General features: G+C 39.4%; 3 protein-coding genes across 4 annotated transcripts; all 3 read right to left on the bottom strand.

Annotated features, from left to right (window-relative positions):
* Positions 1-1,636: 1,636 nt before the first annotated feature.
* On the bottom strand, positions 1,637-31,595 carry asmt (acetylserotonin O-methyltransferase). Its single transcript, XM_041807678.1, has 8 exons — positions 31,494-31,595; positions 28,968-29,142; positions 28,622-28,751; positions 25,217-25,285; positions 20,899-21,017; positions 9,462-9,602; positions 5,057-5,179; positions 1,637-1,911 (listed from the first exon to the last, which is right to left on the bottom strand). Exons 1-8 carry the CDS (start codon positions 31,593-31,595, stop codon positions 1,688-1,690), a joined length of 1,083 nt encoding a protein of 360 aa, XP_041663612.1. The 3' UTR covers positions 1,637-1,687.
* Positions 31,596-51,221: 19,626 nt separating this feature from the next.
* Positions 51,222-61,922, bottom strand: akap17a (A kinase (PRKA) anchor protein 17A). Of its 2 annotated transcripts, XM_041807747.1 has the most exons (7): positions 61,819-61,918; positions 60,830-61,177; positions 60,107-60,325; positions 55,374-55,586; positions 54,198-54,346; positions 53,563-53,803; positions 51,222-53,402 (listed from the first exon to the last, which is right to left on the bottom strand). In XM_041807747.1, exons 2-7 carry the CDS (start codon positions 61,154-61,156, stop codon positions 52,506-52,508), a joined length of 2,046 nt encoding a protein of 681 aa, XP_041663681.1. In that variant the 5' UTR covers positions 61,157-61,177; positions 61,819-61,918; the 3' UTR covers positions 51,222-52,505. The 2 variants fall into 2 exon arrangements, with proteins under 2 accessions (XP_041663681.1, XP_041663680.1); XM_041807746.1 differs by having other exon boundaries at positions 60,830-61,922.
* A 1,875-nt stretch (positions 61,923-63,797) lies between these two features.
* sowahca (sosondowah ankyrin repeat domain family Ca) lies at positions 63,798-71,622 on the bottom strand. The gene is made up of 4 exons (XM_041806399.1): positions 71,142-71,622; positions 70,253-70,638; positions 69,049-69,438; positions 63,798-66,619 (listed from the first exon to the last, which is right to left on the bottom strand). Exons 1-4 carry the CDS (start codon positions 71,479-71,481, stop codon positions 66,155-66,157), a joined length of 1,581 nt encoding a protein of 526 aa, XP_041662333.1. The 5' UTR covers positions 71,482-71,622; the 3' UTR covers positions 63,798-66,154.
* Positions 71,623-72,089: the final 467 nt, after the last annotated feature.

A 72,089-nucleotide genomic window follows, 5' to 3' on the forward strand; every position in this document is an offset into this window, starting at 1 on the left:
ATGGAGTCTCATATAGCGGTCTGTAAGAGGGGAGTGTCTTAGAGCTGTGATCTACAGTCAGACCCCACTCTACTTTTTCACCTGAGGCACACCTAAGATCAAGCCAGAATCTCAAGGCACACCATAATCTTATCCATGCAAAGTAACCTATTTGACGCGTTATGGTATCTTTACTCATTGTATTGTTGTTATAACTTATGGTTGTACAAACTTACACAGCACACCTAGACCTGCCTTAAGGCACATCAGTGTGGCTTGCCCCACCATTGAGAGCCACTGTCCCAGGGTATACAGCAATGAACATTGACAACGTAAAACTGCATCTTTATCCTATACTGACTAATCTTGGAATATGACTATAGCACATGTAGCAGTGCACCCTTATCAACACAAAACTTTAGTTGTAGTCAAGTAGTCAAGTCTTTTCAGCCTAGCGTAAAAAAAACTGTTCAACGTCCAATAAAATTGGTGCAGCAATTTAGATTTAAAAGGCTCACTGTTATAATCTCTCGACATTGTCTGAAAGTTGACGTCACTTTATAGACACTCCTATTTATCATAAAATATCCCCAAACCTCATCCCCAGCAAAGCCTAAAGGCTGTGACATCTCTATCTCTTCCGTATGGTATCATGCTGCTAATGCCCTTTATCTAGTGTCTGTAAAGCTTTACTGAATTTTTCAGCTTACCTTGGATTGTGAAACTTTTACCATAAAAACTTTTGCAACATATGAGGTAATTAAAGATATCTCCATAGTTGGGACTGGGGTAAATTGGAGTGTTTTTTGAGGTCATCAAATGATTTAAGAGTACTGTCACAATATAGATTCTCTTTGATAAGAAAGTTTAATCTTAACAGCTAGGATTCATATACAATTTTACTTTATACACCATGCTACCTGCTACTGGTAAAGCTGCAGAGATAGTCTTAAGGCAGAACTATTATTCATTAAATTGATCCTTAGTTGCTGAATAAAGGATGTGGCAAAATATTGATATAGTTTCACTCTGACGTGTGACAAATTTGATCCACTGGTGCCAAGATTGAACATTTTTCACAGATTTCCCTGGCAATTTGACTCATCATAACTTCATGTTTCCTCACAGTGACACTATGGATGAGGCTAATGTAAATGGAAGTCAGTCCGCCTGATAAGAAGTTAACAGTGGGATGAAAGAAGAAAACAGTGGGACATTGTCAAACAATAGCACAGAAGTAAAGAGATGAAGCATGAAGAGATTAAATTGACATCTAAGTAGTGTATAAATAAGTTCATTTATCCTGCACTTTACTTTCTTAGGGTTATTTTATATTCTTCAGTTAATCTGGCACTTTTGGGTGCTTATGAGAGATTGCTTATGACTAACGACACTCTAACCTGGCAGTTTTAGCAGTCCTTTACGTACTTGTAAGCTAAAAACCATTATACAAAATAAAAATGCTTGCTTGAATGGAATGCACTTTGTTTATTGCCATGGAAAGATAGTGTATCCAAACCATATATTTGAATATTTAATGGGTAATACAGAATCAGAGAAAAACAGATACAGAGTGTGGAGTAAGAAACTTCCTGTTTCACTGAAGAGCCTTAATGTGAAATTAAAATAAAAATACAAACCTTGTGTCGTAGCACGTTTCAAGATTTTACAGCTTTTGTCACAAGGTTTTGTTAGGCACCCTCATGTATCAGTCTCGAGTCTCTTTGTGACCAAGCACAGCATCATAGATCTTCCCTGTGAGGCGGTGCTGGATGTTTGTGAAGCCTGCAGCAGCCAGCAGGGAAGTGTACTGAGCAGCCGTCCTCTCTCTGCCTTCAGTCTGTACCAGCATGTTCAGAGAGTAGAGCTGCGCTGTTAGCGGGCCAGAACCGTCCTCATTTAGTAACGCTTCCACCAGCAGCACAGCTCCTCCTGCAGGATGGGCCAAAAGGTTCAGATTGTTTACTTTTTATGTCAATCAATCCACACTTAGACATGCGAAGAGCCAACAACCCAGTCCGCAACTTCATTCGTTAACACAGCAATGGAAAATTATCTGGATGTGAATACAAAAAAGATCAATACTAAGGGAGATAAAAAACAAAGGGACATGCTGTTAAGATTATTGACCCCAATTTAAGTATAGGATCAGCTTAACCCTCACTGCTGCAGAGGAATTGGCAACAGAGCAGCCTATAGTCATGTTCACGTATCACTTGATCATAAACTGTCATCAAAGCCTACTTTATCATTCCTGAAAAATATATATTTTTAGCTCAGCAGTACCATGAACAAGAGAGACTTAACAGACTTGCAAAGATCTCTATAGAGCAGGAATTAGCTCAGAAAATCAAAATGCATGGTGCCATGAAGGCAATGATTTCTTAAAGGCAGGATTTATTCCATCTCTCATTGTACTTGAGAGTGTGACCTTGTGCCTGTGTTTGTGTTATATAGTGGAGCAATTTGCTGTCTGTCTGTTGTTTTGTTTGTGCTGTCTGTTTGGGAGCTGAATGGTGTTCATTTAGAATATAGCTGCTGTACAAGTTGTCCTGGCCCTGCTGTGTATAAGCTTGAATCAGGTTAGTAAAGATGTTATGCAAAGCACTAGTTGTTACTCTTTATACATGGCTGCAAAAAGGCTGCATGTTGACTCTTGTGGACTGTAATATTCTGGAAGATTTAGGCACACTTGCCCTGCTAAAGCTGATTTATCACTATTGGCATGTTGTTCTTTTGAATGCTAGGTGGCAGCACAGGGGCAACTTAATTACCTCTATAATACCTCTACCTACAATTGCTTGCCCCAGGCCTGCTGACAATCCCTTCACTTGTACCCCAGTCTTTGTTTAAAAACTGTGCAAGTGGCAGAGTTAGTACAGTTAGAAAAAATTAAGTATCAAGATAAACAAGCATTATAAACCAGAGTTTGTGTTAGCTGGGTGTTTACGGGCAGATGTCCAGCAGATAAGAATATTAACGTCCAAAATGTCCAGCTGAAAAATATGCCAATTACTAAATAAGAAACAGTGAATAATTATACATTTTATAATGTGTTATCTAGAAGATATGTTGCAAGAATCCTTCAGTATAAACTCAGAGTAATTTAATTACAACCTACTTCCAGTGCAATGCTGGTGTTGTTTGTGTACGTAGCATACCACATTAGGTAGTGAATATTCATGTGATCAATGTGGATGAAGTCAAGCAAAGCCTATCTCCAAGGGACGTTGGAGATACTGAAATCTATGAAGAGAAATTTTGGCCAGGACACTCCTGAATTAGAAATTTTTAATCTCAGTGAGTTTTTTTTTATATAAAGTCAGTGGTTTGGAAGGAGCCAAAACAAAGAGAACTGTAGATAGCTGAGCGGTACAAGCACCAATGCAGTAGCCGGGACAAGGATGGGCCTGGACAGGGCAGGGAGTTGTAGTGGACATCAAAGAGTGGGTAAATCTACCGATGACTGATAAAATGGAACTGTATTCAACACAAAATCCAGTCACGCAGAACAGCGTGGATTGTTGGGGCTGATGGCGAGAGCACTATCTCACTTCCTCATAGCCGGTTGTTCATGCGCAGGGTGTCCTGCCTAATCAGCAGCAGTGTGGGAAGAGCCATGGATAACAGGAGGACTTTAATGGACTATACACAGTAGACGCTGGTCGCTGGTTGGTCTTTCTTTGGGACTACTCCAAATAAACCACAGAGGTTAGATTTTATTGTCTTTTAGCGGCGGTTACAATTGATCGTTTATGAGGACTATTATTGGACAATTGACCGAATTTCAATTTGAAGCACAGATTTTCAGTGTGGTGTCATTTTAATGGATCACTAGTTAAATATTTGTTGGGATGATTTGTTGTTGTTTTGAGTGGAGGATGGTATTTGGTTGTTGTAAGCTGCTAAGTTATGGTAGAAGCTAATATGCATTTGCACATAATACACATAATATTTGGTTATTTGGAGAATCAACTGACCCACAAAATGTAAAAAAAGCCAACTAAGTTTTTGTTTAAGGCCCCTTATGACTGAAAACATGAAATATTGTTACATAACAATAAGTTATTATTATAATACCTGCTCCTAACCTGGTATCTACCATAGATCTCCACCCACAGCTTTGAAATCAAGCAGATGTATCAGAGTGGCTTATCCCATGTAAGAGAGGGACAGGTGAGAAGGAACTCATTTGCATTTAAATGAACCTACACCAAAACCAAGCATCTGTGGTTGTTTAGGGCTGGTTTGTACAGGGCTGAAAAAAAGCTCTGGTGCTTGATCCATATTATATTTTGACAAAGTAGCTGCAAAAAAGTTTTATGTAGGCCACAGTGACCTATGGTGAGAGGGAGTTATGATACAGAATACCACCTTTAACCAGCTACATCAGCAATAAAATGAAATAATTGAAACCATTTCTTTGCATTGGTTAAGTTGACTTGGGAGGAATGCTGTTAAAAATATGATTACTATCAGCATGACGAAGTTACACAAGAAAGATATATCGTGTGACCAGTTTTAATAACTACTTTTGCTTTTTGAAGAAATGTTGAAATTAGGTCTCAGTTGTTTATACCTGATTTCAACCTGTCATTAAGCAAATTTCAGCACTGAAATCCCATCTAGTACTCACTGGGAGCTAAACAGGTGTATCTATTGCTGTTGCTGCATTGCACTGCAGTAGACATCATTACTGTATCAACACCTGCACTTCCCCTGTTCTAACAAGTCATAATGCCCACCATTAAAGAGATCTACAGTGTGGCTCCACTGAGAATCTTTATACAGAAGCTGTCCAGCAATACTGGGCTTCCCTACTTACTTTTCCTCTTTTTCTTCAACCCTCTAACATACAGACACACAGACACAAGAGGGTTTTCTTCCTCCTGATAGCGTCTGCTGCTTTTGTGTGCGTGCGTCTGTGTCTTTGATCAAAGTCAGAGAGACAGATTTTTCTGGGATCAGCTGCGTTGTTGGATACAATCTGCCATCTCATTTCAAGCAGGGAAAGAAAAAAAAGAAGTACTCATCCCTTTTACACTCAAAGATACTCCAACAGAACACACACACATACCCGGTCTGCAGGCTTTGTAGACTTGGCTGAGCAGCTCAATGCAGCGTTCGTCTGGCCAGTCATGAAGGATTCTGGCGAGGATATAGAGGTCAGCCTCTGGCAGGGGGTCTTTGAAGAAGTCCCCTAAAAACAAACACAAACATACCCTGTCATGAAAAGATATGTCTCCATTTATGATCCAAATGTACTGAATTAGACATGATATTTGATTAAATCATTTCACGTTATGACTAATTCTGCTGACAAGCCTTTCAGTTATATGACTGTAATTCTATTACTGGATCAAATACTCAAATATAATTATTACAAAGTATATCTACTCTATTCTGTGCATGTCAAAAGCAATGATCAAGTTAAACTTTACAAGTAAAACATTAAAAGTTCAGCTCTTTATTTACATCTTCGCACTACTTAAACCTGTTTAACTGTGCTTGTCCTTCTCTCATTTCCCTGTCCTTGCTGGCCATTAAGTAATAAAGCACATAGACCTCTGCGCTAATTTAATTACACAAGGTCAGAATCCATGTATCAGTGTTTTCAGGGTTAAGTTGCTGCTGCGTTGAACAACATCCTGGATGAGAACAGCAGGACTGGCAGGGATTGATTTTGGATCTGGGTTTTCAACATCACAAGCTGCTTAGAACTTATTCCCACATTTGATGCTGGGCTTGAGAATTGACAGTACAAAGCACAAGGTTTAAATTGACAGTTTAGTTCATGATATTGTTAGTCCAAGAGCAGCAGCTGTGCAGGCATAGCAACACAGCTGGTTCTATCAACAGTGCCTTCTAATGCTTTCATTTTCACAAAGGAGTTACAGCTGATTGGACAGTTACTGACATGTAAAAGCCCATGAATACACAGTGGCAATAAAAATGTATTTACCCTCTTGGATGTTTTATCTTCTTATTGATTTTATAAATCATTAATATACAGTAGGTGCATGCACTACTGTAAATACTGACTTAAGAGGGGGAATATTTTTGTAGTCACTTATTAAACATGACATATTTTTACTTAATTGGCATTACGTTGTAGAAATCTGCTTTCACTCTGACATTAAAGAGGTTTTATTGTTTTGTTTTGGGTTTTTTTTTTTTTGTCAAAAAAGCCAAATTATATTCACTATGGGGAATACTTTATAGGCACTGCTTAAACACGTACATTTTTTCTTCATACAATTTGAAATGCTATGAAGTGTGTCACTGAACTTTAAAAACACCAACTCACCGTGTTTGGTGTTGCATTGAAATGAAAGAGAAATAACCTCTAAAGGATGTCTTATGTCACATCATTAGATGTTCTAAAGGAAATCAAGATTGATTGTGGCAGACAGGATGTAACCCTGCCAGAAACATGTCAGAATATTCACTGGTAAAATTTAATTGGGATTCAAATGTCACAGGTGCCAAGAAGTGCCCTTGCTCTTTAAAAGCAAACAAAACTGGATCATGGTGTGGGAGACGACGTTAAGATATAAATCTGATAGAGCCCACATCTGTGACTAAACTTACAGTGTGCAAAGTGTGTTGAATGAAATGTGACAAAGCACTGATTTTGTAATCATATAGGATAATAATGCAATTTCTGTCACCTAAAATGTAAAGTTATATTATGTGACATTCCATACATCACTAAAGCAAAGATAAATCACACTCTTTGTAAATACACTCCTGATCAAAATTTTAGGAACAGTTGAAAAATTGAAAGAATTTACATTTTGCACTGTTGGATCTTAAGGAGGTTCTAAGTAGAGCTTCAAAATGCAAAAGGAAGAAATGGGAGTGAGACAAAAAAAAAACTGAGTGAGCAATTTATTGAAAACAACATTTAAACTGAAATAGGCTGTTCATCAGCTGATCAAAAGTGTAAGACTCTAGCTCAAAAAAAAAAAAGAAAACAACAAAAAAAGAAAACCCCTCAAAACAGAAATAAAAGTTTCAAAAGGGTCTCAGTAATGAGTAGCTCCACCGTTGTTGTTGATCACTTCAAAAATTTGTTTGGGCATGTTTGATGCGAGTGTTTCCAGGAGGCTAGTGGGAACGTTGCTACAAGTGGTGAAGATGGCTTCACAAAGGGCATCCACTGTCTGATACTGATGTCCATTTTTGTAAACTTCCCTTGCCATCCATCCCCAAATGTTCTCAGTTGGATTTAGATCAGGGGACATGCAGGATGGTCCAAAAGAGTGACGTTATTCTCCTGGAAGAAGTCCTTGTCAGGCGGGCATTGTGAACTGCAGCACTGTCCCGTTGAAAAACCCAGGTATTACCACACAGACAAGGGTCTTCAGTCATGAGGGATCCCCGCTGCAACATCTCCACATAGCCAGCCACCATTTGATGCCCCTGCACAACCTGAAGCTCCAGTGTTCCACTGAAGGAAAAAGCACCCCAGATCATAATGGCACCCCCCACTGTGCAAAGAGCATGACCTAGGTTGTGTCAAACCTCCTTCCTGGCCTTTTTGCCATTGCATACCTTAATATATAGCAGAGTTTAGTATGTGGGTTTGCAGATGAAAAATTTGTCATCTCTTTCGTGCCATTGCCACAACACTGCTTGTTTTGATGTTTCTACTGACCGTTGTTTTGAGCTTCTGGTGCCCCCGGGTACTGACAGTGCGTGGGTCCTGCCACAGTGGTCAGTAGGGATCTCCTCAGAGACTTGGCATGCCCCGTTTGACTGATATGGCCAGGGCCAATATGGCTGGCGAGTCTCTGCCAATCAGGAACAGACTGCACGCAGCCAACATCCAGTCCCATAGGGATGCTAGGAGGCTTGTGCTGGTGTCGGCAACACATGCACTGGAACCTGGGTATGTAGAGGAGCATTATGTTAAGCGATGAGTCCAGATTCTGCCTATGGCAGTTGGTAGGGCCAGTGTGGAGAAGACACAGAGAGCACTATGCTGATAGCTGCACTGATAGAGTAACATCTTTTGGTGGAGACAGTGTGATGGTGTGAGGCAGCATCTCCCTCACTGGAATAACAAGGCTTGTAGCACCGCATTATGTAATAACGCCATGTTATGTAATAATGTAATACATTTTCAATTCATCAACGCTGCATTTTGTAAGCCACTAAGCGGTTAGGGTTAGGGCAAGGTGGTAGGGTATACCCTGGAGCCCACCTTAAGTCCTAGGGTTAAGGTTAGGTGTTTAGTCTAGAGCCTTGAAGGGGGGTTAGTTTTAGGCATAAGTCACTAAGCGGTCAGAGTTAGGGCAAGGTAGTTGGTTAGGGCATACCTTGGAGTCCACACTAAGTCCTATGGTTAGGGTTATTACATAATGCGGCATTATTACATAATGTGGCGCTACAAGGCTTGTCATCATTGGGGGAATCTCAATGCAGAGAGATATTGAGATGAGATTCTGCAACCAGTGGTAATCCCATATCTTGACTCTGTCCTCCAAGATGGCAATGCTCTAATATGCTGTTAGGAAATAAATGTGTCATAACCAGCCGTATGATGGACAGTACAAGTTACCAACAAATACTGCTACATCACCTATGCAACTTCTTATTCATTGTTGTATACAGAGTGGTGCTACAGAGCAGGCTAACAGTTTTCTCCCAAGCTAAGGTGAATAAATAAACCTTTACATTCTCCTATAATTCCTTTGCCAAGTGCCATGTCAGTTTTTTTGCATCTGTTATCTTTTAGGCAAAAGCCATAAAAAGAAGGGGTCCCATAATGTACAATAAAGTAAAAAATCAAATCACTGTCTCACCACTGCATTGGCCTAGTTTTCATTTATAGCAAAGACATAGCCGGCAGGCAAATTTCACCCTCTATTGCATAAGGTTTTCAATTTTTCAGCTCTTCCCTTTCTTCACATTACTGGACTGACCCATGTTAAATGAAAACCCACAATGCCTTATGAAGTGTTTTGCTGGTGAGCAAAGAAAGTGAATGATGGTAAACAACCCTTGCATTATCATACCTTCAAGCAGAATTACAATTTCAAAGGTCACTCAGGTCTTCCTCTTTATGCTCTGAGAGGCAAGGCCAACAAAGAAATACTAATGACTTTTTCACCCCCAAGCACAAATGGCTCACAAGGTGTGCTGACATGATTTTGGGATCACAATGTATAATACCAGGTGTCAGTACAAAGACGGTAATATAACCTGATCCAAATTTCATGTGGATACCAACGTCTGCTTGGCTAGTTGAATAGTAATCAGTGCTTAGATGATTCAAGCGAATCCCACTGAGTGTTTTGAGAAAGTTCCTTTTTTCTTACCATATCAAAAACTTTATCCTGTAGCACTTCTGAGACCATTTCTGTATTTGTACGATTGTGTGTGTGTGTGTGTGTGTGTGTGTGTGTGTGTGAGTGAGTGAGAGAGAGAGGCTGTAAGTGATGTCAAGTGAATTCACCCAGTCATGATGACGTTACCTTGGTGGAAGCTAATCCTTTGGTCAGCCTCGGTGACAAAGTGTTCCCTTGATGTACGCACCACCTTGGGGAGGTCAAAGATCATCACAGAGCATTCTGGGTAGGCTGACGTGCACTGTTTAGCTAATGCTCCGCTGCAGCCTAAAGAGAGAGAGAGGGGGGAGAGCAATAGAGAGAAAATTACATTTAGTTTCAGCAGAATGAATACACTCAACCTTCATTAAGGTGGTGCATCAGACAAACAAATACTGCTCACAGATACACAGAGCACACTGAGTCACACGAGTGGAACGGTTGCTCTCAGGTATGTACCCATTATTTATCTGCATGATTTGTATGTGGTGGCTGTGGGAATATGGTTCATCTAACATTCATGCAAATAAAGCAGACTGAATTGAGCTGAATTTAAATTGACTGAGACAGCCGCCTTACGCAAAAACATCCCAACTGAAAGCAAACACAATCACGCACATACTTTTGATTGTTATCTGAATAGAATTAATATAAAGTGTTTTTGAGTATGAGCATTTAAATGGATTTGTTCAAAGTTGCCAAGAATAATGGAATAATCTGTATATTGGTGGGCTCTCAGACAATGAATCCTATCATCCTCAGAGACACCCAAGCCTTCCTCTAGGGCCACTATGAAGAGGGCACTTTTTTGGTTTTCGTTGAAATATCTCAACAAATATGTATACATATTTTCTACTCATTTTTTTGTAGATTTGTCACACTTAAATTTTTTCAGATCATCAAGCAAATCTTAAAAGAAGACACAGATCACCAGAGTACATACAAATTGCTGTTTTAAATGGTAATTTTTATTTATTAAGAGGAAAAGGACATCCAAACCTTCCTGGCTCTATGTGAAAAAGTAATCGCCCCCTGAACCTATAACTGGTTGTGCCACACTTCTTTGCAAATTGCTGTAATTCATCCATATTGGAGGGTTTTCCAGCATGAATGGCCTTTGACTCAGCTACTTCAAAACTCTCTTGTTTTGAGCCATTCAGAGGTTGACCTGCTGCCCAAGTGTGCTTAAGCATGAGGTCACGAACTGACAGCCAGACATTCCCCTTCAGGACTTTCTGGTACAGAGCAGAATTCATAGCTCTATCAATTACAGGTCCAGGTCCTGAGGCAGCAAAACAGACCCAGACCATCACACTACTACCACAATGTTTGACTGTTGGTATGATGTTCCTACTATGAAATTCTGTGTTTTAGGGCAGATAAAATGGTATGCACACCTTTCAGAAAGTTTACCTTTTGTCTCATTAATCCATAGAAAATATCCCCAAAAGCCTTGGAAATTATCAACATTTTTTTTGTTGTTGTTTTTGTTTTTGCCTTTTAGGTGAATGTGAGACCAACTTTAGTGTTCTTTCTGGTCAGCAGTGATTTTGGCCTTGGAACTCTCCCTTAATGTCATCTTTGCCCAGTCTCTTTCTTATTGTAAAATCATGAACACTGACCTTAACTGAGTCAAGTTGAGGCCTGCAGGTCTTTAGATGTTGTTCTGGGTTCTTTCGTGAACTGGGTGAGTTGTTAGTTGATGGGTATACATTCCAGGTGTGTTGATGCTTTAGCATAAATTAAATTTATCACCTGGTTGTGAGTTTTAGTTTGTGATTGAAAAAGAGAGTGGCTAGGCTGAGCCTTAGAGACAGGGTTAGGTGAGCAGACATCCAGCTGGCTCTAAGAGCACAGCAGCTGCTCTTTTTCTTTATTACAAGAGCCAGTTCAGGGGTTTTTGGTGTCTTTCTTAAAGGGACAGCTGGGAGGAGATCCAAAGGTAGACCCAGATCTCACCAACAGGATTATATATCCCACCTGGGCTGAGACCACCTCGGGGTCCCCTGGGAGGAGTTAGAGGGAGTACTTGAGGAGAGGGACATCTGGACTAACTAACTTAGCCTGCTGCCATTGGCACCCAGCCCTGGACAGACTGAAGAAAAATAAATGATTAATAAATGGATGTTGTCTTCAGAAAGCACGTACATCTTCTGGTATGTTGATTTTTAAGTGACTGCATGAGCTAATGTAAAGGTAATTATCAGAGACTGTCTATCCCTGTTTGGGTAAACAAGCATTGTGTACACACTGTGAACCAGGCCATCTATATGTTCATGTGATAATCCACAGAGTGTGCTTTCATGTCCTTGGGATTCATCCATACAATAGGAGATTGGATCATTAATATTGAACATGTTTGATGTTAGAGACCCATAGACAACCCATCAAAATATCAGGACTTTGCTCAGGATTATCGGAAAGGTGGTGAGGGAGGGGGGTAGGGCACAAAATAGGCTAGATTTTCTTGTAGTGTATACCAACCACATTTTAGGCTGACAGCATCAACTGGAGTTGTGTTCAACTCCGTTAACCAACTTTATATCCTTCCAGGACAGTTTGTGCCTTCTGCTGTGTGACATGTCGCACCTCTGTTGCCTTGTATCTGCTTGATTTGAATGCAGCAATTATCAGTTATACAAATATTATCATGTTAAAACTTTTGTTTTTTAAAAATAAGATATATTTAGACTTTAATAACTGGCATTGCCAAAAGGTCAGGTTAGGTTTGGGAGCGCTGGTTCGACACTTCCTGGCATCACCCTTGGTCCTGTTCTGCTCTGGCCTCCTGATGTCCATCATCCAGGCCTGGGACCCATCCTATCTAGACCAGCCCACTGGGTCCTGGGCACCCAGTATGTGGTGAACTGAATCAAGCCTGGGTAAGCGTGCCAGGTGCTCCTAAAAGCATGGCTTTTATTCTGGTATCAAGCAGCTGACTCTTCCAATCCTTGCTTTCCTGAGCATGTTATCATTAGAAACATGTTCTTACCAATTAAACCCAAAAATGCGCCAAAGAGAAGCTGTCACTAAGGAGTCCAGCTGGTGCCTCTGGCCATCAGTCAACGTCCAGGCATCACTAGAGTATAGCAAGGCCAGGAAGACCAAGGACTGAAAGGCTCTGACTTTCCTCTGCATGCTCAGATTCTAGGAGTGCCATACTGTCTTGCTTAATGAATCTACTGCCCATGTGTGAGTCCAAGTCTGTGCTTGAATTCAGTCTTGCTATTAGATCGATGGATTCACTGCCAAGGTAGGTGAACTGCTCTACAAATTCCACACTCTCACCATTCATTTGATGGCAGCATCCAAGGCATCCCCAAATACCTGGATCTTCCCAACTTGTAAACTACAAAAATGAAGACAGCAAATATGGTGATAATTCTGAGCTCAAAACTAATACGATAAATATAAATAATTAATAGTCACAACAGATTAGCTTAAACTGATGCCTGGTGGACAGATCAATACTTTCTGCACTCTGTTTTGCCAACATTTTCCTTGTAATGCTGGTGGTGTGTTGGGTTAATTAGTAACTATGTTAACTGTTGACTTTCAGACGAATACATTCACACTATTGATACATTGATAATGTTGTTACAGCAGATGATGTAAACAGAGAGAGTCCTTTTGACTGTCTTTTTGTTTTGTTTTTTTACTCTTATGTCAAGAGTAGAATCATCAGATATAAACTAGATGAAACGCTAAACTAATACAATGAAAGTCACTACACACTGAATTTTTTAACTGCAACACCAATTGTATTTTCATAATTATTACAGGGTAAAAATAATGAAAATACAATCATAGATGCAGACATATTTGTCTGTGTGCAGTGACTATAACACATCATAACTCTGTTTATCAGTCTGTCTGTACAACTCTCAGCATTCTCATTTCTGCTGCTGTGTTGACCGTCACACCTTCTCCACCTCCATGCCACCTCTACCAGTCATGTGCATACTGCATCTTGTGTCCGCATCAGATTAATTTTTAAGGTTGTGCACAATTGATTCGTCAGACCAGTGCTGAGGATGCATGGCAGCCATGCATTTGTGTGCATGTATCAACAGCAAGTGTATATCTCCCGCCTGCCTCTCTTTCCATCTCATTTTCTCATCTTATTCAGCTGCAGCAGATGGCTGTCTAGCACTAAGTCTATTTGTGCTCAAGGCTTCTGTCTGTTATAAAGAAGGTTTTCATTCCCACTGCATGCTAATTGTGAATTCATTTTTGGTCTCTGTAAATAATATAACAAAGAGGGCAGTCTTAACCTGCTCTATTTATAAACTGTCCTAAGATACCTTTTGTAATGATTTAGAGCTGTATAATAAGAGTTGACTTATGATTGATTGATTGATTGTTGATAGATTGATTGAATTAAAGACATACACACCCATGGGCACACAGATGGGCTACGGGCACGAGAATAACAACTGCGTCAGTCAGTCAATAGCTAAACCGAGCTTCATGCAGAGCTCTCCTCCAGTAAAGCAAAGCCTTTTTGTCTTGTTTTTTACACTTTCCACGTAGAGAGAACTGTCGCAACTGATTATTTCAGTGAAAAATAAGGAAATGAAAGGCGCACACAACAACACAAATCTACACACACAACAGAAGCAAGGAGCAGGGATTTAATATGGATGTGATTTGAACTTGATGTTTTGGCAGCATCATTATCAGCGGTCATGCTTCATAAAGCAATATGAATTTAAAATAGAAAGGCTGTGAGGTAAAATCAGGATCAAAGGATCTCACTTTGACAAACCTACAAAGCTAAATAGATCTGTGTGTGTGTGTTTGTGCGCGACTTCGGAAGTGTATATACAGGGCAAAGTGTCAAGCCCAGCAGTGCCTTCCTCCTAACATGACCTGCTGCTACTATATCACTCTGTATTCTTATAAAGGCTCTCTCTATTTTTACACAAACACCAACACAGGTACTCTGACTCCCACATCAAACAGGGGTCGACAGAGGAGAAGAATCAAAGAGCAGCGAGGAGGAGCAAAACCAAACACAATACGCCGTGGAAGACCCCAAGCTAACCCCACTGCCTCGGTTTGTTAATAAAAATCCTTTGATGGGAGTTTGGGAGTATTTTTCTGTGTCATATTTATTCCATGTTATTCTTGTGTTTGTCTGTCTCTGTATTGTTGTGTGTTACTCCTTGCATTACTTAATTTCCAGTTGTAGTTCATTACTGAATAATTCACAGCAGTATGTGCTCTGAAGTCCAACACTTCTACTTACATACAGGTATGTTTTGGTGTCATGTAGACTTCCTATCTGGGTGACTAACTTACACCAACATCTTTAATCAACCTTGCAAAGCAGATGGATATGCCCATTTCCTTGTTTCTCACTGGCGAATCCATCTTGCAAAGCACCCATCCTGAAAGTGATGGGTAGAAGTCACGGCTCTATGCAGGCCAGTCTAGTTCTTCCACACTGAACTCATCAAACCATGTCTTTATAGTCTTTGCTTTGTGCATGAGGAACAGTCATGAAGGAATAGAAAATGGCTTTCCCAAACTGTTGCCACAAAGTTGGAAGCATTGCATTGCCCAAAATGTCATATGCTGAAGCATTAAGATTGTCCTTCACTGGCGATATGGGGCTGAGCACAAACCCTGAAAAACAGCCCCATACCATTATCCCTTCTCCACCACACTTCACAGGTGGCATAATGCTGTCAGGCAGGTAACACTCTCCAGGCATCTGCCAAAACCTGACTCACTCATCTGACTGCCAAGCATAGGAGTGTGATTCGTCACTCCACAAAGCACATTTCCACTGCTCCACAATTCAGTGTTGGTGTGTGTGTGCTTTACACCACTCCATCTGTCACTTGGCATGGGACTTGGTGATGTGAGCCTTGCACACAGGTGCTCAGCCATGGAAATCCATTCCATGAAGCTCCCATAGTACAGTTATTGTGCTTTCATTAATGCCAGTGGAGGTTCAGAACTCTTCAGCTAATGAATCAGTTGGTGGCTTTTATGCACTGTGCTGCTCAGCAGTCATCGACCCGGCTCTGTGATTTTACATGGTCTTCCGCTTCACGCCTGAGTGCTGTTGTTCCTAAATGCTTCCACATTTTTATAATATCACTTACAGTTGACTGTGGAATATCCAACAGGAATGAAAATTCACAAATCATCTTATTGCATCAATCATAGTGCCACACTTGAAGTCACCGAGCTCTTCAGAATGACCCATTTTGTATCACAAATGTTTGCAATTACAGACTGTATAGCTAGATGTTTGATATTACACACCTGTGGCAATGGTTCTGACTGAAACACCTGAATTTAATGATTAACAGGTGTGGCAAAATTTATTTTATTTTATTCCATATGTATTTACTAAATTAATCTCCTCTTATGTATATGCAATTGAAAATATTTAGCAAAAAGATACAATAATGATAATAATTCAACAACAATAATAATAATTCAACCTTCAAACAAAATCTGCTCATACTATATACTTTTTTCAATGTAAAACAGGAACTTTAAGAACACTTCACCCTTGTTTATTTATTCTTAACTCTTAGGAAGACTCGTATCTTAATTATATTTTACTTTTACATGATGTGAATAATTCCATTAGTGGCTGACTTTGCCATGTGTAACAGCAGCATAAAAACACAGAATGCCCAGAACTATTAATAACATTCCCCCTGACTTGCAGTAACCTTTAAGTTGATGATTTATTTTTAAACAAAACATATCATTATGATGTGAGTTAAATGTCACATTAAAATACATCTAGGTTAAGGGCATCGTAAAGCGGACCGGAAGGAACAAATCACCTTCTTGGGACAGACTAAAGTCTGCTAGTTTGTAGAAAGTTGGACAAAAAAGACAGATAGATAGTGTTAAGACAGACAGACAGGCAGGCAGACAGACAGTGGGAACACCTAAGCAGCAGGTGTGTGCAGACACAACAGATGCTGAGTGAGTCTTGGTGGGACACTGCAGTCACTCCCTTTCACACTCCTGCTGTCCACACTCCTTTCGGTGATGCACCTTAATGCATAAACATGAACACAAAACCCCGTGCCGAGAAAAGTCACAGAGGAGAGAAGAGACAGAGAAGCTGTCTCTCTGTGTGTCTGTGTCTGAGTATACACCTGTGTTTGTGTGGAAGAAGGTGCTTTCAGTGGCTTCACAGCTCCCCTCTGTGGTCAGCTGTGGTGTCACAGACTAAAGACTCACCTGTGTACCTTGTATCACTGCCAAATAGTGAGATTTTTCTTCATAAAGCTGAGGTAATTTCAACCAAGAATTTCTGCTCACCTGATTTAACACAGTTGGGATTTTGTGGCTTTTCGTGGCCAGTGATTCATGAGGGGAGACAAAGTTCAGCTCCCTCAGTGCTCAGTTTAAATCACAGGATGAGATGGATAAAGACTAATCAGATAAAAAAGTTCCCCCTTTTATTCATACCATGAGGTTTCAGCAGGGGATGAAAACTCTTGTGACAAATGAATCACTATTTTTAAAATATTTTATTCCAACCTGTCATTTTGATCCTGCTCTGCTCTTCATTTCTCTTCAAGCTGAAGCCTCACATGTTCATGATCTATTTGTTAATCTTTTTCTATCCTGGGTTTGTCTCCATCACTTTGTCCTCTAGTCTCAATAAAACCTTGTCAGACACTTGATGTGAATTAGCAATTTATATTTAAAAAGTGGCAATCTAAAACAAGACAAGAGGAGATCTATTAATGGACCTTTGTTCTTATTTCTCAAAGTCATCCTACAAGGCATACAAAACATTTTTCCTCACAGTAATACATTTACTTCAGAGCTGTTCAGTTCAACCAGTTGTCTTAAGCTGATCAATAAATTTAGAGTTATTTTACATGAATCTGTGGAAAATGTGACTCCTTTTTGTTCATAGTCATGGATAATTTTTAAATCTTTTAAAATTTTGTTCAATAATATTCGAATGAGGATTCAGATTTTTGACCGTTTCATGAAGAAATGCTTTGTCAGAGACCACTGAAGTAACCATGTACAACAAATTTGGCTGGTTAGCTGAGGCATGCCTCACTGTAAACCTGGCTAAATGTGAGTTTCTCTGAGTGATGGTGACTTACTTCAGCCAGCTGGTTGGCCAAAGGCTCATTCATCTGGTTGAGGTAAGGGTTAAGGATGTAATGCAGTATCCCATGCCCACCACTAAAGAGGAACTTCTGTTGCTCTTAGAGTTGGTTAGGTACTATCACGTTTTCTGGAAGAACTTTTTGACATTAAACGTGCCCTTGAATGACACGAGAAAGGTGGCTGTGCTTTTATGGGCACCTGGCACACTTTCCAAGGCCTTATCAAGCTCACTGCACTGGGTGCCCAGGACCAGGCAACCACTTGCATTGTGGAGGATTTAGCTGGAAGGACTCTTGGAGAGATAGGGCATGGGCCTGGAGGATGGCCATTAGGAAGCCAGAGCAGTGCAGGACTAAGGTTTACGAGGTGAAGTGCTGAACAGGCATATGCTACCATACCTGACCTGACTTGACCTGTGCCCTTGAAAAGGTTGTTAAGTGCTAAAGTTTGTGTGGTCTATATTAGGTGCAGGTGGTTAAACGGTTAAACAGTTAAATCTGTGTATCAAATTAGCCGATGCAAGATTTATGAGCCGGTTACACTTATTACTGAGCATTATTTACAAACACAGGCTTGAAATCCCTGTCTAACGCTCTTTTAAAATGTAATGAAGCCTCCCGCCACTAGAAGCCGCTGACTTCCTGCCTGAGCTTTCCCCTGGCACTTAAGGACTGTAGCCTCTGAATACTGGCGCTTGCTTTACCTGCTGGGCCAAAACTTCACCTTACACATTCACTTTCTTTTTAACCTAATCCTTTTCCTACAGGTATATTACAGTACTGTTACATAATGCTAGACTAGGGTTATCTTTAGTGTGTGAGTGTTGGCATATAACACTTTCACACACACTACCTCCACTTATGCACATCACATACTAATGACTTCACTGACTCACACACATTTTATATTATAAATATTTCATTTGTTCCAATTTGATTCAATAGAGAGTTGTTTGTTATTGTTTGATTTGGTTCAATTTGGCAAATTAAAGATTTATTTGGAGCTTTATTGTGGTGTTTGCTCCCTCCTTGTTGTGATCATCTGAGCCAGTTCAAGACAAATGTGGCTTGTCTCACCAATTAGACTGGTATAAATTTTGTTTTCAGCCCTAGGCTGTGTAGGTCATCCTGTTTGTCTAAATATGTTGAGTAGAGTCTTTGAGTATTATTAAGTCAAGATATCAGTGACTCTCTGATAAAGTTAGGGCAACCGCTGACTGCTCATCATTCCAACAGTCAACTTGCAAGTGCATCTTGTGAAAGCTATTTTTCTCTGTGATTTACATCAGAAAGTTAAATTTCCAAACATTCTACATTCATCTCATACAAAGTAAAATATTTCAAGGCTTTTTTTTCTTTTAACTTGATGATAGCGGCTTACATCTCTCAAAAATCTTAAATCAACCACATGAAAATATTAGAGTATTGTGGTAAAGTCTTATTTGCTAAGGTTTTGTGAGCCTTTATTCTCTCACAATGATTCAGTACACACAACTGCAATCATGGGGAGGAATGCTGACTTGGTAAATGTCCAGAGGACAATCATTGTTATCCTTCATAAGGAGGGTAAGCCACAGAAGGTCACTGCTGAAAGGGCAGGCTGTTCTCAGAGTGCTGAATGAAAGCATATTCATGGAAAGTTGACTGGAAGAAAGAAAAGATGCACAAGCAACAGGGATGAGATCAGCCTTCAGAGGATTGTAAAGCAAAGCAGATTCAAGAACTTAGGGGCGCTTCACAAGGAGAAGACTGAGGCTGGAGTCAGTGGATTAAGAGACACCACACACAGATGGTCCAGGAGATGGGCTACAAGTGTTGTGTTCCTAGTGTCAAGCCAATCCTGATCCACAGATATCATCAGCATTCCACCTGGGCTAAAGAGAAAAAGCACTGGACTGTTGCTCAGTGGTCCAAAGTCCTTACTTCAGATGAAAGTACTTTTTGAATTTCATTTGCAAATCAAGATCCCTGAGTCTGGAGGAAGACTGGGGAGGCACAGAGTCCAAGAAGCTTGAAGTCAAGTGTTTCAGTTTCCACAGTCAGTGATGGTTTGGGGTCATCTTCTGCGGTTGGTCCACTGTGCTTTATCAGACCAGAGTCAATGCTGTCAGCTACAGTATCTACCAGGAGATTTAGCAGTTCATGCTTCCATCTGCTGAGAAGCTTTATGGAGATACTAAATTCCTTTTCCAACAGGACCTGGCACCTGCCCACCGTGAAGTCAAAACTACCAGAAACTGGTTTGCTGACCATGGCATTACTGTTTGATTGGCCAGCCAACTGGTCTGGCCTGATCCCAGTACAGAATCTCTGGGAAAATGTGAAGAGGAAGATGAAAGACACCAGACTCAACAATACAGATGAGATAAAGGCTGCTACCAGAGCTCACAGTGCCACGGACTGATTGGCTCAATGCCACATTGCAACGATGCAGCAATTTGTGCAAAAAGAGTTCCAACCAATTACAGAGTGCATAAATAAGCATAATTGTCCAGAAGGTCAACATTTATGCATTATAAATCCTTGTTGGACTGATGTTTGGGACATTCTAATATTCTGAGATAATGCATTCTTGATTCAACATTAAAACATGAAAGGTGATGAAATATTTCACTTTGAGATGAACACTGGACATATTGAAGATATCCACAGTGCAAAAACAAAAGAAAATTGTTCAACTGTATTATTTTCTAAAATGTCAAGGAACAGAATCATGTGCTAGAGCCATTACCTGGCATGAAGTAGGGGAAAAACAGACTGTTGTGACAGACATGGCTGGAAACTTGATCTCAGCAGGATAAACCTCAGCTCTGATGACTCCAATTCTCTGCAGAAACACTTTTTATTTTCTGTGCAGAGGCAAGGACACAGCTCCAGCTTTTTATATTTCCAAGTTTTCAGTTTCAGGGAAAGTATAAAACATTGATAAATAGTCATAGATGGCACTGGCAATTCTTTATAGAGAAGAAGTTGATCTACCACAGTTAATTATGCTGAACAAGGAGCAAGGTTGCATTTTAGTAAAGCTTCTTAAACACACAAACTAAAGGCATAATTTTCTCTGATCAGCTAAGGTTGAAAAACATGTTATTGACAGCATTTTTCTCTGATAGTTATGGAATAATTTGCCCTTTAGTTAATCGAGACTCTGAAAGGAGAAGGGAAACTCCAGGTGGAGGTGCCTTTGAGATGTGTGTTTAGGGAAGCCTGACTGATTTACTAAGAGATGGGGGTGGGGGTGTATAATAAAGGTTACTGCTGGCTAAGTGTGTGTTGTGCATACTGTACTTTATAATTATGTGTGTGCATGTGAGAGTTTGTGTGGCTCGGCCAGCTGTCTCTCCAGCTAACACATGACACCAACAATTTTAAATGTTAATGACTGTGAACCCACAGCCTTATGGAAATTAGATCTGGTGAATTGATGTAGACACACACACAGAAACACAACCACAGGCACACAAACTTACCTCCAAGGTCGCAGATGACCTTGAAAGGCGAAAGGTCGAAGGCCGTGACGACGTCTTTACCACAGATGTTCCAAATGGAGTTCATTAACTGCATAAATTTCACCATCTCTTCATCAGACCTACACATACACACAAATACACACACATGTCATAGACAGAAAGTCTCAGTCCAGCCTCTCAAAACTTGAACCAAAACTTTCTTTCTTTATCAAGCTGTCACCCAAGGGAGTGTTTGCTCTATGTCCAACAATAAACACACACAACTTTCCTCATCTCCAAAGTCACTCCCTGTGGCGACACAGAGTGTGTGTGAGAGAGAGAGACAGGGTGCAGCAGAAGAGCCTGTGGTGACCGCTGCTGCTCTGAGGAATCTCCACCTCATCAGCCAGCACTCTGCCCCGCTACGGGGCTACACACAACCACACACTGAGTATCCTCTCTTCTGTAACCCTAGATTTTTATTCATCCAAACTCCTCTGTATCAAAGTGATCAGCCATCTGATACAACTTCAGACGACACGGTGACCTCGAGAAGAACTTTGAAAGTGACTCATTGTTACAGCCTCAGACTCTGATTACATTGGATGTGAAAAGATGAAATGACTCTGAGGCCAAACAGCAGACTGTCAGCTTTAATTTGGGAACATTTTTGGAGTTATTGAATGGCCCCAAACGATAAAATCTGCAACCCTTTCTGTCCCTGATTAAATACATTTCCACGCACACTGTCTCATCAGGCCTCTGATCATAGTGAGGACGAAGCGCTCTGCGTGGTTATCTCTGGTTGTTTACATCATTATAAAATCAGCATGGTTTATGATCTGCTTGCCCTTAGCACAGACATGTCTTGTATTCTTCAGCATCCCTGCAGGTATCTGTCAAATCTGTAGCCACTGTCACAGTTATGCTTCTTGGCTGTCTGATCACTGTTGTCCTGCTGCTTTAGCCTCTCCAGCTATCAGCAATAGCAAAAGACTGAGGGGTATCATTTAAAGTACGATCAAATGGAGATCATTACATCAATCAACAGTGTAATCATGTAGAAGTGTAACCACTGAGATGCCCTAGTTTCATGCTAAATGTTCATTTAATCTTGATAACTGGAGCAGTTTTTGTGTCTTTTCTGGCAATTCTTTCTGATGCTAAAAACAGAAGGGTGCCAAATCAGGACATTTTTAGACATGAGATTTGAAATAGAACCCAACTTACAAAGTAGGGAGGCTGTGTAAAATGTTAATGTAATGATTTTCAAATCTCATAAACCCGTATTTTATTTACAATATTTGCAATGTAATGCTCAAAAAAGTTACCCAATGCTGGTAACAGAACTGGAAATCTTCCTATCTATGGTTACCAACTCCCAGAAATAAAAATAAGGGACAGGGCACCAGGACCAGGGGTGCAGCAATACTAAAAACACTTTTCATTCGTCAGTGAGAACTGGCATAATGGAAATTTGATGCTTTTTACTGGTCATTGAAAAACACTGCACGTTCCAAACAAAGAGATAGCAGCAGCTATGATTATTTCATTGAAATAAAAAAATATAATGACAATGATTTTCTAAAGGTCAAAAGTAAAGAAAAAAAGGTGTTCCTTCAGTTCAGCAAGGGGCATGCACTGTAGCTTCCAAATAGAAACAGTTGGCAACCCAGTATCTATAAATTGCCACAAATGTCACAGCCAACCTTAGCTACATAACATTAGATCATCATAACATCTTTTCAACCAATTACTTTTGCTCTTTGGCATAATTAATTTTTGTGAAAGGTTGTAATTAAAGACCCACAACATAATCATTAACTTGAGCACTTTCTCAAGTGCTTATTTAAAGAGGAGGGTTTGCCTGCAGAGGGTTCATCCTGACGTCCACTCTCACAGACCCTTCATCTCAGACACTGAATATCTCAGAAAGGAAAAACATGCTTAAACTTTTTTAATAATATCTGATTAAACTTCTGCTTAGGGTAAGGGTTAAGGTAACAGTTAGAATACTGAAAGTTAAAAACTTAACCTTAAAAATCAAATCACAAAACCGTCAATAAGGCAGAGTAAACAGTTTGCTTATAGGAAAAAGCTCATCCTCCATAAAAAAAGCATTCTAATACAGTAAGCGTAGCTTATGCACCTCTTGAAGCTGTGTATGCTACATAGATAATAGAGCCAAGTAGCCAATGTAGCTACAAAGCTAATGTAGCCAAAGCTAAGCTCATAAGGAATGCAGCTACTTATATACATTTGATAAGTTTGCTCAAGCTATGTTTGCTAAAGTTCATGTTGCTAAAGCTAACTTTGCTATATTGGCTTATGTAGTAAAGTTAATTACATAGCTAGTGTAGTGATGTTAGCCATAGCTAAGGCTAACAGAACTAAAGTGAGCCACCGTTCATGTAACTACTTCTAAAACATGTCTATATCTAATTTAATTTTGGATTAGATCTTTTTCTCATTTATGAAATGTTGCTTAGTCCGTAATGAATGCAATGTAGTTATTTCATGAATGTAACTGCCAGACTTTGCTTATGAATAAAGTGAAATTAAAAAAAAAATAAAAAATCTAAAACTGGAAATATGTTGTACCAGCAAATGATGGCAGTTTAACTCTGTGATATTTGGCGTGTTGGATGAACAGCCTGTGAGAGTGAACGTCTGGCCTGCAGCAAGACTGTCTAGTGTCCAAGTCAGTGTTGGGGTGGGGCCTACCGATGGGTCATTAAATCATGATATTTGACTGCTAAGAGGAGGCAGGATCAGATTGGCTTTAGTAACCAATATTTATACATGCACTGGGCAAAGAAAAAACATTCACAAAGAGACATGGACTTTATAAAATGTCCAGCGGGGAGAACCAAAAGTGACCCAATCTGTAATTTTCCACATTTTGTGCTCTTATTTCAGTTATCTTTTTACACTTTAGGTGAATTTATATGAAGTCCACATTTCAAGTATAAAACATTGCATTACAGACTGACATAAATGCCATGGAGTGAACCAAATAGTAGGTCATCTGTTGGATCAAAACTTCTATGCTATGCTATATATTTTCTGAAATCTCTTTTAACACACACTCTCCTGCAGATCTCTCCAAATCTCTTCTGCTTTCTTGAATAGAAGAATTAAAGCTGCAGACAGGGCTCGGCTGTAAATTATTCAGGTGCACTACATGGCTGGTTAAATGGTGATGAGTAAACAGGAGTCTGAGTCATCCACCCTGCTTTGAATCACCCTGCTGCTGCTACAGCGCTCAGAGAATGGGATGAATGACTTCAGTGGTTGTTTCTCCTTTTGCTAATTCACCCTCAGTGTTCACAGGGGAAATCACTGGGGGCAAACAACTGCTCCTCCACATTAAGTCAATTGTGCGCAGGTGTTGGTATTCTTTCGTTTGGGATTTTCATTTTCAATCAATTAGAGCTCGATTGTAAATTCATCTGCAGAGGGGTGAAATAGGTCGTGTCTGCATGGAGCTTATTTTGAATATTCTCACACATTTCAGCTAGCTTTCTTACGAGATTATCAGCTGCTTTGTAAAAGAATATGGGGTAATTTAGTAAAAATATCAGGTAAAGATAAAATGAATCTCATGCACCAGCTCTAACACCTAAAATACATGTTATTTTATATTCAAGAGTTTGCTGAATTTGACTGTTCCTGATTCCTACTGCTGAGAGTAACAGGCAAGTCATACATAAGCCTTTAAGTTTTGATACATTTGATTGTATTCCATATTAAAAATGTGTATTTCACACCTCTTTTATCTGCACATCACACACTGTACCTTCACGGTCCTTTGGTTGAGCAAATCCTGCCCTGATGAGGACAAGACAAGCGTATGTTTTAGCACATTATTCCTCTGTGTGTCAGTTTTGATGGTTTCTGTCCCTTTGAGACAGCCATTCTCCTACAGTAGAAAGCCTCAGGCAAGCTAATCAAAACCTATTAGCAACAAAGTGTGAAACTTTTAGCGTGTGACCCCTGAAAAGTGCTGACCAGCAGATCAGCGAAGCGTTAAAACTGTGGGCACAAGGTACCATAAACACACAAGACCTCAAGGACAGCAGCAGATGTATTCTTTCTTTTTTTTTTTCACTTCCTCTCTCACTCTGAGCTTCCTCACATCACTGCCCGCACCCTCTCCTTCCTCTCACCCTCAGACATCCCCTGCCTCCTAATAAATCCCACGAGTCTGTGTTTTTAGGGGGAAGAGAGAAGAAAGTGACAGACAGGCTTTAGACGGAGAGACAGGGACAGAATGTAGATGAGCGAGGATGTGTTTGGTCTGTCTGTGTGTGAGTGCACGACAAAGACCGTTTCTTACCTGTAGAGAGCTTGAAAGAGGTCAGTCGAACTGACTCCAAAAGCCTTTTCATACTGATTTTTCCCCTCTCTGGAACAAGGTAGAGATAGCACATAGTCATGCATGAAACCACATTATATAGAGATTGCATTTGCTATGTGAGTGTAAAAAATCCACATATTTATTGTGCAGTTGCACAAGAGCTTCATTTTATTCTCAAAGTCAAATCAAATTAAATAAATGTCTGCTGTGTGAATCCTCCATCGTGTTCTGCCTTTTATATCCATACATTTCTGTTGGACTCTCCCAAACATGAAACAGTTATTTAGTCATTCCTTCTTTTACTGTTTCTCACAGATGGATTGTACTTGTCAGCCAGAGTGGATCCAGTCACACTGTCTGACAGCTGCTGGCTGTCTGCCCTCAGACATAACAATGAGACTGAAATCCATCTTGAGACACTGTTCAAACAGACGAGGAGGTACTGAATCCAAATCCTCAAGCTGCAAAAGAAACTGTGCACCTGCGTACTCTGCACTCTTCTGAGCATGCTCATTTAACTGAATAAATAAACTCTGTTTGTGCATTATCTTCAGCAGGCCTCTTTGATATCTCTAAACAAGGCAGATGTTCACCTGATCAATCAACATGTACTGTATAATAGTATTATATATGTATGTATCAGTTAATAGTTTATCAAGAAAAAAAACATTCCAAAACAGGCTGGTTTCAAATACTAAAATAAATAATACAGTTTTTCAGTATTTTTATGTATCATCAGCTGTTCCAAATTTCTAATCTTACTTTGAGTGTGAATAAAATTCCCAGGGACTAAAAATCTGCCTTTGTTATTCTTGTGTTCAAAGGAGGAGATCAAAATGTCCTAAACAATTACAGACCAATCTGGACACTGTTAGTATTGAAACCTTGATCAATAATCAAGTTAAAGAATAACTGGCTTACAACTCTTTTTCTGAAACCTGACTGAAAGTCAAATAATAAAAACACAGTATGATCGTAGCTGCCATGAAAGTTTTAAATTACATTCTTGAAGCCCTGGACAACGAACAATGTTGTTTGTATCTTTCTATAGACTTCTCCAAAGCCTTTGATATCGTGGATCATAGTATGTTATTGGAGCATCTTAAAGCTACTGGGTTTTTAGAACATGTTGCTGGTCGGTTTGCTAACTATCTGACTGGTAGATCCCAGGCTGTTCAATTAAAGGGTGTTAACTCTAGGGTACTACAAATTGAGAAAGGGGTGCCACAAGGTTCAATACTGGGTTCACTGTAATTTACCATCTACATTAATTGCAGTATATTCAGTATATTCCCAGTTCCTCATTTCATTGTCATACTTAAGATAAGGCTAATCACTGCTGTGCACCTACACCTGCACAAGCTTTTACAAATCTACAGCCTGCTTTTGATCTAGTCCAGGATCAGCTTTGCCAGCTGCAACTTGTACAAAATGCAGATAAAACTAAACTTGTGTTCTTTATGTTCTCAAGAACAGCAAAAAGGAGAGAGAAAATTGCTCATGAAAACAGTCAGAAAATAGAGTTGGCACCTTCTCCTAAACATTTAATTTTTGCTCAATGAAAATGTGTCTTTCAAGGAACACATTCAGTATGTTGCTAAAACAAAAATGAAAGTTTGGTTTTTACTACAGAAACAAGCCCTCTTCTCCTTTGGTGTCAATGAGTCCACTTTTTTACCTGTTCTTGACTATGGTGATGTACATGAATGCCTCTACTCAGAGTTTTCTTATGTTGGACAGTGAGTATTATGGAGCTCTGAGATTTATCACTAATTGTGGATTTCCGACACCCCATTGTACTTTATAACTAAAGTCAGCTGGACTGCTTTATGTACATGTTGTCTGGACTACCTTTCCTCTCTTAATCTTAAGGGATGGATTGCAAAACCTGTGCTTGTTTGACTTTTTGCAAGTTGTTGTTTACAAAGTCCAAACTGAGAAAACCTTTAGATTCTCTGCACGTTTTTTTCTTGGAACAGTCTGCAAGCTGATTTTAAACCACAAAATGTGAAGACTGAACTTTCTAAATACCCAGTGAAGCTCTTGAAACCAGACTTTCTGAATGCCACCGTATGATCAGATGTTTTATTAACATTGTATTTGTTGTTTACTGTGGGCTGTATGAGTATGAATATGTTTGATTTATAAAATAATGTATTGCTACCATTCTTGGCCAGGTCTCCCATGGAAAAGAAATCTTTAAATCCAATGAGAATAAAGGTTAAAAAAAAAAAAAAAAAAAAAAAAAACTTGGAAAAACTTTTAAAATTTGGTCCTTGGACTTTGGATCCACACTTTTTTAAACGGTCAGACTGTCATCCTTCTTCTGATCACTTCATTCTGCATCTTCAGTTCAAAGATTGTGTTAGGCTCACTCTTCTTATTTTTGATCCTATACCCATACACCACACCTTCAACCTTTGGGCTTCATCTCCCAACCTGAAACTCTTTATTCATACATCAATCTCTTTTTTTATGTAAACTCTACCCCTAAAGAAGTCTGGGATAAGGCCAGTGGCAAAGAGATCTCAGACAAGCTGTGGGTGAAGGCTTAGCTGGGATCAGTTCATGTTTTATTTATGCTGGGTTCAGCTCATTCAGTTTAAAAGTCACTCACCGACTGCACCACTCCAAGACCAAACCAAACACACTCTTTGCCTCTGTCTCTGCAAATCATGATACGTGCAAGGTGGGTGATGGGACCCTGGTCATCCTGTTTTGTCATGCCCTAAACTTTTTTAGATAACACTTTTCAGTTTTACAGCATCATAACAGAGTTCAGTTCTGACAGCTTCTCTATAATTTTGGGTTCTGTTAACCATTTCTTGGCCTTTCCCTCTTCTTTACAACAAGCCCTGAGATTTAATATGGTAAAAGTGGAAATCATCATTTTTAAATGTACAAATCTAGTTAAAAGATCTATATCTCTTACCTCTATCTTGAAGAAACCGAATATTAATTGTCTATCATTCACCCAAAGTTTAAGATCTGGAGTCCTTTTATTGAACATATCAGGAAGGAGAAATGCTGAACTGTGTTGGAAAGCCTTGTATTGTACTGTCCTGTATTGTACTGCTTTGAACTGCATTGTTTGATGCTTGCTGATCTTTGCTCTTTTGCTTTTGCCATGTGCCTCTCTCAACCCTGTACAGCCTTTGATTCAAAGACTGACCTTCAGTCCATTTATAGACACTATAATTATTTAGACTTACATGGTCCCTGTCGTTATGTCTGTGATGTTGAAAACACAAATGTGTGTGAATGTTTTTTTTTTTTTTTCAAATAAATCATGAATTTATGGATTCTTGTCCGATTATGAACATGAAATGTTATCATATTTTGCAGCTAGTAAGAAAGGTGACTTTCGACATGAATGTAACTGACCTGATAGCATCAGTCAGGTAGTGCCAGCAGAGGTAGATGGTTCTTGAGCTGTACTGGATGGACTGGTAAAGAGATAAAGGACTGGAGCGGGTCAGATACATGCTGGCCTGTTCTGTGTTACTGTACAACACTGAAACAGGAGGAGAGGGGGAGGAGAAGAAACAGAGAGGGAGATGACTGAGGATGAATCACTGCAGGTGTAAAGAAGAAGTCTGACCTTTAATGTGGGATACAGAATGGCACAGGATGTAGATGAGGGAGGTGTTGGTTTGTGGATCAGTTATTGAGAAGTAAATGACTGATAAAAATAGTGGCTATAAAATATCTATTTTATTTTCTAACCCACCTTGTCCATTGTCCGTGTGTGCATTGAGGAGCTGCAGACCGGTGCAGGCAGCCAGCAGCCTCTGTGTTCCATCCAGACTGGCTCCAACTGCCTGACTGATCTCTTCTGCAGACAGGGGGCGCTCTGCACCCAGCAACACATCATACACTCCAAGCTCACAGGAGGTGAAAACCGTCTGAGTCACAGAGAAAACAGCCAAATAAAAAAAGCAAATAGAGAAGAGCAGAATGAATAAATCTGTCTGCATTGTGAGTTGAGCCTTGTCACGATCCATTCATTCAGTTCAAACTGTGTTATTTTATATCTGAATCATGTCACAAGTCATATTTAGCACATAAATCTCCACCTATCAGACTACCACTATGACGATGTTCAGTTATCCATGTTTATATTGTTGATGATTTGACTTCATTCAATATTGCTCTCTGACCAGTATATGAGGGGACTTGCAGGAAATAAAGACTTACATTTTCAAATCATTAGATGCTTTTCAAACCTCTTTAGCAGGGGTCATAAACTACATTTAGTACAAGGGCCAGATTTTGTCTTGATAGACACTTTGGGGCCAGACTTAACTAAAATAGACTAGCTATTTTGGTCTGATTATTATTATTATTATTATTTATTTATTTATTTATTTTTTATTTTTTTATTATTATTATTATTTTGTAAATATATGTTTTCTTTTAAAAATATAGGTCATTTTTAGACATTAACTGTGTGTGTCTCTATCACTTGTACCACAAAGGGCCAACTGAAACATTTTACTAACATATTTCCAGGGCTGCCATGTTGTCCATCACTGGGTTTGGCACTAATAAGCTTATATCCTGATTGGTGGAAACCCATGGAAGAAACAGGTCTTTTGTTTTGATTTTCAGGCAGGAAGATAGCACTCTGCCAGAAGTGGAAAGCTGACACAGAAAATTGCTAATTCAATTAGGACTGGACTGGTAGGTATGTGTCTATCGTGTAACACATTCACTTGTAATTTCAAACTGATGGATTTCACTAAAACAGATCAAACATTAAGAGTCAATCCCATTTCTACCCCTTACCCCTTAACCCTTTTCCTTGCTTTTGCATGTTCATGTCAGGTGAAAGGGTATCCCTGTTCTTTTTTGAATCGAGGGCTAGGGCTAAGGGCCACAGGCTACATAGCCCTTGAAATGAAGATTTTCCAGGACCACACTTAAAACCAAGGGGTTTGATTAATTTCCCACAATGCACCACGTTCACTTGCAAAATGGCACAACAGACAACAAAGGAGGCGCATTAATGTAAATATTTTCAGCATTTATAAATAATTATAGAAAATACAACAGTCTTGTTTTCTCATATATCAAATCTGTAGCCACTAGGGATAAGAGTTTTGTGTATTTTTGGTATGTACATGTAGGTGTAAAACAGGGCTATTGACTGTATAAAAAATGGAGATCAACACAGAGATCAACAGTATGAACGAGATGGTTGAAGCTTTATTGTCACCTCTGATGACGCAGCTGTTTATCAGCAGTGTGTGATGATGAACAGCAATCAAGTGGCATCACATTTCTTAAGGGGTGGTTTTCACCCCTGTTCCTTACCACTCTGTTTTGAGGGGCAAGGGGAAGGGGTTGACAAAGGGTAAGGGCTAAGGGGTAGAAATGGGACTGGCCCTAGGCCCTCCTGATAAAACTGTTGCAATCATGAGCGTTTTGGGGCAGTATGGATTAAAAAAAACAAAAGATGTCTTCAAAACCAAGACATTTATTATCTCCTCACATTTGTCTGAATGTTATCATGTTTTGGGGGCCAGATGAGGAGCTTTGGGGGTCCTGATTTGGCTCCTGGGACACTAGTTGATGATCACTGCTCTTTTACTTGGCTTATAAGGTGCTAAGTAGTCTGATAACATGCTTGCAAACTTTAAACCATCTATACTGACAGCCTAATATTCTTTTGGCCTCGCAAATCTACAGTTAAGTTCCTCTTCACCACCCTATGATGTGCCTCTTTCCTCTGTTTTCTGTCCCCTTGTACCAACTTTACTCACTTGGATCTATTCTTTAGTATTATCTAAATGTAAGGTGCCAAAAGCTGCGAGCTGGTGGTTGTTTGACAAATGTCAGGTGCTAGATAGTGCAATTAACTTATATTCAGATAGTGAGCTGGAGAAAACAAATCTTGCTTGCACACTTCAAAGTTTAAACTTTCTTCTCATAGTTTTCAGTCGTTGTAATACCAGCACTCTAAGGGTAATAAACAGCATCTTCAAAAATGTAGTTTCCTTGATTGTTTTTAATTCTTGTTGACTAAAGTTGAAAAGGAATCATTTTTTTGATGTTTAATAAGCTGATAGATTTTGCCTTGAAGATTCTCTATCCTTTGTTTTTCCATGTCTGCTGCTATAACTCTTATTACATAATCTACAATCAGGAATGCTATTAACTCAGTAAACCTGCAAGCCTGAGCAGCAAAAGTATTTTTCAGTTAAGTTTGGTCTATAGGTGACTCATGAAGAGTAGTATGATGTGTCTGTTTTACCTTGGAGATGAGGAATCCTTCCATATACTCCAGGATCTTTTTGGGGTACATGTCTGCAGCAGGTTTCCCGTCAGACTGACTCCTGTCCGGACCCTCAGCCATAGCCACAGTTTATGCAGGACTTCCAGAAAAACTCTTAAATGCAAAATGACTCTCCCTGCTTCCCTCTCCCAGACTGGAGACACTTCAGCAGGTGTGCGTGAACGGCTGTGGAGACAGAAGCAGACTAAAGCTAGAGAACTTGCCCACCCATCGACAGCAGCAGTGAGTCTGTGAGAGTGGCAGTGGGCTAAGCTGATTACAGCCAGATAACCCAGATTAGAGCAGGGGCTCAGTCTGAATTGGACAAAGAAACAACTTTGTGGTAACACACTGCTGCCTTGTTCATTATCACTCACACTTGGATGGAGACATTCACTCAGTGCATTCTCATACCAGACCTATTTTTCCACAGTTTTATGACCCCAAAGTAAAAGTGACACTTGAGGAACACCGGACTTCTAGATGAGTGTTTCTTATGAAGGATGTCCTCCTTTTCTCTTGTCCATATGGCCTGGTTGCTCTCCCGCTGAGAGACTAATGGTATCATCAGACCTAATGACACAGACTGTCACGTCACAAGCCTAGATGTGATTACACCGGCCAGTTTTACTATTAATTATTCATCCACACAGTCATTAAAGCAGCTGTGTATGGACACCAATGAGGTATGACAGCTGGGGCTGGGAAAGTTGTCACCTTCATCCTTCACATGAGGGTTCAGGAGGTTTATAGAACAAAAAAAATCATCAAATCATGCAGATGTTTCAAGGAAAGTGTTGCAAAAGGTTCTGACGCCATAGGAATTTAACTACAGTTTAATCAGGAAGGACCTACTACAAGTTTTTACAAATTATGACGAAAGAGAAAGGTGCAATGCCTTTGGTGATTAGCTGGGGGACTAGCTGAGCTGGGCCACCAATAAGGCGGCTTGAAGAATGAAACCGATGTATGCAGGATAAGATGAGCAGAAGACCTGTAAGGATCTGGACAACATGCTGAGAGCTGAATGGTGTCTGGGATGGAGGATGGTTGCAGTGTCAGCACTGAAACAACAGGTTGGCTGTAAAAGAGAGGGCAACAGATTTCAAATATGACGGGTGTGTTTGATCCCACAAGCCCCTGTACAGGAGGCTGTGTTCTAGGTCTCAGTCTAAAGGGTCCGGTTAACAGGGATCTACTGGGGAGTCCAGACAGAATAGCTATTAGCTGTTTAACCTGGAGGCGAGAGTATTGGGCCCAGCTACCTAACTGTCTACTTCCAGATGCCTGCCCTGCTTCCTAAACCCATGAAAATCACTGAACAGCCAGAATGATATTTCACCGGCGTACACATTTGTTAATGACAGCTTCTCTCTCATGATCTGTGCATTTGTTGGTTGCCGGGATAATTTTTAGAGATCTGGAAAAATGGTTCCAAGGACCTGTTTTAATTTTAATTACGCTAGAGCAACCTATTAGAACCTTATGTCAGTTACATGCACACCACCTAAGACCATGTTACATTGAGGTGTGTGAAATAAAAAGTCTTAAATCTGTACTTTAAATGCAGGTCAATTACTTTAATTGGAATTTAGCATGGGCATAGCAAGCAAATCAAAATCATCAAATAAATGGTGATTGCTTACAATAAAAAACAAAAATGCTGATTAAAAATCTTCAATCTTAATATCACAATAATGCTAATTAATAATGATAATCAAAAAATCTAAATAAAATAAAATAAACTCATTACGACCTGTTCTTTGAGCTAAGCCAGTTCAGTTTGAAGTCCTTATTTTGTAGAAGAGTCAGGATGATGATGGAAAGTCCCAAAAAAGCCTCTTCTACCTCCGCAGTATGCAGAGCCTGGCCCACTCTCTCACTAATGGCTCTCTAACTACTTCTACTTTCTCAGCCTAGGACTTCTGCTTTTCTCTAACGGCTCTCTGAGCTCCTCTTTTTCTACTGGCTGTTTCTCGGCAGAGCTGCTAGCCTTTACCTAAACTCCCTTTCTGTTACACATAAGCACTTTTTGATTTATACTTAAAGATTAATAAATGCTCTTCTGTTGATATTCTGGCTTGAAATGGTAATTCTGGCTCCCCTTTTTGTCATCATGACTGCCTGCAGTACCATTCTGTCTTCTCCTACGGTGTCTGTAAGGCCTGACTTCCTGTTGAGGCCTAGTCTGAGTTTCAGCCTGAGGCCCAAATCTCCTCTCTATGAAGGGTCTAACCTGAGACACAGGCCTGATCAGTGACCTAAAACTAGGATTCACTTGACACCCCCTTCCTGAGGTAACAGTCAGTGTCTTGTGATCACCCAAAGGATTGGGTCTCTTAGGTGGTAGCAGGGTCCTGTCGTCCTCAACATCGATGGTGAGCATCCTCGACCTTGCTCACTGATGCACTCCTGGTCTCATTCGGAGCTGAGGTCTTTTGTGGGATGGTCCAGCAGGGCAGCTGCCTCGCCACTGGAGTCTGAGTCACGCTCTGGAGTCCACACGACATCTTCTCTGACGGTCTTTTAGGAGCAGGACCCCTGGCCTTCTCTGGGGTCGGTCTGCACTTACTGTAGGGAGCTTGGCCAGGTGCTGCTGGTGTCTTAGATGATGGCTTTGCTCCCCTCCCTTAAGTGGGGGACTTGTGTGGTCTCTCTGCCTTCGATGGTGCTGGTCAATGGGTCTTGTGTTTGCCGGTAGGTGTCCCCTGCTGCAGCTGTGATGTTCTTGGAGAGTTGATCACGCTGCTTTGACCTACCTTCGGTAGAGTTGGAGGGTTGGCTGCCTCGGCTTCCACGGGCTGGTACTCTGGGGTATGCAGTTGGGACAGGAGGGGTCGACCATCAGTCGTGACCCACGGATCCCAATACCTCTCTGCTCCACCCAGTCCCCTGGTCTCCTGGCCAAAGCTGATGGGGGTCATTATTCTCCAGTTAGCGAAAGCCTCCAAGACAGCCAGGGGGACCTCAAGGCCATAGGCAGATCTACCCCAGGCTGGGCTCATGCTGGGTCTTTGCTAGGTTCCTTTCCTGGAAAGCATGAAGCATGTGTCATGAACCATGTAATTACACATATCTTATTGGTGGGGCCCCATCAGTACAAAGCAGAAACCGCTCCCCAGGCGACACACCACAGGGCAAGTTTACCCAAGGGGATCAGCCAACGCTTTCTCCCTTTATCCTGAAGCAAGGCAGACAGGTTTGTCATGTACGCAAGCATCAGAACTTCATAGATAATGTTATCTCAGGGGTGGGAAGAAGATGTGACAAGTGGCCATGAGTCGCCATAGCACCAGCACACCACCTTGGCAAAAGCCAGAAAACTTGAATTCAAGGCGATTGTGCCCAAGGAGATAAAGTATGTCACAAACAGTGATAGAGCGGCATCACAGACTCTGTAACAGAGGTTACGGATCAGTACCTTGATGACTGCCTGTACTAGGGCTATCATTCTCAGCGGCTGATCAAGGGCCCAGGTCCCTGTGCAACAGTACAGTAGCCAGAGCAGTACTATGAGAACAAACTCTGCTGTTATAACAAGATCCAGAATAAAAAACTGATTATTGAAAAGTTACAAGGACTGTTTTAATCCTGTCTGACTTTAATCTGCAGCTGTTGCTGCACTTCTTGCACTTTAACACGAGAAACCTCTTTCTTCTGCCCCAGCTTAACTCTGCTTGGTTATACAAGACCTTCTAGACTCACGGTGAGCTCTTGTAGTTTAACATGAAGACAGTCTTCACTCTATAGACACTTTGGAATCTCTGTTTGTCCCTGTGACATCAAGTCCTTCATACTATCTTCATGCCTCGCACGTTGTGCACCATATAACGAGACCCAGGATAAAATACTGATTACTGAAAGTTACAAGGACTGTTTTAATCCTGTCTGACTTCAATCTGCAGCTCCTGCTCACTCGTATCTGCTGTAGTGTTAGGGTTCGTGGTGTTAGGCTGCGAGAGCTCAGAGCACAACATATCTCTACGGCTCTAACCAACCCCCCTTAAATGTGTGTAAATGTGCCTGCTGTACTTTAGAAAAGAACAGAGAGAGAAGCCATGTTGACTCAGACTCACCTACGGGGGCCTTGTGTGATCCGAAGAAAAAACCCTCCTGAAAATATGTCCTCAATAATGCCACAAGAAAAAGGAATAATTTAAATCCTTGAAAATGTACAAGGTTACTCCAGCAGTTTTAGTAACAAAGTCCCACCAGAGTCTAAGATATGGTTTTAGAAAACCTTCTTATTTTCTTTCCAGCTCAGTCAAAAATGTATTAAATCACTCAGAAAGCCGGATTGACAATCAAATTGTCAGATTTTACATGTACTAGTAAAATCATCAAGAAAGGAGAAGTGTCAGCACTCAAAATGTCCTTTTTGGTAGTTTTATTCAAGGCAGCAAGGCACAACGGACGCGTTTCAATTTAGTCTTCCTCAGCGTTGTGAAACAATATACGGAAGAGCGCCTTAAGTACAGGAAGTGTTCAGGTACAGCTTTCAAAATAAAATATAATGAAATAAATTAAATAGGTTTCCTGGTAGGGGCTCTAACGTGTAGCAATACCTTGTATGAAGATAAATGTAAATATAAATATAGAAATGCATTACAGTGACAATACAACAAATGTCAAACACCAATATCCAAATAGTACAAAAAATGTACAAAAAATGTGCACCTACAAAAGGTTAGGGGTTAGGTCACCTTGGAAAAGTTTTTTTGTTTGGAGGGTGCTTCTTCCTGTGCTTTTTTTTTTTTTAATAGTAAATTCATCACCAACAAAAATGGATCACATGAACATTTTTGAAAAATTCCATGGATGAAAAATGTTGTAAAAATCAATTTAAAAGCAAGAACAAACATATTGAATCAACATGAAAATAAAGGTACCAAAAATTCAAAATGATCAAAAACTTACAAGTTGAAACCACAAAAGATAACTTTTGGTTAAATTCAGTTCTCTATCCCGGACCATAAAACTGTTCAATCTGATCGGCTGACGCTGCCTTCGGTGAGCAAAGATACCAGCATGGGTCTCCCTGACTTTGACTTTGTTAGCGTCCAGTTTAACCCTCTTTTGCAGATAGGTTTTCCTTCAGCTTACAAGTAATAGCGACCCATGACTGGAGAGGAGTTATCACTGATTGCCCACAGAAGGTTTCAGGACCCAAGACCATGTGTATGCCAATCGAGCCAACAGGTTGGAGTCTGCAAGAGACCTGATGAGCAAATTGGGGTCCCTTTTTTATACCTGGTTACGCTGACATATCTGGAAAGTCCCACCCTTTATCGCTGAACTTTGTACACAGTTTTGAAATCTGCAGAAACCAAGAGTTCACCTAAGTTCACCAAGTCAGCAGCACTAGAGGGTTCAAAAGGTCAGCAAGGTTTCGTTCTGCAGGTGCAGCAGCAGCCATGGTGTATTTATAGACATGTGAACATACAAACCTAGATAAGCTTAATTACTGCATAAGAAATAAAATAAAACATTTTTTCTTGTTAAACCCGACTTTGGTTAAATATTCCAAAGTTTAAAAGACCAACTGATAATCAAACTGGGGTTAAGATTAATTGTTTTTTCAATAGAAATAATTGAATAACACTAGAAAGTTGATTCTCTCAGCACCCTCTCTTGTTATTTAATTATTTTCATAAACAGACAACCTAACGTTAAACAACCAAATAAAAATTCCTTAACACGGATGAACTTAAAATGCCCTACAAATCAAAGTAGAAACACCACAAAGATGCCCAACATATATGCAAAAATTTTTTTAGACTGATATAAAAATCTCTAGCATCAAGTATTACCAACATCTCTGATCTGTGACCAATATTTTAGAATACAATTTTCTGTGAATCATCTATTAATCAGGATCCAGTTAATCCTTAACCACAATCTATTAAACATATAAATATATATATATATATATATATATATATATATATATATATATATATATGCATATATACATATATTTCCTAGTTCTATCTACATATACAAACATAATATATAAATGCGCAGTTCATACAATAGACCTACATAGACACACATATCCCCTTAACAATGTATACTCACACCTACACTCATTTATATATATATACATCTGTATTTAATCATTTATTACCATTTTTTATTTTTCAGATCAAAATCCTGGTTTTATTTACTAAATGCATCCTTAGTCACAATCGGTCACTTAAACAATACCTCTCCGTACAAGGGTCCCGGTGAATCCACAACTGAAAATGCCATCTTTGTGTAGAGAATACGACTCCGCTCTCAGCAGAGACCCAGTTCCTCCAAGCTCAGCTGCTTGTGGTCAAAATCAAGCAGTGCAAAAGTGTCCCCCTCTCTAGCTCCAGTGTAGGGGAAACAATAGTCACTGGCTTACCCTATGGGCAACCCAGGGCCGTATAAGCTTAATCCAGTGATGCAATACAACCCCCTCACCCTTTAGAGAATCAGGCTGGGCTCCAGCCTTGTCCATGAGCAGGAGTATATGTGCAGGGTCTGTAAATCCATGCCATGTGTCTGAGTAAGGTAAGGTTTCAGGAAACATTTCCTCTGGAAGGGTCCACTCAGGTATGAGAGGATCCTGAGGCTGCTCCTCTTTCACAGAGGATGTAGCATCAGGGCCCTCCCTGCCTTAGGGTCCAGGAGTGAACACCAGGGAGGGAAGCGAGGCAGGGGTTGGCACTGTATCCATATTTATCAGCTCCTGGTACTGCTCATCTTATGATGAGGTCAACCCAGAGGCCGAAGATGAACCCTTCAGGCTCATCAGGATCATTTCGCCCTGCTGCCTCCAAAGCTGGGTCCTCGGGCCCTACTGCGTTTTTTGCCTCGCCCAGTCCTCAGCCTGTTACCTCACCTCTGTGCTCTGGCAGACCTCTTCATTGGAGCCTCAGATCTGTGGGTAGGGATTCATACTCCACAGACAAATGGAGATTATCTCATTGCAAAAAATAATGTCATATGCAACAAATCCCTCTGGGGAGGTGGAATCTGATATATCAAACTCTGTCAACTATGTAAATTATCTGTATTATAAACGGCATCTCTGTCTCTGCAGGTTAGCAGTTTTCTATATTGCAGTATTTCTTGAGGACAACTGTTCTCTCAGTTCCCCTGATGAAATACTGTGATGTCAATCTCACTTACACTCTTTCATTCTGACTAAAATTCTTAATCTGTAACACTGGTAAGTACGGAAGAGTATTAGGGCCACTGAAAAAAAAAATTTGAGACAAATTTTTTTTTTTCAATTGTGAGAAAAAAGTCAGAATTCTGAGATTAAAGTCAGAATTCTGAGTTTAAAGTCAGAATTCTGAGAAAAAAGTCAGAATTCTGAGTTTAAACTCAGAATTCTAAGATTAAAGTCAGAATTCTGGGAAAAAAAGTCAGAATTCTGACTTTATTCTTCAAATGAAAAAAAAGTCTCAAATGTTTTTTTTCTCTGGGAAAAAAAGTCAGAATTCTGACTTTATTCTTCAAATGAAAAAAAAGTCTCAAATGTTTTTTTTCTCAGAATTCTGACTTTAATCTCAGAATTCTGAGTTTAAACTCAGAATTCTGACTTTTTTCTCAGAATTCTGAGTTTAAACTCAGAATTCTGACTTTAATCTCAGAATTCTGACTTTTTTCTCACAATTGAAAAAAAAAAATTTGTCTCAAATTTTTTTTTTCAGTGGCCCTAATACTCTTCCGTAGGTAAGGTTGTGTGTCTGTAGGTGTGGGTATTTATGTGGGCAGGTCACAGTATTCCTCCTGTATACAGAATTAAAGGGCATCTAAAAAATACTAGTTTATATATATATATATATATATATATATATATATATATATATATATAATATAAATAAATAAAAAGAATAAGAATAAAAAATATAAGTACTTAAAGCAAAGTCAAAGAAATCAGCAAGTCTTTCAACGCTTTTCTAATAGGACCAGTCAAACACTCAAGAATTATCCTCTGCATAATTAATAATGCAAAAACAGTCAAACTATATTACAGATAGTATTTTCATTTTGTTTTATTTTGCCAGTATAAAGATATATATAGGGCAAGAAGAGGCAAAAAACTCATGATGCTTATTTGAAGCCTCCACCTAAAAAAGATTGTAGAAAGAACACAATATCAAAGAAACTCAAGGTGAACATACAAAAGATGATATAAGCATGTTTAAATAATAATTCTGAATTTATGGTAACGTTAAAAACAAATTAAAAAAACATGGAAAAGTGAGGATAAGGGGTTTATGAATATTTTTGTGCCAGATTCTGGTTGAGTACAAGATCTGACATTACACCTGTATTCACAACAGGAAACTAAGACAACAAAAAACTTGAATTTAACAGAACTAAGAGTCACTAGTAATAACACAGCAGAAATGAGTTAACAGCAGCCAAAAGTTTCTAACATTTCAGAGTCAGACAATTTTTCGCCAGGTAGGAATAATTTTTCCATAATTTTGTGCCTCTATATCCTATGGCAAATTGGTCTCTGCAACTTAAACATTTAGGAGGTTGACAAGCTAGAGCTTGACAGGTTGAACAAGAATGATCCTATGAGTTTTTTTTTTTTTTTTTTAAGATTTTTCAAGTGCTCTGGGATATTATTTCCATATAATAGCCAATAAACAAAAACACATACATGAGAAATATTTATTTTCATGAATGTTAAGAATCTGAAGTTTTTGAGACAAAAGAACAGTAGAGGTTTATGATACCTGGAGCATTTCAACAGAATTATTTAATTTTTAAAAAATCCTCAGGGTAGGATTTTTGTCACCAAAATGATGTTAGATTTCTTTATATCTAAGGACAGTTTGTTTAATTTAAACCATTTTACATGGGCATTTAAACCAGCATTAGCATTGTGCATTAATGCAGAGAAATTTGAATGAGAGAACTGAAGTTGTGCCATCTGCAAATATAATTGGTGAAAGACTATTTGAGACATTTGACCTGTCATTAATATAAATCAGAAATAATAATGGTCCTAGAATGGACTCCTGTGGAACCCCACATAGTAGCCTGGCTTGGCTTGAATAGCAATCATTAACACAAACAAACTGGCTCCAACTGGAAAGGTAATTTTCAACCATTTGTATGTAATACTTATAAAAACCATATTTATAAAACTTAATAAGTAAAATTGAATGATTAACTGTATCAAAAACTTTTGAAAAATCTACAAAAATACTGCTAATTAACCAATAATTGTTAAGTGTAGAAGTAATTTGGTCAGTGAGATGAAGTAAAGATATTTAAGTGGAATGACTTTTTCTAAATCCACTCTGATGTTTAAGGAGAATAAATTTGAATCTAGATGAAAGATCATCCTTTTGTATATAAGTTTTTTAAGCATCTTTGAAAACAGGGCAAGATAATTATTAGTCTGTAATTATTAAAGTAGCCTAGGTCGTCAGCTTTAAACATGGCAGTAACTTTAGCAAAAAGAGGCTAAGAGGAGATATTAGCAAGATATTTGCAATATTAACTGTTTCACCTGTTTGACAGGAAATATAGAAATATTGTCTGACGGATGAAGATATTTTTAACTTATCAATTATGTCTCTTATATCTTAGATATCTGGCGGATCAAAAGTATACATAACAGGGGAAGAAATGTTATTTGCTAGGTTCTAACCACTATTAATAAAAATAAATAAATACATTTTTTAGCTATATCAGCTGGGTTATTGAAGAAATGTTCATTACCACTAAAGGCAAAAGCTAACACTGGGGCTTTCTTTGTATTTCTTTCTTTGATTTGTCACTTCCTGGTTATTTTTAGTATTATAGAACACCGTTTAAATTCTTCAAACATATTTGTTTTCTATAAGATGCATAGCCACCCTATTTTCAGTTTTAATTCTGGTTAGTTTGGCTCAGCAGGTTCATGCATCTTAATGTTCTACCCTCTCTTGGCCCTGCACAGTCAAAGAAGGGAAGAAATAACAGCGGTTAGATCCATATTTTACTTTGATAGAATTGTGCCAGTTAAGGCAAGGCCAATGGTGGTTAGGTCTTCACCTATCCAGACTCGGGTCCCTGAGGCGCTCAGAATCCACACAGCTTATGAAGCGTGAAGAAACATGTCATGATGGTCAAAGTCTGACACAAGTCCTGACCGTGTTTCTGTGATGTATGTTTCTAGGTTAGGAATGTGGATCTACTTCTACTTCAGATACCTACAGATCTTCTCGTCTCCTACATGTCCTAATCCCTCGTGCACCTCTGTAACCATCTGTGAGGCATGATCAGATGGCACATTGGTGAATGGATGTTTGTCCCTCCACTCTTGTGGTAGAATAAGTGTGAGTTTAGCCACTTTAGGCCTGGCTTGGGCCAGTCTGTCGACTCACTGATTTCCTTAATGATCTAAATCTCTTTTATCAGTACAACTTTGTACTTAAACCCATTCAATATACATTTTACTAGTAACAGAGGTGTGACAAGATACCAAACTCACAAGAAAAGATCTGCACTATTTTTAAACTTTCATAACAAATTTAGTCTTTTATTCAGGTCAAAGTCAGACAATCTCTTGAATTCAGGTCCATTTTTCTTTCTCTAATTTCAGACTAGTCATCCTCTGTCTTTGGATATCATGGCTTAAAAATTCTTTGTTTTTTACAGTCATGACACAAACTTGCATTTTAACAGCACTTCTATTAAAATAACCATACATGTTAATTCTCTTTTTTGTGAAAAATTGCCATATATTCAGAAATAATAACAATAACACAAGTCATAACATTCCCTAGCCTTGTTTCAAAAATGATCTTTTTTCACTTTCTTTGTTCAATTTCAGTTTAGTTTTAATTGTTAGTTTATTTGTTTGTTTAATTTGTTAGTTTACTTCAGTTTTTTTTTTAAAAATGCTTCAATTTAGTTAAGTTTTTATTATTTTAGGGGTTTTTTTCTCCTTCAGATTGATGTCAGGGCTAAGTGACCTTTATACATTTTTTTAACATATTCACACAGACTCTTCACTAAAGATTATTTATTAAAAGATGATGTTTAAATACAACTCCAGAGATAAAACTGCTATTGTGTGAAGTCTTAACATATCATTTTAGGCAGTTTTACACTCCCCAGACCTGGGTGTAGGTGCCAGTCAGTTTGGCTGTGCCAAAGCTTAAAGCTAAGGATATTTTGCCACTATTTTTATTTTATTTTAGTTATATTTATAAGCGCACAATATAGTTTTAATCGGTTTTCATTTTTTAGGTAAGGCTAAGTTTTAATTTAGTTCAATCCATTAAAAAGATTTTCGAATTTTAGTTTTAGTTATTTAGTTAGTTTTAGTTAATTATAATAACCTTAATTCAGAGCAAATCCACACATTTTCTAGTCCTCATAAAGCCTTCCCATGATCAGTGTTGTGCAAGTCCCCACATTAAATGAGTCAGCCCAAAACTCAGTTCACCAGCCTAAATGATCCTGTTCACATTCATGGTTCATGATTTTAGGAAAAGATTTTGTCCATGGATCAAAAATGGAACTACTCCACATCCATTATTATATACAGTGCTTAACAAATTTATTAGACCACCCTAACCCTAACCAAAGTAAGGTTTATGCCACAGCTGCCATAAATTAACAGCATTGGTAATTACCAAAATCATTTTTTATGTTTCTGCAATGGTTAATACACCAACATGTAGAAGCTCTTTAACCCAAATGATATTTTTAATGCTAAAATAAAATTATTATTGTCATCCATGAATTTTCAATTTTACTGATTTACAAAAAAACTGAAAAAATAGTAAAGCACATTAGTATTTGTTGATTAGTATGTCAAATTATAGTTATTTACTTGCATTCCTGAACCGAAAAATTAGTTTTAGTTGTTGAATGTTATGCTTGATTCATTTCTGACTTGTCAGAGGAGCCCAGTGAGCCGGCTCAAATTTTGGTGAATTCAGTTTGAAATCCCTCATTCCTCTTCAAAATGGTAAAACGTGGAGAGCTCACTGAAAATGAAAGAGTCCGCATTAAAGCACTTCATGATGCTGGATGGTCTCTGAGACAAATATGACAGGTGGTCTAATACATTTGTTAAGCACTGTGTGTAAATATTCCCATATGTGTAATATCATGACAAACTATGAATTTACATAATATCTGAACAATACACATCAGCCAGTCAGAAGTGTTAATCATATTAAATTTTACAGGTTTTCTGACCCTACAGACATGGCTTCAGTGGTTTTTGGAACTAAGCTTTATAATGGTCTATCTCATGTTGAAACTGGTGTTACACTGAGCTACTGGAGCAAAGCTTGCTATGTATAAAAAAAAAAATACTCAGGGATGCAACTACATCAACGCTGCATCGTTTTTTGGTCATTTCTTTTTATTTTGACAGCGTAAGCACATACATTCACCTTGCTCCAAAGGCGGATATTCGTGGGTTTGTGTACGTGTGTCGCTGTTCTGCAGCACTTCCTGTTGCAGATGGTGTGTCAGACACTAAACAGAGCGATTATAGGAGACTTTATCTGGTTCTTAAAGTGAACTAAGAGCTCTGTGGCTGAGTTTATTTGGTATCTGCAGAATACAGTGGGCTCTTTGGTTACTGATGTTAAGTTGCTATTTGATGTTACAGGTGCTGACAGCTGTTCAGTGAGTGTCAAAATGGACAATGTGAGATAAATAGAGAAAAGTTTCAGTAGTGTTTTTATTATCCAGCAGCACACAGAGTAAAAGTTTTTGGCTGTGACCAAAATAGATGATAGAGGGTCGGCTGTGCTCTATCTCTTTACTATCTACTACACTAAATTACATGATAGCATCAGTTTAACAGTTTAATCAGAATTAATTTAAGAAACTACTGCTCTGCCTCTATAAAGCATTTTCAGGAAAATTAAAGAGCTAAACTGGAAAAAAATTGTTTGATTATAAAGAAGTTATCTTTGAAATTAAACAAAATTGAGTTTATGGTTTTTGCTAAAAAAAAAAAAAACATACAATAATAAATAAAAAGTAAAAAAATGAAAAACGTTGGCGACCAAAGATGGCGTAAATTTTGAGAGAATGTCTGAACTTTGTCTCTTAGTTTTTACAGTTGATGATGAACCAACATGGAAAGCTCATAGAGCCCAGGTAAGAACAAAGGTGTCCAAGAAAAATTTTAATTCCAGTGGTAATTTTGGCAGCTACTTTTAATTTTAGTTGTAGGCTTAGTCTTTTGATTACGTCTTTTAGTTTCAGTCACATTTTGGTCATTTCTGTCCTTTTTAGTTTTAGTCTAGTTTTAGTCAGGGAAAAAAAAAAAGGCTGTCGACAAACATTTTCAGTCATAGTTTTAGCCGACATAATTAACACTGTTTAATTCTTAATAAGGCAAAGTTTTTGTTTAACTATAAATTGATGATGATTCTGTTTTACTTCTCTATTTTGCGATATCTTTGTTACTGTATAGAAATTTAGGGAATTACACATATCAGCTACATTACACTAAGAGCAGTGAGAATTATCCATGAGGTTGATTACAGAGAGCGCATCAACAGTCTGTGTATTAGGACAGGGCCGTTAAATCTCAAAGATCGGGTTGAGGTGCAGACACTTACAGTTATATTAATAACTCAAAGCAGTATTCCTGGAAAATAAGCAAAGTTATTTGTTTTTAGTTCAGATGATTAAGACCACACAGGGAAATATCATTTTAGGCATTAATTTTCACAGAAGATCTTAAATCAAATGTATATTTCTGTGGTTGGAGTCAAACTAAGGGTTTATTTACAGAGTGATCTCAAGAGCTCAAATAGCAGTTTAAAACACCCCCCCCCCCTTTTTTTTCAGAGATGTTATGCATTACAGATCAATCATCCACAGGAAATTTTTGGAATATTAAAAAAAACAAACAAACAAACAAAAAAAAAAACTATTTTTTGTACATTTTTCTTTTAAATATGAGAATGAGATAAAAATTATAACTCTTCAATACATCAATCCCTTGCATTATGCGTAAAAAATAATCACAATTAGATGATCTCTGAAATTGTTCAGCGCTAGTTTTATCTAATATTGTGTTGGTTATAATATAGAATTACGTATTGTCTGTTTGTAAAAAAAAAAAAACCTACATAATATAAGGATCTTAAAAAATAATTGCATATCAAATCACAATTGCAATACTGAGGGAAAAGAAAAAAATACAATTAAATTATATAACAAATCGCTCAGCTCTGGTCAGGCTGTATAAGATGTTTTCTTCTCCCTGGTCCTTTCTGAACATAGAATTATTGGAGTTGTGAATGATTTCTCTGTATGTACAGTCTTTCAAGACTGTGTACTTTATCATGACAGAAGAAATAGAAAAATAAAGACAAAGCTTTTATTATTAATCTAATTTAATTTAAATTAATATCTTTCTTATTTTTATTTGAATCATGCATATATATATATATATATTTTTTTTTTTTTTTTTTTTTTTTGCTTTTCTGCTTGGTTATACAAGACCCTCTAGACTCACAGTGAGTTCTTGTAGTTTAACATGAAGACAGTCTTCACTCTATAGACACTTTGGAATCTCTGTTTGTCCCTGTGACATCAAGTCCTTCATACTATCTTCATGCCTCGCATGTTGTGCGCCATATAACGAGACCCAGGATAAAATACTGATTACTGAAAAGTTACAAGGACTGTTTTAATCCTGTCTGACTTCAATCTGCAGCTCCTGCTCACTCGTATCTGCTGTGGTGTTAGGGTTCGTGGTGTTAGGCTGCGAGAGCTCAGAGCACAACATATCTCTACGGCTCTAACCAATCCCCCTTAAATGTGTGTAAATGTGCCTGCTGTACTTTAGAAAAGAACAGAGAGAGAAGCCATGTCGACTCAAGACTCACCTACGGGGGCCTCGTGTGATCCAAAGAAAAAACCCTCCTGAAAATATGTCCTCAATAATCCCACAAGAAAAAGGAATAATTTAAATCCTTGAAAATGTACAAGGTTACTCCAGCAGTTTTAGTAACAAAGTCCCACCAGAGTCTAAGATATGGTTTTAGAAAACCTTTTTATTTTCTTTCCAGCTCAGTCAAAAATGTATTACATCACTTAAAAAAACGGATTGGCAATCAGATTTAACAGATTACATGTAATAGTAAATTCATCACCAACAAAATGGATTACATGAACATTTCTGAAAAATTCCATGGATGAAAAAATGTTGTAAAAATCAATTTAAAAGCAAGAACAAACATATTGAATCAACATGAAAATAAAGGTACCAAAAATTAAAAATGATTAAAAACGTACGGTTGAAACCACAAAAGATAACTTTTGGTTAAATTTAGTTCTTTGTCCCGGACCATAAAAACTGTTTAATCTGATCAGCTGACGCTGCCTTCGGTGAGCAAAGATACCAGCATGGGTCTCCCTGACTTTAAATAGCTATTGGGTAGTACTTGTTAGCGTCCAGTTTAACCCTCTTTTGCAGATAGGTTTCCCTACAAGTAATAGCGACCCCTTACTGGTTTGTTCACTGAGAGGAGTTATCACCAATCGCCCAAAGAACAGGTTGGAGTCTGCAAGAGACCCGATGAGCAAATTGGGGTCCCTTTTTTATACCTGGTTACGCTGACATATCTGGAAAGTCCCACCCTTTGGAGTTGAACTTTATACACAGTTTTGAAATTAGCAGAAACCAAGAGTTCACCTAAGTTCACCAAGCCAGCAGCACTAGAGGGTTCAAAAGTTCACCCAAAAAGTCCCTAGTTCTTTTGTCCTTTACTGTCTCTCTAAGATGGCGATGCAACACCTGCAGAAGACGCCTCACTGAGCCTTTTGGCCTTCACACTTCTTCCGTCAGCAAGGGTTCGGTTCTGCAGGTGCAGCAGCAACCATGGTATATTTATAGAAGTGTGAACATACAAACCTAGATAAGCTTAATTGCTGCATAAGAAATAAAATAAAACATTTGTCTTATTAAACCTGACTTTGGTTAAATATTCCAAAATTTAAAAGAACAACTGATAATCAAACTGGGGTTAAGACTAATTGTTTTTTCAATGAAAATAATTTAATAACATTAGAAAGTTGATTCTCCCAACACTGTACTTTCTTTGTAGAAACCCACTGAGTTGGTGATTGTTGTGTTTGTTCATGATGAAAAACTCTTTTCAGCTTTCTCCATCAAAAAAAAATCAAGAATACCTTTTACCTTTTTGATTCTTCGCTGGGTGCTGCTGCCTCTGAGAAAACTGCAACTGCCCAGGGTGTTGCTGCTCTGGAGAATTTATGAGGCCCCCCCCTCTTCCCTTTTCCTGTAGGAGGGGTTTAGTGAGCTCTGTTGAAGAGGAGGACTTCCTCTTTGTGCAGGACCGCATGAATGCCTGCATTCCTCCCTTCAAAAATGCACAGATGACAACTACTGCCACGATTACGCCTGTCAGCAACAGATAGGGCCAAATCATGTACAGGAGTCCACTAATCCAGCTCCCAACCACCGTGAATCCTTCTCCAACTACCTTGATGGTTTCTTCGGCCAGGGTGGTGATTCCATCACTGAGGAGTATCCTGGTTCTCTCGATCCATGAGCAGTCATGCTCATGGATTCCAGAGCCGCACCTCATCCAGTGTTCTGCCAGTGACTGGCAGGTTCCATTGCTGAACGGGCGGTTAGGCCCAAGCCATTCAAAGCCTGAAATTTGGTTACCTTCACACAGGCTTTTCCTGAAAGCATGTCCTTCAGCTAACATCATGATGGGATCTCCAGTGAAGGGCACAATCTCTCTCTGTATCTCCTTCCACATCATCATGCCCTGGCCCAGGATGGCCTTAGTACAGCTGACTCCTGCTGGAGGCATTCTGTGCTATTTGCCATTCCTCTCCTGCCAAACTGGTGTGAGTAGGTATGATACTCACCGCGATAACAACCTTGTCAAGTGGCCTTCCAGCTGTCCAAACTCTGGCAGTTTGCTCTCGCCAAATACTGGTACTCAACCCAGTAACTGGTAGATTGACTCAAGCAGGGGATCACTCAGTACTCTAGGCCCCACCAGGTTCTTGTCAGATCCCTGGTTTGGCCTTCGGCCAAAGCCTGCAGGACACCTTTGATTGTAGCGTTGGTTCTCAACCCAGTACAGTCATAGTTCCACTTCCCCCATGCTTCTCTGCATTGCAACAAAGTGCACCGAAGCGACTTACCGTCACTCAAGAACTCTGTCCCATTCAGACTGCTGAAGATGCGTTCAGCCACGCATTTGTCGATTTTCTGGAAGTCCTTGGATGGTGCGGTCATCAGCTCTTCTGGTGTAGGCAGTTTCTGTACCCACATTCTGGACTCCTTAGGGCCATCCAGCCCCAGTCCAGACCACAGGTAGTCTAGCTTGAAATTACCTATGAAATGATTCAACCTTACCAACCAGATCCAGGCGAACGTAGTATTCAGCCAATCTTCACGCATGCTTCTCTGGGTCACAACATACTAGATGCTCATGAAAGAAGCCACACTCACCTGGTAGCTGACGATCCCTTTTTTAGGGACCAGCACCATGAAATCTTGCCTCAGGCACTTGGCCATGAGGTTCCAATAACATTGGTTCAGCTTTGTGTACTTACCCTGGAAACAGTCTTCGATGAGGTTCTTCAATTGTGCCCTCTTTGTGTCCACTTTGGACAGAGGACCGAGAGTCAGTGCCTCGTAGGTGTTTTCAGGTTCAGGTGTGGTGCTTGACATTGTTGTCCCCTCAGCCATCACTGTAGCTGCTCCAGACTCCTCCGTAGCCAGTATTTCTACTGACGAGGATGTAGCTGGATAGGTAGGGAACCCTACCTTTGTTCTGGTCTTTGTTCTCTGCTGGGTCTCGTCACAGGTCAGGTTGGAGAGCCACCAGAACTCGTCTGCTTCTGCAGCAAAGCCGTATTACTGTCCAAGACTTCTTGACTACATCAATGCAGTCATATCTTACTTGGCCCTGAGCTTTCACCCAGACCCTTTGTCCAACTCAAAGTCTAACTAGGATCCACTTGACACAGGTGCATGATGATTGGACACAAAGGTTGTGGCAGAATCTGATTGGTTTAATACTTAAGAGAGTGAAGGCCTTTAATCAGCTGATAACAAGTGCAGGAAGAGAGAATAAAAGGAAGAAAGGAGGGATATGAATGAGTGGTGAATAATGAATTAGTAAGAAAAAGTCTTCATGCTTGAACTAGAAGTAGAGAAGAGGACTGTTATTGTATCACTTCCAATATATTGAACCCTGCCATTATCAGGGATGTTATTGCCAAAGGAGGGAAAGCAGGTATATTTTATATGCTAGTTAATTTTAAAAAAGCTGTAGAAATTTCACATATAAAATGTAATATCCCACCACATTAAATGTAGTTAGTGAAAGACATGACAACAGAAATCTCTCAGATCTCCTGAGGAGAACACTGATGCTGCTCACAACATGGTTACTGGGGAAGAAAGCATATGAGTTTATCAATCTTAGATGGAAATCTAGTTGAAAATAAAAAACACACAAATGATAAGAAGATATTGTCTACTTGGCCAGCTGTAATTGTAAATGGGCAAACATCCAAGTGTTGTTTATAGTTCTGAAAAACTTCACCGACAGTGTAAGTCTTGTGGGTCAACTGTTCAGGTAAAGTCCAGCATACATGGATGAATCCAGAGGAATTCATCCACATACTTCCATGTCAACATTACAAACTAAATCTCTAACACAGGAGTCATCAACCACATTGTACAAGAGCCGGATTTGGTCTTGACAGCCGCTTTGGGGGCCAGACTTACAAAGAGAACTACTGTATTAGTACATGCGTTTTCTTTCAAAATGTAACTAACTTTCAAGCCTTGATGGAGTTATGGATAATGAGACGCCGCAAAACCTCTGACTCCTGATTAAAAAAAAAAAAAAAAAAAAAAAAAAAAACAGAGTAACTTTTTGGAGACAATTTGGAACAAATTGAAGAAAGCCATCCTAAGACAAAAAGGCAGTCATTGCATTGGAAAACACCATCGCCAACAAGAATGAAGAAAGCATGGCAAAGCAAGTCCAAATTCAAGCCCATGTTGATTGTTTTCTTTGACATAAAGGGTACCATTTTGGAGGAGTGGGTTCCAGAAAGGTCAATGGTAAGTAAACACTATTAAAGACAGGTTTTAGAAAAACTGAGAGCAAGTCTGAAGATAGAAACCACAATTGTGGAAAAATGGTTTCATTCTTTATCAAAACAACATGCTGCCTCATACTGTGCGCTAGGTAAAGCAGTTTCTTGCCCAAAAACACAAATCACAGTGCTTGATCACCCTCCCTATTCATCTGATCTAGCACCATCTGACTTTTTCCTTTTTCCTAAAATTAAATCTGTGCCCAAAGGAACTTGTTTTGAGTCTGTGTCAGAAGTTGAGAACGACAGAGATTTCGAGCCAACTGAAGAGGACCTATTGCACTATTTTGATCAGTAGAAGACCAGAATGCAGCAGTGTGTTTTACAGAAGGGGAGAAGGAAGACATTGGAAAATGTTTGTTTAGAAAAATTGTATTAGAACATTAATCTCGTTTTTTAAATAGCCTGATAAAACTGTTGCAATATTAATTGTTTTAGGACAATTTGATAGCTGTAGGGACCCAAAGACAAAAGATACCCTAAAAACCACATCTTTTTTTCCTCACTGCTCTAAAAAAACAGAAGAAAGAATAATTTTAAATGTTGAAGTCAAGATTTTATTTTAACCCTGAATGCAACACATGCTCTGGATCGTGAGCAGACAGTAGACAGAACAAATGGTCTTGGTGATGGCATGTCAAAATGTCAGCGATGTCTCCATATCAACAAAACTATTTGACTTGACTTGCTCTCCAAAAGATGGAAAGTGTGTCATTCATTACTTATTATTTTGCAGCTTAATATAAGGTCAAACTCCACCACTCAAATCATTTTTTAAACAAACCAAAAAGTTCAGACATTTTGAAATGAGAAACCTATTGATCTTTGCAAGCTTTGCAAAAATGGAACTGCTCAGTTGAAGGCTGAATTCAGTTTTGTCACAGCAGCATCACAGCAACTAAAAACAAAACAATGAAAAAGTGCAATGTGATGTAAAGAGTTTAGTCAGTCTGCTGGTCAAAAAAAGAAATGCTTTCCATGGTCTATAGAAATTTCACATTTGTAATGAAACAGCAGCTACCTGTTCAAGTTGAGAAGTCCACTTTAAGATCTTCCACGGCTGTGGCAACAAGGCCTGGAGTGTTTCAAGGTCCATGCTGACAAGATGTCAGCAGAAGATTGTGTGATTTTTTTTTGTTCTTAGGCTACAAGTGTGGATGAAAAGGCTGGTGCCACATCAAAACAACACTGACAAAATATTCCCAGTAAAACTTTCCATACCTGACTGTTACTTGTGCACAAAGACAACTTGCTTCAACAACATGGAGGTCTTTTGAGTTCACAGTACAATACAGCAAGCCAATAATTAAAAAAATACCAGACAACTTATCTTCTCAACTTTCTAAATAATGAATATTATTGGTTTAACTGTTAATCTTACTTAAGTTCTTTTATTTTTATCCCAGTTTTACTGCAATAAGGGAACAGTTCTGGTTCAGCTGAGTTCAAAATTTTCCAAAATATGTGGCACAAAATCATTTTCCCAGAACCGAATAAAAATGCGATTTTCTGAGTTGTAATTGTTTATTATTTTGAAAACAAATAATGGGTCTGGTTTAAATCTAAAACAACAGCATGTAAAAACAGACTAAAGATGTTAAAGCAATTCTCTAAAAATAATTGCAGAAACTTTCAAGGCTCAAAAATACAGAATTTCCTAAAATAACTTCGAGGAGTATATTTTCTAGCTGTCTAAATTTGTTTAAGCCTTGGATTTTTTTAAGTCTGCCACGCTGCCATGTTCTCCTGTGGCCATTTAGTGCACTGCCACATCACACTACTTGGTTGATGAATCCAAAAATATCGTTGATTAAATCCTTAAGTGTAAGCCAAACTAAACGGATCATATTGATGAGATTAGCGACGTCTTGAATGGCTCCTGTCTCTGCTGTAGCTGCGTCTCCTGTACCTCCTGCTGTAATGACTGTGACTCCTCCTCTCCCTACTTTTATTGCTGCTCCTGGAGCTTCCTCTGCTGTATCTGCGATGACTACGCCTGTGGTTCCTCCCCCTGCTGTAGCTCCTCCCACTGCTACTCCTGCTCCTGTCCCGGCTGGAGCTCATGCTCCTACAGTGATGACTATGGCTGCGCCTCCTGCCGTTGTGGTAAGTGGAGCTCCTTCTGTGACGACTAGAGCTCCTCCTATGGCGGCTCGAGCTCCTTCTCCTCCTGCTGTAGCTGTGAGAGCGCCTCCTCCTACCCCGGCTGTAGGGGCTCTTTTCTCTGTGGTAGTGGTCTCTGTCCCGTGCTCGCTCCCTGCTGTGCCTGCTCCTCACCTCCTCTTCCCTCTTTCCCTCCCGAACTTTCTTCCTGTCATCTCCTCCTCTCTTTTCCTCGGTTGCTCTGTTTTTTCCCAAGTGTACACTAGATTTAGATGCCTGCTTCTCTTTGCTCTCAGCTGCTTTGAATCCATTAACCAGTCCCAGGACCCCCAACATCATCTCATTCCCTACAGGATCAGAGGCTTCCTCATTTGTTTCAGGGTCCTGATTGCCTGAGCCTTTTGTGGTTTTACCACTGCTCTTCTTCAACAGGTTGCAGAGAAGTCGTTCTCTCAGCTCCTTCTCCCTGCGCTGAAGCTCCAGCGCACGCTCCTTCTCCACCTCCACCCTCCGGAGCTCCTCCTCCTGCTTGCGTCGGCAGGCTTCCAGTTGCTGAAGACGGACGAGCTCCTCCTGCTTTTGCGCTTGCTCTTGCCTTTCTCGCTCCTCTTTTTCAGCTCTTTCTTTCTCATCTTGCTGCTGCTTCAGTGTCTGGAGAGAAAGAGGAAACAGTGTGAAGATACTTCAAATATATAAACTAACCAATTATTATACAAATAAGCCCAGTAACTTTAACATAAAACACCTAAAATTAAAAGTGTAGTGTTATATACGACACAGGTGTTTAGGTTTGTCTGGGCATGTTTTGTACCTTGGCTCTGGCCAGCAGCTCAGCGATGAGCCGGATGGATTCCAGGTTGCGCTGAGCTAACAGCAGCCTTCTCTCCTCCATTGCAATCTTCATCTGCAGTTTCTTCTGCTCCTCTTCCTGCTGTCGCCTCACCCTCTTCAGGTTCTTCCTCTCCTCTCTCTCACGCAGCTTCTGCTCTCGCTTTCGGATCTTCTCTTCCTTCTTCCTCTCCTTCTCCTCCTCTTCCAGCTCCTTCTGTTTCCTGAAGCAAAGGTAATTTGTCCTCCATGAATATTTTATAGAACTAATTTCTTTTTTTAAATTAACTTTTAATTAAGAGTGCTGTGAAGCCGTGCAGTCCTACATGGTAAAGTAAGAATTAGAAGTTGTCACACACTCAAAACAAAGGAATTGAACTTTTAAAACCTAAACTGTTCTACAGATCAGGAAACGAATGTTTCCTTCACTAAATATTGGGTCTTCCACCACAGGACTGATTTCTAAGCATAAAAAGGTAAACAATATGACATCTCAACTTAAAAGTTTTGGGAAATTTTGCCTCTTAAAGATAAACTCAAGGACTCTTAGCTTATTTTGAACACAACTTATTTTCAACACAAACCAGCTTGACCAATAGTTGGTCAAAGCCATCATACCTCTCCTCCTCCTTACGTCGCTCCTCCTCTTCTTTCTCTCGTCGTTTCTGCTCCTCTCTCTGCCTCTCCAGCTCCTGTAACTTCAGCCTCTCTTGACTCCTTCTCTTCAGAGCCGACTCACTCAGGTGCTTGCTGGTGTCAAAAGCCACCTGAGAAAAAAATAACACAAAGGCCTGATGCTGATCCAGTCTTGTCACATATTCCAGCTTTCAAAGATTATTTTCAAACAAATGGGAGCTAAGAAGTTTGATGTTAACAAGTGGAAAATGTTCATAACAGTAGGTCAATTATAATTGTTTTGACAACACAATAACAATATGCCTTTAGGCTATCAGTGTGCATAACAGGATGTTCATCATCAAGTAGGATAGTAAGAGTTAGCATTTTAAAAACACTTGGTGTATTAAGCGACTAAGATAAAACCCTTTACATTCACACAATATTTGTTGAGATTATAAACAGCTATTTTTGTAAGTAATCCAAGAGAAGACAAAAAAGTCTGCTTCATCTCATGAAAGCCCTTCTCTCATTGACACTAACTCTAATTTGGCAGCACAGCATTATTTTGTGGACTAAGAGACCTGGCGCTCCCTCCACTCATTACTTTGGAAATGATGATGACACAGATAAAATCTCCTTCCATTTGAGGTCTCAAAGCTTCTAGGCTGCTGTGAACAACACTTTTTAATTGCCAAAATCTGCACATCTGCAATTTCATTACAACCTATGGAGTATGCTGATGGAATATTGGATACATGTCGATTTCTCTGATGTGTCCATGTTGGTCAGCCAGACCAGAAATAGCAATGCACTGACAGGATTGTAAAGGCTGCAATACTGTTTAAGATATCAAAAATAGTTAAGAACAAATAAAGATGGAACACTATGACTTTAAGAAGTTGAGAAATTATCAAATATTTTGCCTTTTCTGCTTTTTGAAATAGCTTAAAATGGCTTTGATATGCCCTTTAGGGTGTCAAAAGCTTTAAACTACATTCACTAATAACAACTGTGAGGATAAGATACTAAACTTGAACAAACAGTGACATGAAGATGACAGCCTGTTTTCAATGTTCTCAATGAGAAAGTGCCTCCTTGCACACAAGGCTCCCACTTCTTGCCATTACCATAAACATGGAAAATACATCACTTAACACCCACAGGAGCCTACTGTACCTTGATATTACAGGCCACTGCCTTTCCATCATCTCCTTTCAGCATCAGCTTCATGCTGCGCAGAGTGTCCATTGCCTTGGTGAAACCACAGTACTCCTGGTACTGGACATAAGCCTCAAAGTTCAAATGGCCCCCGAAACTGAATGTGCTGAAGTTCTTGTCTGTCATCTCTTCCCTGTATGGGTCCAGCATAGGGATGTCAACATTTCGCACCTGCAATGAAAAAAAAAAGCATATTTTCAAAACCATTAAGAATGCTTTCATGTTAAACTTTGAGTTTAACTTGTTAACAATTTTTACAGGATTAGCATTACCTGGAGACCTCTGATAATTTGGGAATCATCCCCTGATGTCTGTGTTTGATGTGGCGCATTTGCAATTTTGTAATAGACTCAAAATGACTGACATTTTTGAATGCAAATGAGGAGGCTCTGTATGACAGTGACAATAAATAATGAAATGCACATTCTTATTTTAAAATTCTATAATAATAATTATAATAATAGTACCTTAGATTTTTATAGCGCCTTTCAAGAAACCCAAGGATGCTTTACAAAACACTTAAGCCATGGGAAGACTTTGTGAGGGATAAGGTGAGTGTTAGGGGTGGTTTAGTGAAGAATGTAGGCTGTGGTGAACAGGTGGTGCTTAGACGTCTTTTGAAAGTGTCCAGAACTGGAGCGCTACGGATGTCTGCAGGCAGAGAGTTCCAGAGGGTGGGAGCTGCCACACTAAAGGCTCTGTCACCATAGGTTCGGAGTTTTGTTTCGGGTATGGAAAGCAGGCCAGTGTCTGAAGACCGAAGGTTGCGAGACGGTGTGTAAGGAGGGAGGAGATCAGAAAGGTACTGAGGAGCCAGGTCATGGAAAGATTTGTACATGAGGAGGAGGATTTTGTAGGGGATGCGGGACCTAATAGGGAGCCAGTGGAGGTGGATGAGGGTCGGAGTGATGTGTTGTCAGGGTGTAGTGCAGGTGAGAAGTCTAGCAGCAGAGTTTTGGACATACTGGACCCTTTCCAGGGTTTTGTTGGGTACCCCAGACAGGACTCCATTGCAGTAGTCTAGGTGGGAGGTTATGATGGTGTGTATGAGGGTTTCTTCCACAGGGTCTTGAAGTGATGGACGGAGTCTGGAGATGTTCTTGAGGTGATAGAAAGCGGATTTGGTTACAGATGTTATGTGGGACTGGAAGGAGAGGGTCAAGGATGACGTCCAGGTTTTGGACCTCAGAGGACAGACAGATGGAGGCCCCGTCCACATCGAGCAGGAGATCTCCAATCCACAGCAGCGCTTTGAGGGCCACAACCGTGAGCTCTTTTGTTATTGTGGTTGAGTGTGAGTTCTATACAAAAATGTAATGTAGTGGGGCAAGTGTGGCTCAGCAGGTAGAGTAAATTGACACTCAACCAATCCCCAGCTCCTGCTACCGACACTGCTGCGTTAGTGGCATGTAAATGTGTATAGATTATATGAATGAAATTAGCTCATACTGATGGCCAATATCAAGAGCAAACTTTGCAATCAGTGTAAGAATGTGGAGTAGATGGGTATGAATGGGTAAGTGTGACCTATACAAGCTCAAATCCATGCCTTAATGTACACATGATGTTAACTAGCATTTCCACAAGACATTGTTGCCCTTTTATGTTACTTTTGTCTCCCTCCCCTCACACTGCCCAGAGTGAACATGTAAAGGTTTCGCCTGACACCAGTAGAGGCATCTGCATCTGGTCAGAGAGATGAGTACTGTAGCATCCCTTGTTGCTAATGTACTGAGAGAGGTGCAATGTCTGACGTTAAAAATGTGTCTTAATCAGCTGCTTTTGTTTTCTACAGCTGATGCTGTGAATGATTTTCTACAACCTGTTAGTTGTGACTCGCTAAGATATGCATAACAACAATCTTCATCAAAGCACGATAACTGAATACTGAGTTAACATTTACAAAATGCTGACACAGAATCAGGTATGGGCAAAGAGAAGCAGTAAGAGGTTGGGCAGAGAAAGCACCAGGGGTCGATCTATTATCAGCCTGGGTTACTGAGACTGACATTTGGCATTTTGCCAATTATCCATATCAGCATTTTATTTAACAGATGATAGATGAAATTAATTCACCAAAAAGTGTGCTCTTTTGTGTTTCTTTCTCTGCGACTTTATTTTCACTCTCCAAAGTCTTACTAAATGTCTTTCATATTACACAAACTGACCGGCTAGACTTTTTAATCCAAACTTTCTGAATGTCACTGCTTAAATTGATGTCTTATAATTGTTTTCCATCTCTTCATGTGTATTGTATGAGTCCAGTTGTATTGTTTGATTCAACTATGTATTGCTGCCATTCTTGGTCAGGTCTCCCTTGAAAAAGAGATCTTTGATCTCAATGGGACTAACCTAGTTAAATAAAGGTTAAATAACATAAATAAAATGTTATATTACTAGCCAATCAACACTTAAGCCTGGATGTCCCTGACACATTGGCTGTGTCTGAAACCACACACTCATTCCCTACACCCTATCCGTAATTAAGTGAGCAGCATATGGTGGACTATATCATAGACTAAAATACAAAACACAAAAAAGATTTCAGACAGGACTGCGGCTGTGAACAATGATGTCATCGTCATCTCACAATTAAAATGTTTAGCAACAACAACACGTAGATATCCATGACAACGGCTAAGGAATGAAATTTACAGTGGAATTTCACTAAAACTGATACTAAATGTTACATATTTTCACAAAGAATAAAAATATTAACAGATATGTTTTTTCGACTTTTGTAGCAAGATAATATGAAATATTCTTGTGTATTATCACTTATTTGTGCATATAGAAGATGGTGACATGTTTTAAAATCGTCGTGAGGGAAAAAAGTTTTCTTCCTTTTGAATCCTTCTCACTTTCTTACAGATTATATTTTGTGGTGAAAACCAAACCAAAAATTCCCAAAAATGTACTGATCTGTGTTCTTGTGCTCTCTCGTTCATCTGACTTGAATGGGAGTAAATGTTGCTGGGCTAGTGACTGTCAGTATGCATTGTGGGATAGAATGAGTGCACAATAGTGTATAACAATGCTCACTCAGAATTCGGGCATCACTACAAAAAGGCGTATTCACTATATAGTGCACTATATAGTGAAAAGGGAGTGATTTTGGACACAGCCATTGAGTGTATGGCATCACTTCCTGTTTTCCTGCTGCTATGTTGCTCTATGCTGTTTCTCATGCTGATAAGGCTGGGGCTAAATTGTTTATTTTCCTTCATTTTTTTATCATGCAATTTTACTTTTGCCACATAAAGTACATTTTATGTCATAATAAAAACATATCAGTTCAAAACATATTTGATATTGGTCTTATGAACTAATAACTGGAATATGTATCAGCTCTGAAAAAACAATATTGGTTGACCCCTAGATAGGGCTGTTTGTTTGGCAGTAAAAGGGGAGAGAGATAAGCATGTGTGGACAATAAAACTGAAGGGAAGTTCAGCCAATTGAATCTGTTTGTGAACTAACACTGAAACAGGTTCAAGAAAAGCACAATAATTACTCTATATGTGAAAAAGCTTTGTTTACAATGTCCAACCTCTGTTTTTTTGCTTTTCTTGACAAGAAAACAGTTTTTAAAAATCACATACATGTCAATTCAGACCAGATAACTATCACCAGAGTACCTAACTGTGTGCTGTAATATGATAGTTTGCCCTGGAACTATTTTGTCTACTAACTACAGACATGACCAATTTACATATGATTAAAAAACACAGACATCCTTCACAATTATTACAAATAATGAGTGGTCCCATGGTAATACTAACCCACGCGAATAGAGCTATACTTTCATGTTGTTTCATGGTAATTTGATTTACATGATGTTTGTGATTTATTGCATTATCTAACTTGGCTGCTGGTGATAGAGTCTGCCGCGTTTAAAGGTACAATGTGTAAAATTTGGCATTTTAGCGACATCTAGCATTCAGATTTTAGGATGAGCCAATCTGTTACCAAAACGTCACATCACTAAGCGCCGAGAGCCTGTGAAGACCAAAAAGGATCGTGAGCCGGACATCAATTACAGCAGTGACAAGGTGAGGGTTAATTCATTCATTTTTGTAACCATTATTTTTATAGATTTAGGTCAGTCTTCTTCTCCACCTGTCTTCCAGGTAGCTTTCAGGACCGGCGGGCAGGTTCGTATTTAAAAACCGCATTTTGCTCTTTCTGTCCCCTAAACGTTGCCGTAGACAACATGGCGGTTCGTTATGTCAGCCTTAATGTAAATTTAAAAAGCTTTTTTCTAATTTTGTGAAAAGAAAACGAAAGTTTAAAGGGGATGATTGTGCACTTATTTCAACATACTTCACATAGATATATAAACATTATATCCCATGTACACCGTTTCTTTTTCTGTTGGGCGAAATGCAGCCAAATTTTACACATTGTACCTTTAAAAAAAATCCAATAAAATAATTACTTAAACTTAATTCATACCATCATAAACTGAAAATAAAGTAAATAATTCAGGGGCTTTGGAGTAATACAAAACAGCTGTTTCCATCCCATTTCTTGCTTTTTGTTATGTTTGCAGCAAACGCAAAAACAAAGAATTGTGTAGTACAGCCCAGTGGTACAACCAATCATTTCAGACTAACCGGTTGCGTGATGTACACTTAGAATTCAGGTAATTTTCTTTACAGGTTGAAAGAATGTATAGAATTATGAATCACCTTGCCAAATGTCTGGAACACAGCAATAAGGACCTCTTCAGAAGGCCTGTCTGGGAACTGGCTGTCCTTCTGACTGAACCAGCGGCAAGGAAGTCCCTCAAGGTGAATGGTGTCAGGCCTCTCTCCCGGCAGAGTCTCATTCATGTCCTTTGCATCACGGAAGAAGGAGTCCCAGTCATGCCGTGTAGGAAAGTCCACCTTATTTTCTACAGCACGAACCTGAGGGCAACAATTATCAGAGCAGTTGTTATACAATAAGCTATCACTTTGCAGAACTACAGTGAAACACAGTCAAATAAAACAGTACACAAGGGTGAAAAGTAACTAGTTACATTTACTCAAAGTATTGTGATTGAGTAGTGTTTTAAAGTCCCTTCACTTTTTTGAGTACATTTTGAAATAAGTACTTTTACTTATACTTAGGTAACTTTTCACCAAAGTAACTGTACTTCTACTTGAGTACGAGTCTCTTGTACCTTTCCCCACTTCTGTTGACAACACTGCAGCACATAATGAGAAAATGACTCCACATCACATGCCAAAACAGCTGCTGTACACAGCAAAAAACTGGAGTGTCCTTACTCAGAAATTGGCACAAAAAAAAATCAACACAACAACGAAGCTTTCCAGCCACAAAATGCACAGAAAACTTCAACTACAGTCAGAACATAACCAACCAAAGTTTTCCAATGAGATTTTTTTCCATCTCAATGGCAGCCTTACCTTCAGTACATCAGTAAACCCACTGAGTTTGATGGTCTTTCCATCAAGACGGCTCAGCAGGCTCTTCACCACTGTCTTGTTCTCCACCTCTCCCTCAAAGCGGATGAAGTCCATGGTGCTCTTGGAGATCCGCAGGACTGAAAACTGGTCGGGAGCAACCATGGCCTTTACTCTCTCCATTACCTCCCAGTTGGAGATGCTCTTGCCTGGCAGTTTGAGCTGTGGCAAAGCTACACTAATGGTCATCTTAGCAATAGGCTTTAGGTACAGGTTGTACTCAGAGGAGAGGCACACTGCCTCTGTAGTGTCATGGACAATAGTTGTCATTGTGGCAGATATTTGAGAAAGCTACAAACCAGACAGTGTAGATTATTAGAAGATAATAGCAGTAAATGAAGAAACGTTTAGGTAGCTCACTGTTTTCTCACTGTTTCACATCACCACCCGGTTTCAAAAAATGGGCTAGCCTAGCTAAAAATAACTAGCATCGACGGAACACGGCGACACAGTTCTTAGAGGATACCGCCAACTTTACATTTAAAATTACCAAACAAAAAACACAAATTTTTTCGCTTTAGTAAAAAATTTCGTTTCCCTTTGTCATCCAAATTCGAGTGAACAGCTCAAGCTTCTGCAGTAAGCTAAAGTGTAGGAGCTTTAGCATTACACTGTGCGTTAGCACAGCAAGAGCTGCTAGCTAGCCAAAGCTCAAGAATCTAGTCTGACAAGCCCATCAGCTATTAAATAACAAACACAGGGCTAACAGAATATCGGCCTTTATGCTAAATGAAACATCAAACAGCAAACCGCTGCCGTGAACAACTAAAGCCAACGTGATAGCCTTTTACTACAGGGGATAGTAGCAGGCTAGTAAACGTTAGCTTGACGATTTCAATCATTACACCACTTTAGCTGTAACAATCACTGCGGTGGTTTATGTAACATCATAGTTACACCAGTTATACCTGTAAACATTCATAACAACCTACCTAACATTAGTTAGCCCCCTGCCAGCAAATGAATCTCAATGAATTACTGTGTTGTAGATTTATTGAAAGCCAACCATAGCAAGAAAAAAAAGACACCCACTACATGCTACTTCCGGATGGAGTCAACTTTAACCTCAAGCTGACACAATGAGCCGTGGCTACATGGTGGCATTATTTCAAACAGCGACACCGTGTGGAAAATGTGTAAACAAAACTAAGGATAACAGGAGCCCGGCTGAGTTGCATGTGAGATGATTTCGACTATCTGCCTTGTTCGTTTATTTAATTTCGGTGACACAAATGTCAAATTTAGAGAGATTAACGGTGCATTGCAGACATAATTCATCCATAGACTATACAAAACGCGACAGTTATTAACAACAGTCTAATTTGGTAACATTGCAGATACGATTTTTGCATTCAGACGTATTTTTGCAGGTGAAACAGTGTGGTTGATGCCACTGGCTGTCAGAAAACCAAATCATCCAGCTGACAGGGCATATTTATTACAAAGACAGCGCAAACAAGTTACTATCTTGGTGGCTATTTTATATTTGGCACTGCTGGGTCCAAGTCAGACTTTTCCTGAATGCCATCATCGTCATGATGAATGCTAGCTAAAAGAGAGAAAGATGGGGATACATTGGACATGGATTAGTCCAACAGTGAAGGCCCCAGGCGAAAAAGTTGGCACAGTTTCACTGAAAAGATTGCAGAGGAATTTACATAATAGGCATTAGTCCCTTCACTTTGTATGTAGGTCAGTAGCTGCAGTCAGACAGCCTCTCTCCTGCCTCCTGATCAGCAGCAATTTAACTAAACAGGCTGCCTCGGGCAACCAGACTGTAGATCCAGTGGCCCACAAAAAAATCATCCCTTCACTGACCTCTATAAATCTTGTTTGACTGGGGAAGCAAAAACAGACATCAGGGAAACATCAAAAGAGAAGGCTTTGACTCAAGAGGATTTACACAAACACAAGCAACACATTTGTGATTGTAATGAGCGTGTACATGTAATCCGCCTTTTATGTGGCCGATTTGTTCTGGTGAACATGAAGAGGGTGACAGACCCATACAGGAAGCTGGAAGAACATCAGTCAGGGCATTTGTCAGAGCTGTGGCTATGTTCAGTCCAGTTTATTGAGTATGTTGACTGACTGTCATGTGTCCTTGTCATGCATTTGCTGGTTTATGAATCAAATTTGCTTGCCAGTTTTTGCAGTTTTGCCTTCTATCTACAGTAAAATGCTTTGGATAAGACACTCAAGTTGTCTGCCCAACAGCAATTGAAAAATCTTGGCATAAAGATAGTGTAAAATCCAATTTTATCATTTTACTGGTTATAATTTAACATCAAGTTTCATATCTCTCAGTCTCACATAACCTAAAATTGTGCCTCTAATGAAATCAATGTGCCTGTACAGTCTCAGTCCAGATCCTCTATAACTGTGTGTATATTTTGTCTTTTACTAACAGAAATCCACACACGCACACACAAACAAAAGAATCACTCACACCAGGTGCAGAAAGAGGACTGACTGAATATATTGAGTGCAGTGTTACAGCAGCTTGTGGACAGGAAGCTGTGGATAAACTGTACAAGCTGGACCAAAGCTGGCACAAGGGAGAGGGGGGTCATCAGATCATCAATTATTCAGCACCAACAGACAGGCACAATCACTGTCAGCAGGACTTGCAATGCTGACCATCATGCATTTAATCCTTCATAGTGAATCTGTGTCCCTACGACTTCTGCACAATAAACTGCTTGGATAGCCTAAGAGACATATTTAGTATCTGTCTGTGACTGAGTTTTTTGCAAACCATTATTGCTTTATTTCATAGCCAAGGATGACACAAGTAGAGAAAGAAGACAGTGGCTCAGGAACAGTGTATTCACACCACATAATAATTTCACAATATTTCACAAATAAGACACAAACAATGACTTAAAGTTATAAAAATATCAGTGCACAGCATTTCAAAATCCCCTTCTCATGCGCCTGGAAAATGAATTAAAAATTTGCACAATATATTTCTACATCAAAGTTAATCATAAATCAATGGGACCCTATTATTCAGGGAAAAAGCTACAAGATAATAAGGGAACATTCATCAAATGTACAATGTAATTGAGCCAATAGTCAGATGTAGGTACAATTCACATATTTGGGAAAACAGTCAAAAGTCAGAGCGCCTGTCATCTAATCATACAGCATGTTTTGATCTAAACTCTTAACAATCCATAGATGATGCACAAATGTAAGCTGATGATTGTGTACATGCAAGGTTATAATACAAGAGACCAAAGAGGTGATTTATTAATTAATTACAAAATCTGGTCCAGAGTTAAGATGGATTGCACACTTACTGTCAGACTAATTGAAGCTAGACTTTTTAGACTTCTATGGAATGAGGTTAAACTGACCTAAATTCCTGTTTGATTGTGAAATGTGCTGATTCTGCATGATATGGTTAATCTCTCTGATTACTTGGTTTCAAACTTTCAGATGAAAATTGTAAACAGATTTTTACAAATGAAGGATTTGTACAAAATAGCTGCAAATTGCTGTTATAGGCCCAGATCACATAAACTCCTGTAAGAAGTCAGAGGATTTGAGGTACATTATAATCCAAAGAGAACAGTAGATGAACTTAAATCTTCTATATACTTCTACCTTATAAAAAGGGTCATAATGTGTTTATGATCTTTGCAAAGGTATGCATGTCAGGAAGCCTGCCTTTCTTTTGTCAACACTTCAGGTTCTTTTGGCATCAAAAGACAAAAATACAGAGAAATCCCTAATAGTCTCATTCTGACTGCAAAATTTACAGTTTTTTATAAAGCTAAAGGTGTAAAAATGTTCAACCTTTTACATCATGTGTACAATATCAACATTTAAAGTCCCTGTAAAGTGAAATCCAAACTTTGTGTCTTAACACGCTAGATATGTTAGAATAAGGTTGCCATAAACATGTGAAAACACTGAGATTTATGTGTGTCTGAACTTTTTATTTAGACAGAAAGTTGTTCAATGCTTTCCTGGCTTGCTTTTATTAAAGCACAGTAAATATAGGAGTGTGTGACATCACTGGTCGCTTTAGGGAATTATCCTGCCACCCGAACGCTACAACGATATAAAATCAACTAGCAGTTCATCTCAATACAGTCTGTTGTTAGCCAATGTCACAGTTTTTTGTTGAAAGTCAACAGCCAGCTACATGGTGTGATTTTGATCATTATGAGGTAAACTTCCAAAATCTGTAAGTGTATCATATTTTTGAGAGATTTGTGCCAGAAAACAGTAAATTTAATCCTCAACTTCTGTTTCTCTGCTCTGGCACAGAGCCAGGCAGCTGTGCTCCAATCAGAAGCATTTTCTAAAATTTGAGAGGATCATATTTCTTGTGAGTGGGTGTGGCTTCAGCTCATTTTACAGACACGCCCACAACATCCTAGAACAGATTCTACTGCCTCATTTTTCAGGATTTTGAAGCTAAATTTGATAAAACTTGGAAATATGTTCCACGACTGAATTCTGGCCTGTCATTTATCAAACCTGAAGTACAGATTTTTATTTTATCACTTTACAGGGACTTTAAGTAAGACATGGACCAATGACAGGGGACATGGTTTTAGCTGGAGCAGTTTCCTCTCACATTCAAAAATTATCTTCAAAGTGACAAGTGCAAGCATGACAGCTACACGGTGGTTAAGATGTACAAAATGTCTGTGGTAAAAACATCTTCAATACTTAAAACTGCTACTAAGGAAAAAAAAGATTCATTCACATTACAGCTGTGGATTACAAAAATCAGCACCATTCAATCAAAGAAGGTTGAAGTATAGACAGTTAGTCCTATGATTGTATGAATTTATTCTGAAACAGCCTACTGTTGTGTAAACTTTGTTCTAGTGTGAGGAAGTGGAAAGTTAGTACAGAATGACCAAAGGAAAAGTTGCTACCTGCTCTAAAACACAACCTTAAGTACAGTAGAAAATAACACCAACTTTAATTCACACAGCTGCACTTTAGATTTAACTCAGGGAATTATTGTGCAAATAAAATGCTACCTGCCATTAACATAAACCTAATAACTGCAATGAGAACAAAAATAAGTTAGATTTGTCAGCAAACATACAGTACAACTGAGGTTAATTTCATGTAAAATTCTTCATTAATATAACTTTAAAATTAACATTATATATTAAGATGTAACTTATGAATCTAAGTAAAAAATGCCTGACCTGTCAGGTTATTAATACAAGTGAAGTGAGTTTTAGAAATCTGTGCTGGTTTATGTCTGTATTGCTGATTCCAAGTTGTATAATTTCATCCAAACAGGTTGGACAGTGGTCGTGTTCGCAGAGGGCTGCTTGGGAGGTCCTCTCCTCTTCCAACCTCCCCCGTGTCCCTGAAGGAGGCACTGTGAATGATCTGGGCTCGGTGGCGTCCGCGATGCAGCCGGGCGTTAAGCCGGCCCAGAGATGACTTCCTCTGCATTCCTCCCTTGGTCTTCTCTGTGGCACCTGATTCCTCTGCTGCCTCAGCAGGCGGGTTTAGGAGCCGTAGCGGGTTCAGATTGCCCTGAAGAACTCTGGGAAACCGCCAGCCACGCCCTCCACTGCTGCCACTGTTGGTATTCTCACTGTCTGACTCAGGCCCCGGTGAGGTGACCACTCCCTCCTCCTGCAGGTCAGCAGCCAGGGGAGGAGGAAGGTACTGGATGGCACGCCTCCCACTGTAGTCTCGAGCTTCGGGGTCCGCCTCCCAGTCTGACAACAGCACTCGAACCACCTGTCAATCAAAACATAGGGATACAAACAAAATTAGATACAAAAATCTATCACATGTCACTTAAAGCATACTGGTACCTTTCTGGCTTAGGCTTGTCAGTGATTAATAGATTGCTCTTGTTGTGCTTTCCTTATTCATTCTTCAGTCTAAGTTGCCCTGTACACTTGTGTGAGGGTAAAAGTGCAAACAGAATGGTTATTAAAAAGTCTGTCTAGAAAACATCACAAGCAATTTGGGTATTTTCCATACTTGGTATAAATTCTAGCCATGTGTGATAGTGCCATGTGCCTTTTTCTGCACTTCAACTGAACTACTTTTCTGTGTGTTTAATATGTTGTGGAATTAAATTCTGTCTCTGGAGTGACGTTTTAATAGCAGACAGAATCATTTGTTCCTTTCCTGTGTTTTTGTGTGAAAAATCTATTCATTCAGCTTCCCATGACACTATCTGTTTTTTACACAAGTAAATTTTGTTAAAGTGTCTTCTTGGGCCATTTTTTTTGTCATTTTTCATGGTTAGTGAGAATGTTTTGCTTGCTGGACTGTTGCTGGCATTTTCTGAATTGGATTTATGATGATTATTGTTGATTAAATGCATAGGGGGTGTAAATAATTTCTTTCAAAAATAAATCATTTTCTGTGGACATCATGCTTTGACCAAGAATAAAAACTCATACAATCATCTGTAAATTATTGTGCACAATGCCTATACCCTTATACTGACTTTATATATCAATCATGGTCAATATATTCAACTTTTTTGACAAAAAAAAAAAAAAAGAAAACCCTATTTGATATCAAAGTGAAAACAGATTTCAACAAACTAACATCAATTAAACAAACTTATTTAAGGTCAAATAAGTGACTGCATAAATATTGAGCCTCTTTAAAGTGACTGACCTAATCTAACAGAGGTCTTGCCAATTGGTGCAAGTAGTCTCACAATTAGTGAAATGGGGATCACCTGAGTGCAGTGAATGTGCCTCAAGCTATTTTAGCATAAAGACATCTGTGTCTGGAAGGTCCACTCACTGGATCATCAGTATTCCTGGCTACCATTACACCATGAAGACAAAAGAACACTCCAAGAAACTTTGAGAAAAGGTTATTGAAAAGTATAAGTCAGGAGATGGATAGAAACAAGTTTTCAAGGCACTAAACATTCCCCAGAGTTCAGTTAAATCCGTCATCAAGAAATGGAAGGAATATGGCACCTGTAAATGTGCCTACACCAGACCATCCTCACAAACTCAGTGACCATGCAAGGAGACAGAGGCCACAAAGACATGTATGACTACTCTGAAGGAGTTACAAGCTTCAGCAGCTGAGATGGGAAACCCTACATACAACAACTGATGCCTGGGTGTTTATCAGCCAAAGCTTTATGGGAGAGAGGCAAAGTGAAAACCATTGCTGAAAAAAACTCATGTTAAATCTCGACCAGAGTTCACCAAAAGGTATGTGGGAGACTCCATGGTCAAGTGGAAGAAAGTTATTTGGGACCAAAACAGTGCTTTTTGGGCCATCGGACAAGATGCTATGTACGAACCTGCAGATCACCACAAACACATCATCTCCAATGTGAAGCACGGTGGTGGAAGCATCATAAGGTGGGGATTCTTTTGGGCAGCCAGCCCTGAAAGGCTTGTAAAGTCAGAGAGTAAAATGAATACGCCAAAATCCAAGAATATCCTTAAAGACAATCTTAATCAGTCTGCAAGAGAACTAGGGAGATGATTTATTTTCCATCAAGATGATAACCTAAAGCACACAGTGAAAGCTACACAAAAATGGTTTAAAGACAACAAGGTGAATGTTCTAGAGTGGCCGAGTCAACGTCCAGACCTCAATCCAACTGAGATTTTAAGGCTTGACTTGAAAAAGGCTGCTCAAGCCTGATATCCATGCAAACTGACAGAACTTGAGCAATTTTGCATAAAAGAATGAAGTACAGCTGCAGTGTCCAGATATACAGTACAAACCTGATTAAGAACTATCCACACAGACTCAGTGCTCTGACTGCAGCCAAAGGTGCTAAATACTGACTGGAGGGGGGTGAATATTTATGCAATAAATTATTCTACATGTCATATTTTTATCTAAATTACATTACTTTGTAGAAATCTGTTTTCATTTTGACATTAAAGAGGTTTTAATGTCAAAAAAGCCTAATTATATTGACCATTATTGATTTATAAAATCAATAAAAGGATAAACATACAAGGGGGTGAATACTTTTCATAGGCACTGTATCCATTCAAATATCCTTTAAAGTAATGCCATCATTTTCACCTGTTTTTCTTTATAACAGTCAGAGGAAAGTTATATTTTCTAGCCCAGCAGATGGAGTATGTACAGTTATCTGCTGCTTCACTGGGCAGGGGTAACACATGACACCACACTAAACTACCCCTGTCCACGCAACCCACCTGTGTGTGTCCATGCATAGCTGCCAGGTGCAGTGGTGTGTATCCAGCACTCGATCTCACATTCACATTAACAGGGATAGAGTTTTCCTTGGCAAACTCCAGCAGCTGGGAGATCAGCTCGGCTTTGCCCTGTTTAGCTGCCCAGTGGAGGCAGGTGAAGCCCGTCACAAAGTCTCTTTTGGTCACCAGGCTGGGCTCTACAGTAAGCAGTGGCTGCAGGCTTTCCCAAAGGCCATCTGAGGCGCACAGCATCCACTCGTGCTCCAGTGGGTCCAGTGTCACGGAGGCACAGTCCTCATCGGTGTTCGAGGAGAGGATTGAAGTCGAGTCTCCATCACTCCTCACTGAGTCCCGCAGGCGTGTGCCACGGTTAATCAGAGACCTTCGCACCTATCAAGGGAAAGCATAGCAATAACAGAGGTGCACAAATTTACTTAATTTGATAAAGATAATAGATTTTTGTTTTGTAGTCATAAAAGACAACCTTTCTATAATTTTTTCACAAGTCACTCTAGACTCAAGTATTACTCACCCTTTAGAAGCCTTTTACAAATAGTTATTTGTAAAAGGCTTCTAAAGTACTCCTGATACCAGAATAAAGATCACCACTGTTTATAATATTAAAAGACTAAATTGATGGTAAATATATAAACTTATCTGCATGTATGTGACAGTAAAGCATGTTTAAATTGTCAGCTGTTTGACAGTCACCAAAAGAGGGTCATAGATTAAACTGCCATAGAGAAAAGGAAAGATGGATTACATCACTGTGTTTAATCTATTAGTTATGTAAGACAGAGTACTGTCACTGTGGAGTCATGCTTCATGAATAGTGTATGTCTGGTCACACCCTGTCAAAGGCTGTGCTCTTGGCCGAGCTGCACTGAGGCAAATGCAGGGGAACCTGCTTACTTTCCTAAATGGATAACTCTCTGTCATTCAGGTATTAAAGAACATACGCCTGCCTTGGAGTGACATCACTGACTAGGAGTGGCCTACAGAATAAAGTGGCTTACAGTGTAACACAATTAAAAGCCATAGAGCATGAGTTTACTTTGATATCTAAATCAGTGTGTTTCAAATATACTTTCTTACATGCACTGTTACTTGTTTAAAAGAAGACTCCAAATTTAATGATATTGTAAAGAGTACAAAGATCACTTTCTTGGAGGTTTTCATTCATTCCAGAAAAAGAGAGTCGTACCTGGGGAGAACTGCTCATCATCAGCTCTATGAAGTTCCTCCGACTCCCCTTAGGTGTGTTGATATCTCCGATATGGTCAAGCCCATCAAAGGGGCTGTCTTCAGATAGGCAGCTTATCAGCATGGCTCGCTGGGACCCTTTGGACACCCTGCGTGACCCTCTCACCTGCTGACTGTGGGATCCCGCCGGGTGTGCCTGGTCCATATCTGAAACCCCGATCAATGGGGCTGACTCTCGCCTCCTCTTGTCTCTCAGCTTCACCTCTCCTCCACCAGAAGTAGGAGTTGAGGTGTTGCTTCTACTAACCTGAGAGGGGGCTGCAGGCTGTTCATTGCCATTAGACTGCTTGTCATTGTCCAGGCTGGCAGCTGATGGTATGGATGTTCCTGTGTAACCATTGAATGTGTTATTTTATTGTGTCATTTGTGTCCATTGCTTAATCTGAACCTTGATTGACTCCAGGGCAACCTTTCCACTGTAATCCCCATAGGTATGCTTCACCTTAGTCTAGTAATCCTCCTTGTGTTACTATTATACTGTATTATTGTAGACTTTGGGGAATTTTTTTGGGGGAAGATATAGGTCAAAATATAATACTGATAAATGCATACTGAAAGCTGTACTGGCCTTGTATATTTATTGATTTTTGTGTCTTCCCAGAGGGTGAGCACGAGACAATACAATTAAGAAATTGTGTAAACATTTAAGCCGAAGGGCAGACAGTATCATGAAATATTACTTTAATGCGCTTTTATGTTTAGTTTTACATGTAGATTAGCGTTGAAAATAATAAAAAGGCTCATACATTTGCATATATTTCATTCATTTAAACCTCAAATTAATCCTGTCAAAAAAAGGTAAAATCAAATAAACAAAAGGTAGCTCTCACCTGTTTGGCCTTCGTTGCCAATGCTGTTGTTGACATAGTTGTTGTCCAGTGTCTCCTGGAGATTCCCGTTGCACTCCGCGTGATCGTGGCCGTCTGTGTCCCCACGCATCACCGATTCCGTTGTGTTCAAACACACAAATTTCACACCGTTTTCCACCTGCACGAAACCCACGTTATCCACGATACGTTTCAGCACCTCACGATCCACCCCTTCCTTCGACGGGTCATTCTCCCCCCAAATTGATAGGAAATGATCGATCAGCTCCATCTGTTGGACCCTCCCTCCTCTCTCCATCAGGAACTCCTGCACGGCTTGCTCCGTGCACTGGGACGCCATCATCGTCCCGAACAGAGCAGAGCAGGATGGGTGGGTTAATTACGCTTCAAAATAACTCCATATTCTTTTTATAATCATTATTCGGTTCCGAGGCAACGGATTGTAGCATCTTCATCACCGTTCTTGTCCTCCTCTCCTCCATAGGGAGTGTCGGGCTGTGGCAGATAGGGGTCGCACCTCGCTGAAGCAAACAAGCAAGCAGTCTATCTTGACGCATTTAAGAGCGACTCGTAAAAACGAAAATCGAATTACTGAAAGCTCTAACAAGCATCACTACTACAATTTCCTTAAACTTTCCCAAGAAAAATGTATTCTGTCGACTGAGGCGTGATGAAAAGAGAAGGCAGTAGAAAAGTAGTTCAGACCTGTGTTTGGTTGATTATTCATTTTGATTTTAAATAGCTAACTTAATCCTGTTGATAATATTTTTTTAAGACTTGTTATGCCATTCTTGAGGCAACGACTTAAAGTAAACATAAACGTATTATTTGTCAGTCACAACTAAATACGCTGTACAAAATGAAAACTCTGAATTGGTAAATGCATCGTTCATAGATAGTGGCGTTTTGTACAGCAGTTTTTCTGACAGACCACAGTGTTCCATGAAGGAC

Source organism: Cheilinus undulatus, linkage group 15 (assembly GCF_018320785.1).
Source record: "Cheilinus undulatus linkage group 15, ASM1832078v1, whole genome shotgun sequence".
In the NCBI taxonomy this organism is placed as follows: Eukaryota; Metazoa; Chordata; class Actinopteri; order Labriformes; family Labridae; genus Cheilinus; species Cheilinus undulatus.

Bases quoted from the DNA above. Each gene is read 5' to 3' on its own strand.
- sowahca (XM_041806399.1), bottom strand. From the start codon at position 71,481: ATGATGGCGTCCCAGTGCACGGAGCAAGCCGTGCAGGAGTTCCTGATG. The intron at 69,439-70,252 runs GTACGACTCTCT...TTCCCTTGATAG, and splicing joins TGATGAGCAGTTCTCCCCAG to GTGCGAAGGTCTCTGATTAA. The intron at 66,620-69,048 runs GTGGGTTGCGTG...TTTGATTGACAG, and splicing joins CTATGCATGGACACACACAG to GTGGTTCGAGTGCTGTTGTC.
- akap17a (XM_041807746.1), bottom strand. From the start codon at position 61,156: ATGACAACTATTGTCCATGACACTACAGAGGCAGTGTGCCTCTCCTCT. The intron at 60,326-60,829 runs GTAAGGCTGCCA...TGTTGCCCTCAG, and splicing joins GGTTTACTGATGTACTGAAG to GTTCGTGCTGTAGAAAATAA. The intron at 54,347-55,373 runs GTACAGTAGGCT...TTTTTTTCTCAG, and splicing joins CAGTGGCCTGTAATATCAAG to GTGGCTTTTGACACCAGCAA.
- asmt (XM_041807678.1), bottom strand. From the start codon at position 31,595: ATGGCTGAGGGTCCGGACAGGAGTCAGTCTGACGGGAAACCTGCTGCA. The intron at 28,752-28,967 runs GTGGGTTAGAAA...CTCCTGTTTCAG, and splicing joins ACACACGGACAATGGACAAG to TGTTGTACAGTAACACAGAA. The intron at 9,603-20,898 runs GTAAGTTTGTGT...CTCTCTCTTTAG, and splicing joins GGTCATCTGCGACCTTGGAG to GCTGCAGCGGAGCATTAGCT.